The following is a 61,302-nucleotide window of genomic DNA, read 5'->3' as shown; positions in this document are numbered from 1 at the left end:
TCCAAACGAAAGTAATTTATTTAAAATAATGATTTATATACAGTAAATAGAAAAAAATATATATTGAACTTTAAGAATGTAGTCCAAAAGATAGAAGAGTATTTGGGAAAAACGAACAAGCAGCATCAATACAAAAAATGTTTACATTAGGGCTCCAAAATATCACAAATGTGGATATTGCAATGTTTGCAATAAATTTATACTTAAAAAAACATATGTATAATCAAGTCGATGCAGATAGAAGAGAATGGTGAGAAAAAAACGTATATATAAACCCATTTGCCGAACTGCAATTTAACAAGTTATTGCATATCGCAATTTTTTTCAATATGGCTCAGATTAATTTGCAATACATCATTCTAATTGCCCCTCTTCCTCTCTCTCTCTCTCCCTCTCTCTCTCTCTCTCTCTCTCTCTCTCTCTCTCTCTCAGGATCTGGTAAATGGCTACAGGTGTCTGTGCGGTCCGGGATTTTCAGGGGAACACTGCGAGAGAAACGTGGACGAATGTGCGAGTCGACCCTGCCTCAATGGAGGGCGATGCCAAGACAACATAAACGGATTCCAGTGTTTGTGTCCAACTGGATTCTCAGGCGTCATGTGTCAGGTGAGCAAAACACGTTGTTGTATCCACACATTAAGGCTTCTTAATGGTACGAATGATCTCGTGAGCAGATAAAGAATACGTGTTTGTTTTGTCTTCAGCTGGATGTAGACTACTGTGAGAGCACCCCGTGTCAGAACGGAGCAGAGTGTTTCAGTTTGGCCTCAGACTATTACTGTAAGTGTCCGGAAGATTACGAGGGAAAGAACTGCTCGCAGTTAAAGGACCACTGCCTTACCACACCCTGTCAAGGTACGTCTGTCTTCTTAAACACCATGGTAGTTCATGTTCTCTGGGAGTCACCGTATCTCCAACTTTATGAAGTGCTGATCGCTCCCTCATATGCACGTGTAAGATTATCTGGTTGGGCACATTCTGAGGTTTTAATGGGCACTTGAAATAGAAGTAGAGGCTTTTTAGTCAGCTCGGCTATCAACTCGTCCCAAGGCCTCGAGCGTTTGATGCTGTGCCATTGTGTAAAGCGCTTTGTAACGATCGCTATTGGTCCCCCGGGTCGTGTTGCCATAGTAACAGATAAGATCTCGTTACACGACACATATGCAAACTCCACGAGCTTACCTAGAGGGGAAAACCCGGCCGCGAAGAGACTACATGACGGCTTCAGTAATTCTTAGCTTTAAACATAGCCGTCAATGATCAGGGTTTGTTTTTGATCCTGCAAATATCTGCAAGAACATAATAGAGCTAGAAAACATTGTATGAAAACAGGGTTCTCACGTCATGGACATTTTTACTGAAAATCCAAATGTTTCCCATTTTGATATAAAGATATTATGTCTGATATGTCTATAAGATGAATGACTACAAAAGTAATTGTATTATTGTCGTGTTTGTTCAAAAAGGCTTGATAAATCTTTCCGGTGTTTTACCCTGTACCTTCTCCATCATTCTCAGTGATTGACAGTTGCACGGTTGCCGTGGCGTCCAACAGTACACCGGGCGGCAGACGACTCATCTCCTCGAATGTTTGTGGTCCTCACGGCCGCTGCCAAAGTCACGCCGGTGGTCATTTCAGCTGTAAATGTCAGGAAGGATTTACCGGAACGTACTGCCATGAGAGTAAGAAAAATGTGGCACATTTAGACCCTTCTTTAACTTCTGTGCTCTATTGGACATTTTTGTTGCTATCGTTCGATTTTCTGACATTGAATTTCTCTCTTAGACATCAACGACTGTGAAAGTAATCCCTGTCGCAATGGTGGTACATGTATTGATAAAATCAATGTGTACCAGTGTATCTGCGCTGATGGCTGGGAGGGACCCAACTGTGAGACCAGTGAGTATATTTTAACCTCGAACCATCAGTTCAATTCAGAATTTTTAGAAATTATTGTGTGTAATAAGGTTCAAATAAAAGGATGAAAGGAGGCGGGAACCGGGGAACATTCAAACAAAATTTTATCAAAAATAAACAAACAATAAAACGGAAGAAAAAGTCCGGCAGTCGACCGTGAGGTGGTCACAAAACATAAATACAAACGTAAACATATGTCCGGGGCCTGGTCCTCTCTCATCAGCAGTCCCCTCGCTCATCCTCTTATGCTCCTGATTTCCTCCGTGAGATATGCGGGACCGGTGTGCGCACAGCTGATTCCAACTATCACTCACGCCACCGGCCCCGCCCCACGGCTCTTGTCCCGCCTTACTTACCACATTGTGTATGTGTATTTGAATACATTAAAATGATTTATAATAGTTTTAAATAATAATCATATATAATAGATATACATTTTGGGATTTAATTAAGCCAATTTTTTTGTTTTCAAAACAGACATTGATGACTGCAGCATGAACCCTTGTCGAGATCGTGGTGTGTGTCGCGATCTTGTGAACGATTTTTACTGCGAGTGTGAAAATGGCTGGAAGGGAAAGACATGCCACTCACGTAAGCCCCGCCCCCTCATCTACATAACAATGTCTTTTGGATGGATTAAAGAGATAAAATTGTAAAACTAGTTCAGCGGCATGAAAAAATCATTGGTAATATATTGCTAATATATTGTCTGTAAACAAATTGATTTCTTGTTGCTAGGTGAAAGCCAATGTGATGAAGCTACTTGCAACAACGGAGGGACATGCTCTGACGAGGGTGACTCATTTAAATGCATGTGTGCCCCTGGATGGGGGGGAACTACCTGTAATATAGGTAAGCGGCTATTCTAAATGACAATATTTGATGAGTTAAACTCTTAGTCAGTTATAAAAATATGTTTTTATGCCGTCACCTACAGCAAAGAACAGCACCTGCTTGCCGAACCCTTGTGAGAACGGAGCCACGTGCGTTGTTAGAGGCGACAGCTTCACCTGTGTCTGCAAAGAAGGATGGGAGGGGGCCACCTGCAGCCAGAGTACGGCAAAACTTCCTGTTCCACTTCCTTACTACTTCCTGTCTTGACTTCTGTCTACTTCCTGTTTCCAACTCTCATCTACTGCTTCATGCTCCTTAAGGTTCTCTTTCAAATAATATACATACTGTATATAGCGTCAATATAAAAAAAATCGTAGAAGCTACAAATGCTCTTCTATAGTTTTGTCTGCAGATGAACCGCAAAAGTCAAAGATCTGCGAAAATTGAATTCCAGTCAAGTTGCCTTTTCTCTTGAGAAAAAGACCCCAACATTTTACTTAAGTCTCCACTCCAACAAAACTAAAGGCAATAAGTAGTCAATGGTAAACGATTTTAATGTACACAATAAAATAATCAAATGGACTCCAAACCAGATCATTAAGCAGTTTGGGCGTGATGAGCATTGTAGACGATGCATGAAATATTTCATACCAACATCAAAAGTGTCTTCCTAGATCTTTTTTCAGTACATATTGTTTAAAAGCAAATCTCATTTGATAATGGATTGCATTTTGTTTTTCAGATTCCAACGACTGCAACCCCCAACCATGGTAAGCTGACCCTCCATTAAATAACATTGGTGTCAATTATTAGTGTTTTTGCTTGATGTTGACTTCTTATCTCACTATACGCCCCATCTTTGTGCAGCTATAACAGTGGCACGTGTGTGGACGGGGATAACTGGTACAGGTGTGAGTGTGCCAGTGGATTCGCAGGGCCCGACTGTCGCATCAGTGAGTTTATGAAGCTTTTTGCTCTGTAGACATTTGTCTTATATATACTATATATAATTATTCTTTATTCTGTTGGTCCCAAAGCTTGAAAATATAAATATGTATTCACTTGACTGGATTAATACTGTGTCATAACATGCATGTCTTTCCCCACAGATATTAATGAATGCCAATCGTCTCCTTGTGCATTCGGGTCCACGTGTATTGATGAAATTAATGGCTATCGTTGCCTGTGTCCACCTGGCAGAACTGGACCCAGGTGTCAAGAAGGTACATGACCCAGACTAATATATGTCAATATATGTACAGGGTCAAATAAATCAATCTTTTAAAGTTTTTTTATGTACATGTTGAAGTTAAATATGGCATGATTTTTTTTCTTAGTGTCTGGTCGTTCATGTGTGGTCGGAGGTCGCTTTGCTCTGGATGGCACAAAGTGGACTGAAGATTGCAACACCTGTTACTGTAATAAGGGCGTTGTCACCTGTACCAAGGTTTGAGGCCGTTCTTGTTGCTGTTTTGTAATTCTTAATGTTTATTTATTGCTCAGTCATTCATTTTACATAATTTCTCTCTGTCAGCTGTGGTGTGGCCCTAAACCCTGCCGCTTGCATGGCTCCGGGCAAGCTGAGTGCCCGTTGGGTCAGCTCTGTGTGCCGGTACGTGAGGATCAGTGTTTCGTGAAGCCCTGCTCCTCACAGGGTGAATGCTGGTCCGCACACCGCCCAGCCGTACGGGCGAGATGTCACCCGGAGAGCGACTGCGCAAATGTCACCTTTACTTTTAAGGATACTATGCCACAGGTGAGAACATAAAGATAAAATAACATAACAATAACAAGTCAAGACATACATATTCATTTTTGTCTATTTTTATTATAAAAATTACAATGATTAAATGTGTTTTTTGGGAATAATTGTGAAAAAGATACACCTTTATTTATTTTATTTACATATATTGAGAAATAATTTAATTTATTATTAATCAATTATTAATTTTATCGTATTTAATTTTAATTTTAATTTTACTTTTTTATTTAATTTAATTTTTAATTTTTAATTTATTTCATTTTATTTTATTTAATCATTTAATTGTATTCATTTTATTTCATTTAGAAAATCTACAACAATTGATTAAATAAAATTTATTTCAGATCGCATACATAGATATTATGATATATTTAGAGTAGAAGCCTTAAAAACTGTGATATTGCCTTTTCTACAAATATAATCACAACCCTGCAGTTCTGTGTGAATTCTTTGTATAGCACACCATCCCATCAAATTGACGTTTCGGCATTTTAAGTAAGGATCTGAAGGCTGTTTACTGATCTATATTTTCTTTTGTTCGCTCTCAGGGAGTGACTGTGGAGCAAGTGTGTCGAGAACTAAGGCATCTATATGTGACGAGGAATATTTCAGCAGAGTTTGCCATCTCCATGAGCTGCGAGGCGTCTTCCGTCGCCAATAACCAGATCCATGTGGCAATCGTAAGTGATCTCTTACACATTCACTCGCAGCATTGTATAAACATACATTGATGTCTGGTTCATTCACACACACACATTGAGATAATATAACTTTTTGCATTAACCACTTTACAGTAATTCATCAAACTAAGCTTTTTGCTGCGAAAGTAAAAACATGTATTTTGTTATATTGAATGTGAAAGGGATTGTTTAAGGGATTGCTTTGTTTCTCAGCATGTGACTGAGGATGGCGTGCACGGCCGGATGCCCATCAAACAGATCACTGACAACATCATCGATCTAGTGAGCAAACACAGCACCAACAGCAGCATCATCGGCTCGATCGCTGAGGTCCGCGTGCAACGCAGACAACAACAGAACCCTAGTGGTGAGAAATAACTTTACAGAAGTGTAGAAAGTTGTTGAGGAGATAATATTTGTGTGTTTTAGGCTTTGCTTCATATATTTATACGGCTAACTGTCTTTGCTTAAAGTGGATTCTGAATGAAGTGATCCAGAATTCAGTTTTGTTTGCATTCACATTTTCTCTGGTCTTGAAAGTGGATTTAGATTTTTTGGGCCTTTTGAAAGTTGATTGATTAATCTATTTTCAATGCCTTTGTCAATCTCTCTGGTTCAGTAGACTACTTGGTGCCACTGCTGGTCTCCATAGTGACGGCAGTCTGGGTTTTGGCATTGGCATCAGTGTTCCTGTGGTGCGTGCGACATCGGCGTAAACAGAGTTCCAGCCCCACGGCCATCAACCCAGCTGCCACCTTCTCCACGGGAACCACGGAGGACAACACGGTGAACAACGCTCGTGAGCAACTCAATCAGATCAAGAACCACATCGAGAAGAACGCGTCCAATGGCAGCCTGCCCGGTAAAGAACACTGCGATGACAAAAACAAGGTCAAAGCCAAAATCAAGACGCATTACTCTGAATCCCACAGACTGGCAGAGGACGTCCCGAATTCCAGCAAGCGGCTGCAGAAGGCTCGGTTTCCTCCGGCCTACATGCTGGTGGACCGGGACGACAGGCTGAGCTCCAATGGCACGGATGGAAAACATCAGCACTGGACTAATAAACGTGACAACAGGGACCTGGAATCACAGCACAGAGTTCCAGATTCACAGCACATAGACCTGGAGACGCAGCACAGCTTACGCAAAATGGAGTACATCGTATAGCAGCCGATCGGATGGTGAGGTTGGCACGGTAACAATCACAGCAGCGGCACGGTCGCTTGCTTAATGCCCCACGAGGTCAATGAATGGTAACGGAGGATCTGTTTGGAAGCTGTTTATCGTTGACTGTCATGACGATTCCAGATGATTCTGGATTATGTATTACGGGCAGATATTTCACAGGACCACAGGTTGGTTTGGGTGAATTTGTGCACGTCAGTGTCAGTAGTTTGCAGTTCTTCTAGGCTATCAAAACGCATCACCAGGATGACGTAATTTACCAAAATTAGCTCATTGGGTGAATCTCGCAATTGTTTTTTTGTGAGTGAATAATCTGTTTTGCTGAACTGCGTGTGTATTAGCACATGCACATTTAGTTATGCTATAGATTGTAATGCACGACAAATACAATTTTTTGTGAATCAGTTCCAAAAATTGGTGATTACAGGTGCATCACGTGCCTGAAGATTGTATTCAACCCTTTTTTATTCCATTTTCATGCTCTTGCCGACAATTCGTTTTTATTTATTTTGCTTTTTCACTTTTTTTCAAACATGTATTCAGGCAGGCAGGTCATGCTTAGAAATTACTGTCTATATGAAGAAATGAACTGTCAGTTTAGTCAGTGTTGTATAGATGATTTTGTACATATTTTCTAATTAATCGTTGTGTATATTTGATTTTATTAACTTAATCATCAAGAGCCTATCTTTTGTTTTATTTATTTTCACGGTTTTGAGTCAAAGATTTGTGTCCAGCCTTTGTATTTTTTCATGCAAAATATTCTGAGATGCCAAAAGATGATCTTGTTTTGAAGAACAGTGTGTGTTTGGATCTATTGTGCAATGTCTGTTGTAGAAAACGTGCTTGGTTTGTTTTTTAAATGTTTTGAGACGTAAGCTAGTTGGGCGATTTCCATCTGGTTTTGAAAAACACGTTGCCTGTACAAATTCACTTTTTTTGCATTAAAATCGTGTCCAGATCATTCCTAAAATATTCAATCTTCATTGTTGTTGAAACTTCAGTGTTAAATGAAACTGGCAGGCGAGATATCAAGCAACTGTCGTTTTCTGGTAAACCACATTATTCAAATGAATCATATCTAAACAGCCCAAAGGGAACAAACAGTATTAGAAGTGCAATTTTGCCTGTATAGTAATATGAAATATGAAGAAACAGACCTGAATGATGTAAGAGGGACAACTATGAAAGCAAAATTGCTTTATTAGGCCATTTAATGCACAATACAGTAGGACTGTATTTTTCAGTTGTTTTTCTTTAAGTTGAATCTTCAATATTTGTCCTACTGCTGCCATGTTTTGTTGTACATTTGTTGAATGTTTTAATTTTAGATTTATCAAAACTACATAAAGATGTAACTACCCTGGGTTTTGTCCACACAAACATTTGAATTCAATCTGATGTAGTTGTTTACATTAAGATCCCTTAAATCAAATAAAGTTCACTTGAATGTTTTACAGTTGAGAAATGCATTTTACTTGAACCATTTTAGCTGATGGGCCTTATTCGTGAAGCTTGAATGGAACAAATCTCAAGTCGTTTGAGAAAACACATTCAATACAATATGACTGTCTATGTTAGAACAGATTTATGATCGATTTATGAGAAATTCTGCCCATGCTCATAAAATGCATTTTTTTACAATACCCAAAAGTTTACTGTTAGTTCTGGGACTAATGTAGATTTTTCCTTATTATGTGCGATTAAATGTGATCCAGAGCCTGAAATGTGGCGTCCACAGCTGTAACAGGTCCCAACAGTGTCCACATTGTGCGAGTCTAGACGTTCAGCTGAGAGCGAACATGTGAGTGAGGTTAAGAAACTCCTTCAGATTGACTCTCTCCTGTCGTGGGAAAGCCACAGATACACTCTCAAACAGACGCCATGAGATGTTGGCAAAGGCAGCGCACAAAGAACGTCTTCTTCTGCATCTCCTTCCCAATCAGCGCTTCTTGGAAAGACCGCATGACTCTTTTGATTCACAAGAGCATTTAACACGTGCCCAACGTGTTTACGAAACGTTTTCACAATACATATGACAGTGTAGATTTCTTGAAATTACCAAATATATTTGGACAAACAGATGTCCTCAAAGCATTTTTTTGGATGAAGATTTGTGTGGTGCAGGATGAGTCATCACTTTGTAGTCGGTGATTTGCTTCAGTTCTCAGTTAAAATCTGAAATTTGACTTGGCTGCCACTTTCAACACTAATGGATCCATCACAGTTACAAATTTGTCACGGTAACCCGAGTCAACATTCACTTCTTTAGAAACAACGCTTTAAACCGCCAACGCTGAGGTGATGTAACGTGAGCTTTCAAAATAAATTTTACCGTCATTTTTTCGGGAACGTGTACAGAGCGTTTTGGATACTGATCTGCATGTGTTTATACTGTAATGAGAGTGGAAAATAATGTGCAAAAGTACAAAGCATGTAGCGCAGAGATGGTTGCCCTCAAATTAACCACAAAAACATTTGTTTTATTCATAATCTTATAGCCAACACACGCTTTATTTTAAGACAAGGTAAGAGAATCGTGTTAAAATGCCTTGTTAAGGCCAAATCCAAAGGCATTTTTCCATGGATAAGGTTTGCTTTTGGACAAGCTCTGTGAAAAAAATACATTCAAATATTGCAGAGGAAGCAGAAATAATGATGTGTGAATGAAAACAATTTCAACTACCCGACAATTACTATTTCAGGTCAAGATTTACTTATAACCAGCCTTTGTTGTGTGTTTATGCTTATTATAGTAATTATTATTATTAAGTATTAAATATGATGTTAAGCTTTGCAACCACAAACTCAGTTTTGATCAACTCTTGTGCTTTGTGTTGAGTGTTATAAATTCTAAAAGTAGTAAAAATGTATGGTTTATGTCAAAATCAATGTTTTCAAAGACATAATAAGAATACTTTTTTGTGATGAAAACAGTAAGTTATAAAATGAATTGCATTTCTTAAATCATCGATTGTTTGTTTTTATGCATGCACTACCATTCAGATTAGCATCCTAATTCTCCGTAAAAACTATTATATTCAACGGCCCTATATAAAATTCACACGAACTCCGAGGAGACCGTGTGATATTGGTGCCGAAACACCAGTTCAACCACACCCTGACCAGACTGCGTTTCAGAGCCAACACTTAGCTCTGTACCTTGACTCAGCCTATGTGTGCGTGTGAGACAGCAAAACTGAGCCACGAGAATGTGTGGGAACTTATACGTGTGCACTTAGATGACGATGTCAACTTTCCCTAAGGCTGAAAAATGTCAACGGATGCACCGATTTTTTCCCCTCAGAAATGTTTTCAAATTGTAAGTGCAACCTTCCATATAAACACACAGTTCCTGTGAATTTTTCACATCAGATTTGATCTAGGACTGCATTATTAAGAAACATGCAAATTTCGATAATAAGAAGAAATAAACCCCCAGATGTCTGTAATGTTTGATGCAAGAATCAACACACATTTTCCATTATTTACATTTACATGCATGGGTCGGTTTTGTCATGTTATGGTATTTTGTCTTTTGTCATCCCCACTTAATGATAACTATAATGTTCAAAAATTGTTAAACGTAAGTCTATGAATAAGTCTATTCAAATTTAAAGGGCTACTGCATTTAATAATGTAAAAGTTGTTCGGCTTATTGGTGTTGATGCTAATATAATCACAGTATATTATCAGTATAATCTTAATAGTACTTTTTCTTGGTGTGAATGGCCTTTATGGAGATTTCAATTTGAATACATTACACATTTTTATGGCTCTCAGTTTCTATTTTAAATAAACCCACACCTAAACAATAAAAATACTGAACCGGATTCTTGCTCTCCATGTCAGTCGATGGTCATTTTCTCATATGTTCTTGGCTCAAGCTGTAACACAGGCTGCACTTCTGTTGTTAGTCTTTACTCAAAAGTCTGCTTGCACACACACATACAACAACGTATGAATTGCTTTGCCAGACTCTAAAAGCACAAGAGACAGAAAACACAGCCGCACACGTTCCCCCTTGAACCGTTCACACACACCCGGCACAAACCCAACGACACAGTCGCCGTTTCCTCTGTAGGTCCTTTAATCATTTTGAAACATGAGAGCGTTTAAGAGAGGTCATAAAAACAACACACAGCCTCACAGGCGAGAGAGAATACTGCGTTTATCTATTAAGTTCCTGTGTCATGCTCTTTAAGGCTCTTTTATTTGCACCGAAAACAAAAGCTGGATCTTTGGTTTCGGCGGCAGGATGTGTGTGTGATCAAACGGGGACGACTGGCGTAAGACTAGTCTAGATTTAAGAGGTTTGTCATTAGTGATTAAGCTTATCAGGAGAGGCGTCACTGGTGTGTAATTCTTCACTGTGATAAGAGTCTGATTTCCTTCTCTGATTTTCTAGATTTTTCCCACAGTATCACATCCTCAACATAGAACTTCACAGGGCAACTTAAAGGCTTCACAAGTGGTGCTTTGGCAAAGAGCTTACAGTCTATTTTGGGGTAGGTTGTAAATGTTTTAGTGATCCAATTGAACTGTTGAAAAAGTCTGCTTATAACAGCACAGCAAAAGAAAATATACTTTACCATAACACGCATTTCTTAATCAGTAACATTTATTATGTTGGCAGGACGAAGCCAGCATTTTGTAATTGTCAAATTTGGGGCGACTTGGCACAATCCTGCAATCTGTTCTGATTTAGTGTGATGGGTTTCCTCAATGATTGGACTAAATTTCCTGTAGTTAAAAGTCAAATTGCCCCTAAAATGCTGCAAACCTTGGCAACCAGCCAGAACACCATAGTAACCGATGTACAACACAATATACAGATATGATAATAATGAAAAAGAGTAAACTGCCTTTTCTGAGATGTTTATTAGATGTTTTACACAACAGATGTTTTCCAGATCTTTAGAATATATCTTACAGACATATCTGCGCTATTTTGGAGCCCTGTGATGTAACCAGCCACAACCCCCCAGCAACTACGCAAGACAAGAGCAACCGCCTAGCAGGACCCTAGCAATCCTAGCATAGAAAATCTCCAGTGGGTGACTTTTATTTAGTCCAGCTCTGAACTTTCCTGGTGAACCATCACCAGGTTGTTTGTGTATACTTTGTCGCACCACACAGCGCGAACTGTTGACAAACCACATGCTTTTGCAGTGGAGGAAGAATCTGGGTCAGGCACACACAAAACCAACAATCTGACCTGTTTAGACCTCCTGAAGTTCAAAGACAATATGACCAAAGATTCACAGAGACAGATGTACTGGAAATATTTTGTGCGTGTGTGTGTTTTCTGTTCAGACAGTCAGAGACCCATTACCAAACCCCAACTCTAAGCATAACTTACCCCTTAAATCAGAGGGAAATGTTAAGTGAAAAACAATGGTCTAGAAGCATCTAATCCTGGTTGGAAAATAACACTTAAAATAAACTGTAAACTTATTTCTGAAATCTGATTGGTTGTTTTAAAACTGTTGTCCCAGGGTCAACATGATGTTGCCCTTAGGATATCAACCACTTGGCAAAAACAAGAGACTGTTTCTTTTGTGCAATTATTTTTTACGTTTTTTAGATAAACACAACCATAGATGTGACTTTTCACATTTATGTGCAAAGTATTTCTGCAAAATGAAGAACAACATGCATCAGATTGCATGCTGACATTTCAAATTCATAAAATTGATTATTTATAAAAAAAACCTTCTTTGAATAGCTTTTAAAATCATGTCAGAGAGTTATCGGTTCTACCTTTTGTTGATAAATTTAAATCACGACGTGTCTTGCCACTTCACTGAAAAATTACACATCATTGTCCCAACGTATACTGAACCAGTTTACTGAAGAGTGTTAACACAATGTAGACAAAACAGATTCAGTGTTTGAGGACACACTTTTTTGTTCACACTTTTATTCCATACTCAAACACAACAATACCATTGAATCATAAATCACGCTCTAGTCAACTAGTACTGTTCAGTTCCCAGAAAGGCATCAGAGTCATCTTTTGATTAACCGTGTTCTCTACCTCCACCTGTGATGACATCATCATGGCTCCCACTACATCACACAAGTTAACACAAGCCGCTAAGTTTCTCAACAAGTGTGTTCCAACCTGTACACATTTACACAACACACACATTTCAGTTTCGATGAGTTAGCTGAAGAACTTGCTTGCATGTGGGTGATAATATTATGCATTTTTCCTCTCAGTTTCCCCGAGTGTGTGAAATAGTGAGAAAAGTCTAAGTAGGTGGTTGAGAGAGGGGTTAGAGTCACTAATGGGTGTAAGTCATTTAGGATATTGCCCCAAAGCCAATTGAGGTGCAGTTCCAGGTGTTCGTCTGACCGCCCACGCACACACATTTCTTTGTAGGGTTGTTGTTTGGAGGTAGTCTTTGTAACGCAACAGCTGGATATGACTGGAGTGAGTAAAACCACAATATCACTTACCACATAAGTTTCCCCCGAAGAATGTTATCTAAGCCTAAAAATGTAACTAACATTGATAATTATGCTGTTTACAGGTGTTTCAGGAGGATAAACAACTGATCCGTATGTTTGGAGTCATTGATGTTTATACGCTGAGAGGAGGATGATGTAATAATTTTCAATGTGGGAAAATGCTTATGACTCATTCACATGGATCAGGTATTGCAAAGTAACATCAAGAACTTCACCTTTGCTTTCATCAAACTGTTTTTATTGGCACTTTGTTTGCTTAGATCTGCTTGAGGAGACTATGAAGAAAACAAAACGTGTCTAGTTCTTTGAGCAAAACAAACATGCAATTGAAGTTACTGTTGCAGTCAAGTTGAACTCCAAATGTTTTTTTATAAATATTAATGCTATCCGAGGTCAAACAGGTAAAAAGTCAGTCATTATTCACCCTCATGATGCTTAAAACCTGTATTGGACTCTTTCTTCTGTGGAACACACAAGAAGATATTTTGTGAAATGTCTCAGTGGTTAGTGTCCATCCAAAAGAAGTCAATGGGGTCCAATGTTGCTTGGTTACCAACATTCTTATCAATATATTTTTTGTGTTACATGGAAAAAGGTAGAAAATAACTGTTCCGCATTTATTTGACCAACCAGTAACTCTGTATGTCTGTCTGTCGAACAAAAAAAAGTTTTGTTCAGTCCCTCTTTTGCTTACTCCAGCATTAATCCTCTTAGTAGCATGGCCTTGTAAACTATACTGTTTAGCATTTTGACAAAATGTTTAAATGCTCTCCTACTTGTAAGTTGCTTTGGATAAAAGCATCTGCCAAATGAAAAAATGTAAGGAAAATGTACAGCTTTGGAATGACATGTGAATGAATAAATGATCAAGGTATTTAATTTTTTGGTGAACGACCCTTTCTTACCAAGACTTCAATACAATTGCTATAAAATGAAAACATTTCATCACAAAACTTTGCAGTGCAATTAACACATATTATAGTCGTTTAATTTTAAGAAAGAATGGACATTTTTATTACATTTACTGCACTTGCTGAACGTTAAAAGTGCAATCATTTCAGATTTCAACACAACACCCAAATCCTTTAATTTTCCAATTCACTTGTCAAGATTTTGGCACAACAGTAACATTTAATCCTATAAATCAAAAGCAACAGGTTTTTACTTGCTCACGTCAGATTTCAACCCAACACACAAAAAAAATTGTTTTCCAAATTCACTAATTATTTGCGGATACCTCTTGAACTTTAATATACTAAAAACCAAAAGCAACAGGTTTTTACTCACTCACGTTCCTTACATAACTTTATTATCATGTCTTTGTTATCGCTCCAAAAGGGACTCCTGTGAGGCATGTCATGTTCACTATATAAAGTGACATAAACCGCAAACAAAAGTTAGTTTACGTAAGGTTTGTGAGCAGCCAACAGAAAATAAAACATATTTTGATTTCCATAACAACTAAAAGGTTTAGAGTCCCTGAATTGTTCATATATTATATTTTATTACTCACTCATGTTCCTTTCATAACTTTTTAATCATACTGTCTTTGTAATTATACAAAATCATTTAGACAGTAAAGAATGATTAAGAAAACCAAACTTTACAACTTTATTCCTAACCTGATGTATGTCACAAAATCACATTGGCTATATGGTCACACAAGATACAACCTTGAGACATGTTAATAGCAGGTGTAAATGGCGAACTCTCGGGGAACCAAACTGTCGGGTGACTTAATCACCTGAGATGGAGTTTATTAGCATGTGTAAACAGGGCCTGTGTTTGCACATGCCCAGAGAGCAGCTGCTGGAGGAGAAAAAGTGAGTGTTTCATTGAAATACAAGCTAGTTTCCCACACTCACTGTTATAGCCCCGAGCCTTTAACAATTAGCCAACTTACATTGTTTCAATTACCCTCTGTCACTCCTTTAAAAAGCTTCCATATCTCTTTCTCGATTCCATTGGAAGACGTCAACCATGTTAACAGACATGGAAAATAAGAGATTGATCACTCTTTCTCAAACAAACAAACAAAAAAAAAGCTTACTGTCAATCGTTGGGAAACATCACTTCAATATAGGAAATAACACTGACGGATTTTTCTGTAAAGTGAATTTGTAATATATGAGCCAACCCAGAGGCCAATAATATATCTTGCTCATACTGCTCTCACACAGCTCAGGAGACTTAAAGGAGTTTTCACAAATGTTTAACTATAAAGTTTGTCTCTAATATTCTTGCAAAGTTGCTCAAAAAAAGCAATTATGAACATATGGATGAAGTACAAAGGTGCAAAATGTGTATAACAGCTCGCTTTTTCATTGTAGATCTTGACACATCTGAGACACTGTTGAAATTTCTACTGAGACTATAGAGGATAGGCTGAGACATTGATTCAAATATTTCTTATATTCATTTTTGTTTTCAGTTTTATTGACGTTTAAATATTGTTTTGAATGAGCTTTTGTTGTTAATATTTTAAGTTTTTATGTTCATTCTATTTAAATGTATAAGTAATTTTGTCATGTGATTTTGTCATTTTATTATTTATTTCTATTTATTCTATTTATTTTCTAATATTGTTGTATAAGATTTTTTTTTCAATAATTTTATCAGTTTCAGTTTATCCCTAAAACAACATTTCTTATTTTTCAATAATATTTAGGCCAATATTTTATTTGACTTAAATAAACAGAAATGTTTCAGTTTTAGTAAATTATCTTCACACACACAAACACACACACACACACACAACACACACAGGGGAGTCTTGCATGCTGTTGGTAAGATTAACTGTGGAGTCACAGCATACACAACGGCAAATTCTCATGGGAACTGCAGAATCACTCCTTGTTTTAACAAATACAGCGTGTTTACAACACAGACTAATTACAGAGAAAGTTTAGTGTAGCAATACAGAATTTCGAAGGATATTTCAGTCTTCACTTCAAACACAAAGCTCTCCCAGACTACAGATATATATGGGAACATTGAAGGAACAATTTAGCCACAGATTAATATTCTTACCCAAATGTTGTTCCAAACCCTTATTTTTTACACATATCGCGATTAAACACCGATTCATGCTGCCTTATTTGAATATACTTTCTAGCACTTTTTGTTCTGGTTTTTATATATTTACATGTATTATAACATGCAATTGCTTCAGAAGACATTTGTTAACCCCCAAAGTCATACTTTTACGATGGTTATATGCGATTTTTGGAGGCACTATTCAAGAGCATTACAAAGCTAGAAGGAGCAAGGATATTATAAACCTGACTGGGTTTGACTGAAGAAAAGAAGACATACACACCACGGCATGAAGATGAGTACTGAGTGATATGTTACTTTTATCTTCAGGTGAACTACTCCTTTAAATATTGCTTCATGTCATTGAACTAACATGAGCATGTCTAGATCTCGAGTTAGAAGCTAAACCGTACGATGTATGATGGATTTGGGGTCTTTTGTATTTTGCAGACTCAGATCTGCAGTCAGGTGCCAGATGCTTTTTTGGAGTGGGGTAGATGTAGGGGAGATGTCAGTTGACCTGATCTGTGTGGAATGATCACACTTCCAATTTTGGGGAATCAAATCCTCTAAATGTTCCACACCTTGTCATTAGTGTCTTTTCACAGATAAGACCCAGATGCTGCACATGCCAGCCATTATAAAGATAGACTCTAAAATAAACAACATAACCTTAAACGTAACACTTATTTTAGTAATTTACACTGTTATACAAAACTCTACAGTGCATGTTATGTAAACATTTGTATCAGTATGTGTGTTCCCTGGTAAACAAACCCATGATCATTTTGCTACATTGCAACCACAGGTCTCCAAATGTGAATATGTGGGTTCAGGGGCTTTAAATGGTCTGAAACCCGAAGTGAGCGGTGAGCTCCCTCTGGTGGCGCCACACAACGTCACTTTTTTCAAGCGTAAAATCGTATTTTTACATTTTTGACGTTTTATTTATTTATTTGATAGAACATAAACATAATAACATAAAAAAATGAATTATACAAAACCCCAAACCCGTTTTTTAACGATTCTCTGCCAAACCAATGAGCTCATCCTCCATAAAAATGTAACCAATGAAAATGTTCACCTGCAAATGCGCTTGCTTTTTAGACCGAAATAGTCGCCTGTTTCAAAATGTAAATGCATATTATTACATTAATATTTTAATTATTACATTTCATTTTAACATAGTTTTAATCCAGAAGCAGCTTTACAAAAAAATTTACTTTATGAATATCAGTGACCAAGTGAAAGTAACCAGCGACTGGTAAAAGAAAGAAGAATAATGCTTTAACAAAAGCGATCACTTTTACATTATCGCTGTTTTAGAAAGTGCAAAGATAATGTTTCTATTTTAATTCGCTTTGCTCATAGCATTTTCAGTCAGGATAACAATCAGCTACCCATGTCTTCATAATCAGGACCCAAAAATGGTAGCGCCGTGTTTGGCAACAGAAAGCTGAAGGTGAGTGTTATAACTTGTGAATTTCATTGTGAACGTGTTTTATGTGCTTAATTGTTAATCTGACAAATATGATGAAGTATTATACGTAACAGAATATTGTTTGACGTGTCACTTATTCTCTTTTAAACTAACTTGACGATACTTTTCTTCATATCCATTTCATATACTTTAGTGTCAGCAGACATGGGCAAGCTCAACAGCTTTTGGCATAATTATAAAGTGCTGATAGTTATGGGGACTGGCCTCGGGTTGGTGCACTGGGGCTGGTTCACGATTAAATCCAATCCGCTGTTTAAGAAGAGCAGGGAGGAATATATTCCCGAGCCGGGAATCGTATCGTACATCTCGCCTTCTCCTCAATCTCTGCCCCCGCTGCCCGAGCCGAAGAAAAAGAGAGAATCCAAATCCAAGGAATAAACTCCACCTGACGCTCAAGGTGGGCATGTGTTCCCACCCACATTTACCTGTTTAACTGACGCAGATAAGGGTGTGTAATGGCCCCTGTGCTTAATCGTTGTCAATTATCACAGTTTCTAACTTGTCTAATCTTATCTGCCTTTAACGATTACTGGAAAGATCGTAAAAATGTGAGAATTGGTTGACAGTATAAACTGATTTTACAGTTGAAAAAAGGCATGCAAGAAAAACTTGATGCAACAGAAACATATTATTTACATCCAAGAGTCCAAGTTCAGCTTGATGATAGTAGATACAGTATGCATTCTATAATCATTGCATTCAGAAATGCACAAACATGGTTGACAATTAACGAGAGTAGCCTAAATAATTTCCTTACCCCATTCTCTTTGTCTCCCTATATTTTTCAACATGCCTACAATTACATTTTATGTTTAATAATTTAGCAGACGCTTTATCCAAAGCAACTTACAAATGAGGTAAACGATAGAAGCAATTGGAACAACATAAGGACAACAAAATGCACAAGTGCAGTAAAAACTGCATTCTTTATTTTTTCACATACCTACATTTAAAATTTAGTCATTTAGCAGACGCTTTATCCAAAGTGACTTACAAATGAGATAACGTTAGAAGCAATTGGAACAACATACGTAAGAAAAACAAAATGCATAAATTCAGTAAAAACTGGTTTCATATATAGGAAAATTCAAATAGTTCACATTCTTGTTGCCAAATTTGACTGCCATGTTAACAAATACATGGGAATGGGTGAGCTGCAGGTTTTCTCGATCAAAGCACAGTAACATTTAGCCTTCATTTCCTAACCGGTTTTAAAGGTTTAGGTTTATTTTCAATCGAGGTGGATTACAAAGAAGTTCTTCAGTTACTTATAAAATTATGTATTAACATGAGGACTTTATTTTTTAACTTTTTACAAGAATATGAATATTTACTTACTACATAACATCACTTTTGTACCCACTGTTACAATCATTATAGGAACTAGATAGTTAAGTTTGAGAACAAACTTTATGTGGCCTTGACAAAGCCTGGCCTGAAGACTTAAAAATAGTCTGATAGGTTTGAGATTGAACATTGTCCAACATGATAGAAAAAAATAATGTGACCCAACTCTGTAAAAATCGGGTCTAAAGAAAACCAGGCTTACCGTTTTGTTAGCTTTAATTAGGATGTCGTAAGCATGATGCTAACACAATTAGCATGTTGCTAACAAGTGGCAGTATGCTGATAATAGATGCAGTATGCATGCATTCGATAATCTGTGAATCCAGAAAACCATAAAAATCAGCTAGGGTTTAGTTTGTTTTGACCTTAAAATGACATGACTCGGTTTAAGACATTTTTCGGCATTCCACTGATATGTCGGTGTTAACTTGCTTACATGTATGCATTTCGCATAATTTTCTCTGAAGTGACTTGAGCGACTTGAAGTGCTTTCAAGCTGGGCAGTTTATCAATACTGTGTATTACATTAGAATCGAACCCACAACCTTTACTCCGCTAATACAAAACTTTACAAATTGAGCTAAAGGAGCAACTTTTTGTTGCCTTTCTGTCCTAATCCCATGCCTTCCATTCTAGAGTTCCTTAACCCCCCAACCGAAGACATTACATTGAGGACAGAAAAGATGAGAAACTACAGCTGGCTTAGGAAGAACTGGATGTGGGTTGCTGGTGGTGCATTTCTTGGTATCCATTTGGGAACCTGGGCCCTGCAGAAGGTCACAAAAAATTCGGTGCGCTCCGAACAGCAGCTCAGAAACAAAGTTGTTTCAGAGGACTAACAGAGCATGAGAATTGGATGAAGAACTTTAAGGAAAATATACATATTTTTTGTGCTTTCTCACTGACAACCTAACAGCCTTATTGTCTGCCTGTTGAATATACTCAGAAAAAGTATGTGTTTTCTGGAAAGATCAAGTTTAAAGCAGATATCTAACCTTTTCCCTAAAAGGCCAAAGTCCATAAAGTATGTACTGAGACATAGAGGGACATATTGATCACAAAACGCCACACATGTTCAGAGTCCTCGAAACATAAGCATTTCTATACGTCCTTTTATGTGGGATGGGTTTATTATTTTATGACACCTGTGTGTGCAGATTGGAACATGTACTGTATATAATTGACCACAATCTGCTATGTACAGATGTAAACAAGGATTTTTATTGATGTACTTCAAAAAAAAAAGATATATGTGCTCTTGTGTAAGATTGCATTAGGACAGTAGTTAACATGTTTTAATGGGCTAAGGCTTTGTGCTATTGATTTCTTTAAAAGTCACCAGTAAAGGCATGGATTTCTGTTTGGCTGTTACAGCATAAAGGGAATCACAGCTTTTCTTGATTTGGGGTAGTCTTTAAATTTCTGCAAGTAATACCTGTGAAAAAGACAAGAGGTGTTAACTGAAAAGCATCACACAAATGCTTTGTATTATTTTTAAGTTGTCACCACTAGACAAAATCCTACGACCTTGACATATTTCTGTAATTTAACTGTGATACAGGCAACATTTATTCTCAAGCTCTGTTCAATAGAATTTTAATGCACAGTCAACATCTGGCACTAATAAATATTGATTAAAATAGTCTGCTGTAACTTGATTGCTTTTATTGATATTTTTGTTTAAATGATCATCTACATCTTGGTTGGATCCTTCCTTAGAATTTCAAGTTCGTGCTCTATTAAAATCCTATGCGGGTAATGGTAATTTGGATAGCAAGAGAATTCCTAGACGTAAATACATAAAAACATCTATGGAGTAAGATGACTACTAATTTCCACCATTTATCAGCTGGATTGCATAAGGGACAAATGAACTGCCAAAAATGTTGCCTGCCTGTGATTCCTGCAATGTTGTGGCATTTCACAAAGGTTTTGAAAGAAAATAGTTGGTTCCGCACCTGTGATGGTGGTACGCTCGTGGCCCAATAGAGCAGATGGTGAAGAAGGCGAAGGTGAAAGCAGGAAAGGACCAGGTGGCCACAGCGAATCCACACCATTCAACGATCTCTCCGAAAAAATTTGCCCCAGATATCAACTCGAACATTCCGCCTGAAAATAAACAGTGTACATACAATAAAATTTTGATTTTAAAAATATATGTTTATTTTTATTATGTGGTAAAAGGTTTTTTTTGCTCTAGAAACAAATTTGATAGATAGTCAGACAACTACACCCCTCAAAATTCTGTTGTAGGTATCGAGGAAATACTGACCTCTGGGGATTTTATAGCGAACCTCTCCTGGTTTCCTCAGATTTCGTAAGATGTAGTCACTGTGGATGTTGATTGCCATTCCTGAGATAAACATCAAGACACCTAGAGGGAACCATCTAAATGTTAGTTACATTTTCACAAAAGTGAATAAATTTCACTGTTTTTTGATTTGTAAGCAGTAAAATTAAATTGGTTCCATCAAACAAAAAAGGACTAACAGATTCAAATTAAGCGGAAATAAGTTTATGTACCGATGAGAAATCGTGTGTCTCGGTGCCAGTTCGTTTTGTATTGAGCACAGTGAAGCAAATAATGACCCTGCAAAAAGCCATTCAGTGAACAGAAGATAACAGCAGATACCACGATGGAGAGAGGAGACGGTCTGCCTTTAGTCAGCAACGAATACACGAAGGTCCTGTAAATGAAATAAGATTAATGAGAAATTGTAATTTATGTCTTTAAATCTTTTCAGAAGTTTCTTTAACAAAATGGTGTTGAGCTGTCCTCAGTTTGTTTGTCCAAGCAGACTCGCAACCTCCCTAGCTATAGTTGTAGTATACTTCACCTTTACCTACAATCCACAACCAACATGCATTTGATGTTTATTTTGTATGTTTTTGCTCATTTGTCCTCAGCTGTGTCCTCAGCATAACTGTTCACCATGATGTTTCAGCACAGCCATGCCAAACATCTTTGCAACAAATTTCAATGAAATCATTTTTTCCACCACAATACCACAAGATTGTGTTATAACTGAAAAAGCAACAACTTCCTGTATGCTGCTAAATAGGTTATCTGCAAAAACGTAGGCATAGTCTTGGTACCAACTCACTGTCATATTACATTTTGATTTCTATTTTCTTACTGTTTTTCACACATATTTTAAAATCAAATGTATTTATATTTTCATATTTTACTTCTTATCTTTAGATTTTTTTATCATTTTAAACCACTCCTTTGAAAATATATTTTACTTTTATTTGTATGTAATTTTATTTAATGTAAACTTCTATCAAAAGCACTCTCTAATCTCCACTCGAGCACTTTGAATTACCATATAAAAAAAGCTGACTTGCCTTGTCTTGACAAAACACCAAATAAAAACCAACCTGGCAAGTATTGCCATGCTTAGCAACATTGGGTTACTATTGTCAAAGATGCAATGGAGGATAATAAAATGTTACCTTTGAAAGTAGTGCAGGCAAAAGGTACAGAGAAGAAGAATTTGTCCCATACCAGACAAACTTTCTGTTGAACAAACCAAAAGCACAGGAACTAAGAATGATGGAAGTTCCTGTATAAACCAGCCTGCCTTGGCTGAAACCATCATCCCTGTATTCTTTGTGTCCACATAGCGCCCATATGGAGTGTGTGTTGTCATTTGCCGAAAGAGGTAAAGGAGTCCTCCGATTACAAAAGCCCAGCTTCCATAGTAAACAGTCTGTTCCTGGCAGATCATTGTAAAAAACAACGGGGCGACTTTCCACTGCGTAACATTCCAGAGAAGCACTGTGATGCCGCTCAGTTATGAAAGTGATTATATGCCATGCCATGAAGTTACTCCCTCCAGATTTCATTGGCTCTCAGAATGTATGATATGTTAAATACTGTACACACACTGTATCCATACAGGGTCTATGCAGACAAAGAGGTGGAGTCAATCAGTGACTAGTCTCTCTCTGTCTTTGTCACTCTCTCTCTCTTTCTTTCTCTCTCTCTCTCTCTCTCTCTCTATCTCTCTCTCTCTCTCTATCTCACTCTCTCATTCTCTTACACACACACACAAAACAAGTACAATTCTGTGAGACACTGACACAATGCATCTTGCCCTAAATATTGAAGGAATGTTTGAAAGAATCACTAAAATGCTTAACCCCTGACACAATAATACATATAGAAAAACATACAAGTATTAGGTATTACATTTATATAATGTAAACTCCTCTACCATAAATAGGATCATTCTAAGCAATTAGATCACACTGTAGCATCTGTCTGTGACACGCATTGCATTTTAAATCAAAAGATTTATTCAAAACACTGTAAACAAATACAGTCTAATTGTTTTAAAAAGCATTTATATTAGAACCTTAAAAAGCATGAATTAATTTTGTACAAATGAGGAAACAAGGTCAAATAAGTAAAAATAAAAAACGTTAGGAGAAAAATTCTAATGTTACACATTCTTGTTGCCATATTTAATTTGACTGCGATGTTAACAAATGCATGGGCGAAATGCAGGTTTTCTGGATCAAAGGACTGTAACATTTAGCCGACATTTCCTAACTGATTTTACCAATTTTTAATCGAGGTGAAATACAAAATGTTCTTCAGTTACTTATGAAATGATTTATTAACATGAATTGTACACATATTTTTTGAAGTCTATCTATCCACTTTATTGTGTATTGTTATTTTAATATTTACATAACACACAGAGGGTCACTTTTGTACCCACTGTTGCAATTAGTACACACTAAGAATTGCTGGGTTAGAAAATAACCCAACCTTAACCCAGCTGCTGGGTAACTATGGGACAGAACACGCGCTGTGTTATTTTGACCCAAGTGCTGGGTTGAACCATTTGACCCAAAATGCTGGGTTGTTTGTTTGACCCAACTAGTGGGTCGGGTTAACTGTGTTTCTGGGTTAACATAACCTAAACATTGGGTTATATGTTTTCCCATTGCCTTGCTACTTTTATATTTACCAATAAAAATAAATAATCTCAAGGGAATGTAAAATTATTATATTTTTTCTGTAATACAATTACACAAAACAAATGCAATTGTAAATATGCATTTTTATTAAATTTATTTCTTTACATTTATTGAATGGGTGCAATTGTCATACATTTCATCTAACACCTACAGACACATAAAAAAAGTTTTTGTAGATCAGTTTCTTTAAAAACACAAAACTGGGTGAATTATGCACTGTAGATTCCTATTCTATATGTCAACATTGCAGCATTAGAAAACTCAAAATAATATTATTGGCACATGAGAATCAGTCCAAACAGTGTGCCATTAAAACTAAGCCAAACAAAGACTCAAAACAACAGACAATACATGTGACAACTTAAAGCATGTTACAAGTGCCCAGAAAAAAACTTTTGTCCTCAAAAACTTCCCACATGAAGACTCATGTCCATCAATACGATAAACTGCATGCTGGAGAAATTTCTAAGTAGGAAGAGACTGCTTAGTTAACATCAAGCACAGAAAAGGACTTGAAACAGATCAACTGAGCAACAAGTCAGTTTTTCAATGGCATGTCCTGAAACAATGGTGAAAGTCTGGGATGTCGTTGCTGCCTCCTCCCAAAGGCACAAAATGTGCAGAATACATCACTGTTCTCTGCATTTTGCGAGTATTCCACCATTAAAGTCCCCACCTGTTAAATATATCACAGTTAGTCTTAAAACATAACTAACATTTAAGTTAAAATGCATTTAATGAACAAACACAGAGGCCTTATAAAAATGCTAATTTTAGAAGAAACCTTCAAACTTCACTTTTAGTATTTTACTTCATTCACTACATTCATACTGTATATCATTTACTTCTGAGGATATACATATATCACACAGTGATGGCCAAAACTATTAGAACAATAGTATTTTTACCAGCTGGAAAATGGTATAAAAGACAGTTATTTCTATCGTTTGCTGTCGTGTGTCAGAAGGAAATTTCTGTTTAATTTTCCAAACATTATTCTTGTCATTAATTGTAATAATCAGTGAGATTAAGAGGCTTAGCTTTTAGCTAATGCAGCTAACAGTAACGTTACCTGAGGGAAAAAAGCGGGAAAATGCTAAATTTTTAATTATTGCTAGTTGGTTGGATCCGGCACGTCACAGACACTTGAAAAAATATCCCCTTAGATTAAGTTTTGTATGAAATTATCTAATTCTGACTAAACATTACAAAGCCATACAGTAGACAAACAGTAACCGAGCTATACCATGTATTTCTGACCTAAGGCTAGTTCATACATTTCCATGAGGATTTAACGTGAAGGATAAAAACCTTTTAAAGTAAAAATATGCACACTTACACACATATATATAACATAACGATAAAGCGATTGTTAAGGCCTTTTTTTGTAAAAAAAATTGCATGCTAAGCTGCTAAATTACTTAACGTTAATCAATCACAGAATAAAACACTTCCTCCGCACAGCGACAGATCAAATACTGCATTAAACAGTAAAATCAGTGTGCACTTACCACAAGTTATTAAAAATAATCATATTATCATATTAATTTACCTTATAAAATCAGCTTGCTGTGATGTGTGTTGCCGTCTGACAAGGAGACGCGTGAAGGATCCAGAAGGTTCGATGAAGTGGTAAAATGAACAAACCGGTTGGGTCAAAATAACCTAACCCAGCTGTTCAGTGGTGAAATAACCCCTACAGTCCATTTGACCCAGCATGAGCAACCCAACTGTGTGTTTACAGTACCTCAAACAACCCAAAATTATGACCCAGCACAATTAACCCAAAAATGTGTTTACAGAAATAACCCAGCATTTTTTAGAGTAATAAAACAGAGAATAAGAAGAAGTAGCTACACTAAACAGGGGATAAATTAAAATAAAATAACAAATTAAAAGGAAAGGTTGCACAAATTTTTGTTCTTTTACATGCATCTTCAAAGGCTAAAAGCAATGTATATTAGTTTGTGTGTGTGTTTGGGTGTTAGGTTTATTATTTGCCTGGTTTTCTTTTTGTATTTTCATACATAATTAATCAAATTATAAATTTTCTCCGAACTCTTACTCTTATACATTAAAAATATATGTACATTACAGTGGCGGCTGCTGATCTTTTAAAGAGGGGAAGCTCATTTTCGGCCTAAATCATAAAAACTGAGTTGGAAACGGAGACACAGAGTGATACGCGTCATAATCTGACGACCACGCCCACGCCCACACAACCGTCTTTTTGCATTGCGAGAAGCTGCCGCCTACTTGTCAATTATGATTTATAACAAAAAAAAACAATGTCTAAAAGCTGATATGTGACAATGTGTATAGCAAACAAGCTAAAAAAACAAGAAATACGTTTTTATAAGCTGTCGACCCCAAAAAACGAGCGTTTTAGGAAATAAAAGTCCCTCCAATCATCACGCAGACGCTCGGAGTCCGGGCCAGCCCACTCCTCCATTCATCCCAGAGACGCTGAGCGTCCGTGGGCGGGACATAATCGCAGCATTATCCAATGACCGTCTTGTTTCTAAGCACTGAAAAAAAACTGTTTAAAGCGCCCCATTGAAGTCAATGGACGCTGGGCTTCAACAGAGTAATGCACTGTACGCTACGGGAATGAATGAGAAGGAAATCAAGTCAGCCGACCTAAGTAGCTGATTCTGAACGAAATTGTTTTCGTTCGAGATGAACGTGTTTAACGCATTTTTAGTCAATACAAAGTTAACATAATAGTACAAATATTTGACCATTCAATTTTTAACAATTATAGGGGAAGCTGAGCTTCCCTTGCAGTCTTAAAGAAATCGCGTCTGGTACATTAAAAAAGATTGGGAAAATGCATAAAGCCGATCATCAGGTGACGGGAATCACATGGCGAGGTGACGTCAGAACCAGCTGATCAACATCACTTCCTGAATGAATTTCCCGATGTTTTGACGGAGACTGTCTTCAAATCTGTATCGGATCATCCTTCATGTAAGTTCTCTCGCATTAACAGGTATTTCAGTCTTTCCCCTTGTACGCTTCATGTTAACTTGTTTGAGTTTGATCGGGCATAGAACCGGATAACTTTCCAGTCACATTCATTCGGAGGGGGAGCCGCGGATCACAGGCAATGATAAAATGTTCTGGGTTCATGAATCATTATAAGTGCGTGGCATTATTCATTTTCGAGAAGGATATATTAACTATTGCACTAAAATTTGCCTTTTTAGGAAATTCCTTGAATGTCCCAAAGATTGTTCTTACTTAGTAAACGGTGGGAGTGTTTTTGCCAATGATACATTTAAAGTTTATGGTATCCGGTGGTAACGTTAGGCTAACAAATTAGGAGTTTTGGAGCGTTTCAACAAATATGAAAATAAATCTTTTTTGCATGTTTTCACAATATGCTTTTAATTTGACAGTATTAAAGGAAAGCTGCTAGAATAAAACATTGTCATGTTGTCACCAATACAGTATTCGCTTTTCAATTTAATTGTGTTAAATCCGAATATAAACCTCATTTCCATTTTGGGGAGCTATTGACGCTTTTATTGTCTTGTTATTTTCATGATTATTTTTTATTATTACCCACAAATCTGCATTATATGAAAGTGCTCTACAGTCGAAATGTAATATTGTGGTGCTTTTGGTGCTGTAACGCACTTCAATGAATACTGTAGTTTGAGTGGTATTCCAAGGCCCTGTTGACACTTGGTTTAAAACTGCGATTTGATCTATCGGATCACAAGTGTACGACGTTAAAATCAAGTGTAAACGGGGTGTGAAACTTTTGAGGTTGTCTACTTTTCACCACTTCCAGAGGTAGAAACTACTGGTTCTCTCACAAAAGCGCATGCAATGTATCCCGTTTATTCTTCACCTTCAATCTTATCACATACAATTCTCACATTCTTATAAAAAAAACTATACTATATTTCGTCTGTCCCTCTTTAAGCTTTTATTTCTCTTAACAACTGTTAAGACTTTGTAAGTTGCTTTGAATGAAAGAATCGCGTTATGCTTAAAAGAGAGTGTGCATAACTGGAAACAAATCAATCCATCAGTTTGAGGAAACAAAATATAAAGCATGTCATCCAGTTTAAAAGCTAAAAAAAAAACACTAACAGCCAGGAAGTCACAAACCATAAACTTACTTCTTGTTACTGGGTTGTTATTATAGCATATATTGTTGGGTTTGAAATGACAAGTTGATCTTTTTAAAAACGTTTTTGTTAAATGCCAGAATGGCAATGATTTACATAAAGAAAAGAACAAGTTAGGCTCAACGTCTTTTCGCCTTTTTAAAAAAAGTGTTTAACTTAGCTTAGGGTGAATATATTAAGGAATTCTTAAACGAAAATAAAAAACATTTAAGGAATGTATAGCGCACATGTACGGAGTCCTATCACAAAACAATGAAACGCGGTGTCTTTAACATATGTGTGATTGTAACTCTGCAGAATCGATGCAATATAAATATAATAAACGAAAGAAAATGTCTTAACTTTACCATTAGTTTATATGGTTAGACCTGAGCCGTCATGGTTGCACTGCGTGCGCTTGGAAAATCACATCGGTTTAGGACCAGAATTGGGTAACTAGCAGCACAAAAACGTCTCTGTGATGGTGTGCTCGTTGCACAAATCCATGTGTATTTGCTTGTGACTTTGGAGATGCCAGAGTTTGGCTGCCAGTCAAAAGTACCCAAACTTGTGAATTCACATTTATATATTTTATACTCATATTCCTGGCCCCGTTTTGAATGTCAGTAAATGGAGTCGAAGTGTCGATTCCATCGACTCCAAAAGTGGGAGTCGAGAATCAGAGTCGACTCTACAAAACCCGGAATCGAACACCCCTAGTTAAAAAGCCACAAACACCGCCTACTCTCCACCTACAGACCCGATACAAAATCATTGCGAGACATAGAAAGAAGTGCGCCTTTCTTACGGGATTTAAACGTTGACAAGCCGAATCAACACAAAAAATAACAATGGATCCTCGTGGCTGGACATCCAGTGAACAGGTGCCTCATCTCTATGTGGGCAGAAGACGAAGTACAGAAAAAACTTGTCAACTCCTACCTACTAATGGCAGCGAAAAATAAAGTATTCAAAACTCAAGTGCAGGATTAAAGAGTTAAAGGATTAAAGGCACTTTTCACTCTTATGCATGGGATAGCAATTGTTTTAACGATGGACCAGCTAATCTATGAGCCACTATTACAATGCTAATTCCAGTGCCAGACATAAACCATTTATGACAATACAGATTTTTCTCTTATGTCAAATTTTGCGAACAAGTAAAGTTTGTCTGAGTTTATGTCTTGCGTTGCTCAGAAATATCGGAAAAAGGCCCATACATATACATGAACAGAACTAGGTAATCTGGTCAGAAGTGGTGGAAAGTAGACAAAAGAGAGAAATTAAAACAAGAGGTGTAAACGGGTATGCGTCTCCTTTGTCCACTTGTGATCTGATCGACCAAAGCGTATGATAATACCAGGTGTAAGCAGGGTCTAAGGTATGTGACTTGATGCCCATTGCAGTTCTGGGTGTTTCGACTGTGGACACGTTCTCTTCATGAATACTTCAGATAGTGAAGAGGACTCTTATAATGAGAGATCTGCTCTGGTCCAGTCTGAAAGCCCAACAATACCCCCATACAGTCGAGATCACGACATGTCTCTGCCCCAGGACACAGACACCAAACAGGTGAGTGGATATTATTGGCTCTCCTTCAAAGTGTTTTTAAGATTATTCACCTACATCTGTCACAACTGCGAGACAGAATTATGCCCTAGGGTTTTGTGGTTAGTACAGTTTAAAGGATATTGTAACTGTATGTAGGATGTTATACTGTGCCTTAAGGTCGTTCTTAGTCAAGGAAATCCTTATATAAAATCTACATCTTAGAAATCTTTTTTTTAATTTATTTGTTATGTTATTGGGTTTTGATGACATCAATATTCTAAAATACGAGGGAATTAAAAAAGTGTGTTTGGATGTAATATTAAAATCATGAAAATGTTTATAATAATTTCTTGATTCATGTAGCGACGGCCACTCAGCTCAGGTCCGGATGAAGCAGGGCAGGTGGAGAGAGAGAGAGCGGTCACTCCTGATGGGGAGGAAGAAGAGCTGACCCTCAAATATGGTGCCAAGCACGTCATTATGCTCTTCATCCCTGTTACGCTCTGCATGGTGGTCGTCGTGGCAACGATCAAATCTGTCAGTTTCTACACGGAGAAGAGCGGACAGCAGCTGTACGGTTTTATCTTTGCAGCGGTCACCTAATGTTGTTTTGTCAATGGGTAGCGCCATGCGTTCTTGTTATATCGGTCCCTACATTTTTGACCTTTTCTATTTTATGTTCTGCTTTTCTATTTGAATATATTCCTAAACATACCTACAGAAATTTGCTTTAAAGTATTAATAGGTCTAAACACCTTTCGTCAACAAACTGAATCGCAACGCTCTGTTTCGCAGCATCTACACTCCTTTCGAAGAGGATCCAAACAATGTGGGTCAGAGGCTGCTGTCGTCCTTTCTTAACACCATCGTCATGATCAGTGTCATCGTTGTCATGACAATCATACTTGTGCTGCTTTACAAGTATCGCTGCTATAAAGTGAGACTCTCCTTTTATTACTGTAGCTGTAACACTATACTATCGGCAGAGTTTCATTTTACAGCAAAACAGATTTCAACCGGTGTATTTTCTATCTGTGTGTCCCATCATTTTTAAAAATTGCATCCATTTTTTTCTGTTTTAAAATGAACAATGGGCAAAGTGTGCAGAGATCTAATCTAAAAATGATGATAAAAAGATTTGTTAGATTTAACATAATTCACGTTATTGTGTTTTGATGACTAATTTGAAAATATGGCCTTTCGGTTTCCAAATCGTTTTTTTTGTTTAGTTTATTCATGGCTGGCTGATTTTGTCTTCCCTGATGTTGCTTTTCTGGTTCAGCTTCATGTATCTGGGGTAAGTGAGCTTTTCTTTCTTATCATATTACATATCTTGAACAGCAGAGGCATGTAAATGTGGGCATACTTGTAAAACCATCAGAACCATCAAACCATCAGTGTTTTTTCTTAGTTTGGGAGGAAGTTTTGAGCTTTTCTGTTACAGCATCTTCTTATAGCACAATGAGTTCTTCCAATTCAAACAATCAAAGTGTTTGTTTATGAAATCAACCTATTAATTTGGATCATGTGCGTAAAGATTTGACTTTTATTGACACTTTACAGAGAGGTGTTTAAGACATACAACATCGCCATGGACTACCCAACGTTAGCAATGATCATTTGGAATTTCGGTGTGGTAGGAATGATCTGCATCCACTGGAAAGGTCCCTTAAAGCTGCAGCAGGCATATCTGATCATCATCAGCGCTCTCATGGCTCTCATATTCATCAAATACCTCCCGGAGTGGTCGGCGTGGGTCATACTGGGAGCCATTTCTATTTATGGTACTTTTACCTAAAGATCGATTTTGCGACTTTGCATTTGCTCTTTAACTTAATTGTTTGTTGGTCTCTATGAAAACTCCCATTCACATCTGAAGAGAGTTTGTTGTTTCCTGTTCGTTAAGGAATAGTTCTCTAAAAAGAAAAAGTATTTCATTGTTTACTCGTCCTCTTGTCATTCCAAACCTGTATGCCTTTTTTTCTGCAGAATACAAACGTAGAGATTTTGAAGAACATTCACTTCCATTAATATGTTTGTTCTTCAGATCTGGTAGCAGTGCTGAGCCCGAAAGGCCCATTGAGGATGCTGGTCGAGACCGCGCAAGAAAGAAACGAGCCAATTTTCCCCGCCCTCATATACTCATGTACGCATTCAAAAACGAAAGCAAGCGCTTATGCTACAGGGGTACAGCCCTCATTTTGCGTGTAGGCATGATGCATGAAATGCTGTACTAATTTAGGCACTTTTGACCTTTTTCAGCTGCTATGGTCTGGATGGTTGGTATGGCAGATTCTGGTCATCAGGATTCAGGTTAGTACTTAAAATACTTTAGTGTTTACTAAATTGCTAGCACTTGTAGAAGTACTTTACCTGTAGAAAGTGCAACATTAATTGCAGTCATTCAACTATTGCTGTCATCATAGCCAGTGAAAGACACCCCGGTGACGGCAGAGCTAGGCCACAGCGAGGGGTGGAGTCAGATGATGATGCACCCCAAGGACAGAGGCGAGGATATTCAGCAGAAGAGGACCTTGAAGAAGACCGTAAGTCGTTTCCATGGCCTCGTTATTATTAAGGTCATTTCTAGGTATACGTTGCACTAAATAATATGGGCCTTTATGGATTTTGTGTTAACATGATCTGCTTTGCTATAAAGAGCTTGCATTGTCAAAGGGGCTTATATGTACCGATGACAATGAGGGCGGGAAAATATGCCCATGGAGGAAAAGCAAAGCTAACAAACAGGTTTTACATTGACTCAAAAATGGCACATTACTTCCAACTGCTTGTTGGTGGATATTTTTCACAGGAGGGGTTAAACTGGGACTTGGAGACTTCATCTTCTACAGTGTTCTGGTGGGAAAAGCAGCTGCCATCGGAGGAGACTGGAACACCACGCTGGCCTGTTTCGTGGCCATTCTCATTGTGAGCATTTTTTAACTCATCAATACACCTGGATGGACCAGAAATGAAAACCATGTGAAGTTCAGAGCCATTGAGAGAGAGAGTTGTGTACAATGGACGTTTTTTTCAAAGCAATGGCGGTTCTAGGAGACTCTCAATAGTTCCTGTAAGTTACTAGTAACGCATGGAGCTGTGGCTAAACAGACCGATTGTGATGAACTTTTAACCCATTTTAAAGACATTAAATGTATAAAAAATGAAGGAAGTTAAGCATTTAAAAAGAAAACATTACTTCCTGGAACTATCTAAAGGCTCCATGAATTACATGTTATATGAAAATGTTAAGCTTCCGTTGTCGCGACTCTCTCTCAACAGCTTTAGTGATGCTAAAATAAAATAATGAGCTGCCACCCCTTGTGTGGATACTGGGCAGGATTTTGAATGGTCAGTCATGGCATTAAGATTCTGTCTAAAGTTTGTGACGAAATGTCTTTGCTTGTAGGGACTGTGTTTGACACTTCTCCTGCTGGCCATTTTCAAGAAGGCCCTGCCGGCACTACCCATATCCATCACGTTTGGTCTTGTCTTCTACTTCTCCACTGACAATCTGGTACAGCCCTTCATGGACAGCCTGGCGGCCCACCAGTACTACATCTGACAGAATCCCACTGGGTTACAGAAGACTTTTTAAAAGCCCTCCAGTTGATGTGTTTAAACAAGATGAAGACTTTTTTTTCACTTTCATGAATCTGAGCAGGTTTCAGTCTTATTTGAAGCTGTTGGTGCTTCAAGCAAAGCTATTACGGTTATGAAGTGGTCAAAACAGAGCAGCTTTTTCAAATGCAGAATAGTTTCACTATTTCACGTAACTTATGAAAAGGTAAACGGGGGTGCAATGTTACTAGCATTCAGACAGGTGTTTGAAAAATATCGTTTTCATAGTAAATTATATACATAAAATCATTTTTAAAATATAAAACGAAAAGATTGTTTACATATGTGGCCTGTTCCCAGCTGGTGTGTGAAAGTGCAGTAGGTCTGCCAGAAGATAAAGCTTTAACGTATAATAAACCGACGCAAACTTACATTTGCTTTGCAAATATTCTTTTTTTAGTTAAATAGCCCCATGGATGTGTACCTATTGTTTACCATAATATTTGTTTTAAATCATATTTGTTAGCTTTGGTTAGGTTACTGTTTTTAATGTGGATGAAAGGCACATTCAAATCAGTTCACAAGTTTAAATGTGGTCCTTTGTTTACAATAATCTGGAAATTCTTTGAGACAGTCAATATCAAATTTTGCTAACTGGGAATTAATTCAAGAACTTCTAGACTGACCAATAGTGGAGCTGGCGGCTCAAATATATTGTTGGTCCCTTTGTTGTTGTTTTTTGTGCCACAATGGAGTAGCAGTGATATAGTTGCATAAACCACAGACGCTAGAAACAAAAATGTCTCACACCAGTTTGGGGTCGTAAGCCGGTCATGTATTTTTGTTTTTTAATCATGCTATGTTTATAATTTTCCCATTATCTTAAGGTTTAACCCTAGTATAAAACATTTTGAATGAAGTAAAAGTTATTTATTATGATTAATGAATAATTTCTCTCAAAAAATGAAAGCTCTGAGATTGAATTAATGTACTGTTCTTTTTATTAGCATTAAAAAAAAATTCTGTCTAAGATACTGCTCTATGAAGATAGAGAAATGTAAGTTATGGTTGCTTTATATATATATTTAGATATTTTGCTTATACTGAGTGAGTTTCAACTTTATACTGAAGAAGTTATATTTACTAATTAAATTAATGATTCCAAATTCTTTCCTTTACTAGTTTTGTTTTTTATTGTGTACAATGCTTGGTGTTGTGTAATAAAATATCCATCGAGCAAATTTATCAGAATGGTTTCTAATATTTTAACTTTTTTGTGGTTTTACTCCTCAGCAACCTGTCAATTGAAATAACAGAAATCTCTGCTTGAACATGTTTATTTGAGTAGAAAAGAAACTACATTGAAATGGGCAAAGAAACAACTTGGAGAGTGTGACTCCATTAAATTTTAATTCACAACAATGAACACAAAACCCTATTAGTCTTTCACTGCATTTTGTCCGTACTGTGCCTTTAATTCCGTTCTTCAAACTGGGATTTGTTCTTCAGTAAAAATGCGGCTAAAAACTCTATGGGATTTGGAGGCCTAAATGAAGAAAGTGAGATGAATAATTCAGTTAGATACACAGATTTGACTGATTCCAGACAATCAGACGTGGAATTCACAAGGAACAAATAGCTTTTCAACTTCTGTTAAATATCCTTTGGTCAAAACAATCTTCACTGCAAGTGAGACAACTTTTTGTGTAATTATGAAAACATGGTTACGGAAAAAACAGTTAAACCAAACAGTCCTTGTTTTTGTACTGACTGCTGTGGATGCAGAATCGCACATAGTATCAAAAAAAGAAAAAGACTTTTAAAAGTTGCTCGCTTGAAGTACCAGTTGTTAGTGATAATAAATGGAATGTTATTCGGGTGGTCATGTAATCTGTCTGAATTCCTTTTGTAAAAATGTAGCCATGTAAGACAAGGTTGTGTTTGGTAAAATGTTAGCATTGCTATACAGACCTTTCCTTGGCGAGAACTGACAAGCCCTGCAGGAGAATCGGAACAACAGTCTGATCCAGATACGCACGTGTTGGAAGAGTCTGCAGGGTCTGGGGATCCACCTTCTGTTTGGTAACTTTTTCCGCCGTTTTTTCATTCTCCACTATTCTCTGGTAAGGCACATAAAAGCATGAATTCAAAACCACCCGAAAGCTGTTTTTTTCTCAATATGATCTTTAGAATTGTGTATTTCCACTGTTATTTACAAATAATGAAATCAGATCCACATCTTCCTCATGTTTTTATCAGCCATTTGATCTAAAACCTGTGACTAAACACTATAAATGACACAAGGCCTGTGAACTGTAAGGAGCAAACAAGAACTTCTGATGTTCCACCTGGATGTTTTCGGAAAGGCCGTATTCTGCATGCGGATTTTCTGGAACCTAAAATAAGAAACTCACAATAATGCCAACTGCTCAAAACATATAGACAACAAACTATTACTGAAACAGTGTTGTGGTACTTACAGGACCCTCCATGCTTTGCTCAGCATCAGTATGCTCTAGAACCAGAACCAAAATAATGGATTATTAATGTAGAAACACATTAGCATCGTTTAAAAGCACATAACAGATACTTCTAACCAGTACAGTAACAAAAAGTACCAAAGTGGTGTTTTGCTCAATGCATCTCGGTGTGCCATAGAAATACCACCATTTAGATTATAGCAATGCTATAACGTTAATGTATGAAATGCCTGAAGATACGGACTCGATCATTTAAAAACACTTTTTACACATTGGTGCTGCAACTACGATAATAAAAGCACATGTATGATTTCATTGATCTTAATGCAGTCAATGGCGGGATTCAATGAGCCATTGAAGAAAAGCTAAGCATTAGCAATACTTTAAACAATCTGACGTATGCAGAGATCTATAGACCTCCCCACCACATGCTAACACCAACAGGCGCTAAATTCATAGAAAATATCACCGCTACACAATTTAAGAGTACGAAAAAACCACAAAGGTGAGAAACACAGCTTACCGTCCGCCATGGTTTGTTGTTGGTTCCTACGCAATTGGCGTTGCGCATGCGCAGAACATCCGCAAGACCGTGCGGACTGATTTATTTGTATTATTACGGGCTTGAAAAAATGAATTAAAATCATATAAAATGTATAAAAAGATAAATTAGTAAAATAATAAGTAAGAGATAACCGCTCAAATGGAGTTTATTCAAAACACCTTTCCTAAAGAGGCGGGGTTTCATTGTCAGAAGGGCTGAGTACTTTTCTCAGCGCTGGTCAGAACAGACCAATCACAGTGATTTAAAATGACACAATTTATACAATAAATGTAATAGACATTGCACAAGTGGATTCACGTTTGCATATAATGTATGGATTATATTACAACTAACATATTAAAATAAAACACATTTAGATTGTTGTAACTCAAATAAGATAATTATTTGAGTAGGTGCACCCTGGGATAAGTGTATTTAGGGTTTCATATTTTTGAAATAAGGGAAAACATAAACCAGACACACACACAAAAGCAAAAAAAATGACAATATGCTCGAATAACATTTTGTCGCCGACGCGACGCAACGCAACTCTTACGTTACGTCATACGCCTGAGACCGTATTCACGACACTCGATGACTTCCGCAATTGCTGCGGTTGAAAACAAACCGTAGAGACGGCATCACCGAATAAATAAGACTCCCCACAACAAACACCCGGTCCGTCATGGAATGGAGAGCCCGAATCGGGTGAATGACTTCTGGGAAGGGAGCGAGACACAGGGGATCAGCGCGTGCGGGTGGACACACCTGCGCTCAGGTGACTGACGGAACTGGTCGCGGTCCATTGTACCGGCTGCGCTCTCTCATCCGAACCCTCTGCCGGATCCCGTGTTCCCTGCTGTGGGCTCTCCTCTTGCTCCTCTCTCGGCTGTACCGACCCTTCCGCCGGACCATGGCGGCCAGAGCCAAAGATGTCGGGTCCGAGAGCTGTGATGACACGGGAGAACAGATCCGAAACTATCACAAACAAGCGTTTGAGTTCATTTCTGTGGCCTTACAGATCGACGAGGATGATAAAGGTATAGTTACCCTTTAAATTTGAACAACGTACGGACATGATTAAATTTGTACCATGGTTAAAGGACTTTCAGGTTTATGGTTACTTTAGGGAACTATGATACATATGTTTGTTTTCCGATTTATATGTATCTAATTATAAGTGAATTGTTTTTGAACATTTTGTTTTATAATGTTTAATTGTAATGATGGGCTTGAAACTCCAGTGTTTTTAATGTCTTTCTATGCTTTGTACACATGTATCTGAACAAACAGGAAGTAGATTTTAATATACTACTACATTGTCCACTTTGTGGTTTTACTTTCACATCCAGAAGATCTACTCTACTCATTTATTTGTTTACCTCTGCTTGAAAAAGGTCATGTTTCCAATTGGTTCAGCTGTTGTTTTGCTACATGGTTTAACCAATTTATCCATGTCCGCATTAGCTCAGCAAGCATCCACAGTGATCTGTATCTGATGATCCATCTGATCAGCCACCTAAACCAGCTTTGGAGCTGCTTAACCAATGCTCTGGCATACCAAGTCTACAATGATGATCAGATTTTAGATCTTAGCCATCATACACTTGGTCCCAACGGTGCTGTTACAGTCAGAATTTTGACTGGGATTTCTAGAGTCGAGAGGCCTAATTCAGGCTGACACACATTGTCCTTGTCAGCAGTCCGATAGAAAATGTGGCCTCACGAGCCAGCACTCACTCTGCTGCGAAAAGTTTGTGTTCAGAAGTTTTACTTTATTTTTATCATCATATTTTTGTATTTGCTGAAAGCAGTTCTTTCCGTCTGGAAGGAGAGGGGAAAGATTTTCTGATACTACTGTGAGTAAGTTGGCTGGAAAAGGGGAAAACTTCATGAAAATGTGCAGATTTAGAACTTCTTTTTTAAAGTGCTGCTGTGCTCCTGTGAAAACGTACTTTTTAATGGACCAGAAATTAAATTTGATAAATATAATTGTGAGATTATGCTTGCTTCTCACTGTGTAGTCTCTTCGGGTCAGAAATGCCAGCGCTGTGATAAACAAAGAACTTGTTCAATGTTCATCAACTGTTTCTCAGTCCCATCATGCCTTGGGGGAGATTGTAAGAGAACGCATGACGTTCAGCCTGTTTTATCTAAAGAACTTTTGCAAAAGTAGCTTATTTTTGTACTCTTAGAATGAAGTGTTTACATCAAAACATTGTGTTTGGGCAAAAACATGCTAGTATCTAAAAATGTTATAAAAAGCCTCATATTGGTACTCAGTATGGTGTGTTTCATTGTCGCATTAATATAAAAATTATACAATGAAAATGAATTGTCTGTATTGTCTATCTTTCATGTGTTGTAGGTAATAAGGATCAAGCAGTGCAGGGGTACAGAAAAGGCATCGCTGAGCTGGAGAAGGGCATCTGTATTCAGGTCACTGGAACTGGTGAGATGATTCAGTCTTATTGATTTCCATTACTGTATAGAGTAAACAAATCCGTGTGATGTGTTTTAATTACATTGCATTTTGTGCATCATTAAAATGAGTTTGCAGCGAAAAACAGCTTCGTTTTGGTGCAAAACACCCATTTTTCATCATCCAAACTTTAGATGTCTTATTCTTGTTGAACTTTACACAGATATACAGAATATCAGTTGAAAAGTTGCGAACTTTAACACACAGTTTTGGGTTGGTCTTTTTTAGGTGAGAAGGCAGACAGGTCGAGACGTCTTCAGGACAAGATGACCAACAACCTGAAAATGGCCGAAGACCGTTTGAAGCTTCTGGGTAAGCAGACACAGTGAGTCCTGGAGAGCATCCAGAGAGATCAGTGCTGATTCATTTACTCTTATAATCAGTGACACTTGTCTCTCAAATCTTTTCTGATTTAACATTGTGATCAGTTTTATGCATGCATCATTTAAAGGAGCAGTGTATAAGTAAGTTTTGGGGTTATAAATGGCTCTCCTGCCATTATTTAGAAAACAGGATGCCACCACAAACTTGCTCTATTGGTTGAGACAGAAGTTGATTTCAGATCATTTAACAGTGTTTACATTGTTTAGGGAAATCAAGCTGTCCATGGATGAGTGAATACTAACCTGGGAAAGGACAAAAGTACTCTGAATGAGTAAAATGACACGTTTCAAATCAGCCATCTTTTTTCACAATATGCAGTGGCGTTCTTTTTCCTTTCATTCCGCTTTTAAAATATATAACACGCTGCATATATTTTTCATTATAAAACATCTTTCTATTCTTGGTCTTCGGTATTTTGGGTAAATCTTTAGATTATGTCGAGGTCACATTTATTCACAAAATAAAAAAGGAAATTATATTTTGTTTAAGCAAATGCATATGCATAAATGTAATATACACATTTAAATATTTAATGCTAAATTAAAAGTATTCTGATTGGTGATAAAGTGTGACCTGGACGTAAATCTAAACGCTTGTCTTGGTCTTCTGCATTTTGATGTTTTTCTAGTGTGTTCTTGGTTTTTCCATAAACGTCTTATCTCTCTCCCTTTCTCTCTCAATTTCTCAAACTTAAAGCCAAACTGCAGTCTCCGGCAGAGGGCTACTCCGATCCCACTTTTCTTCCGCTCTCCAACGGGAATCTGCGGCCAGGTGAGTGTTTCAACTGTGCCGCAGGAGGGTAGTCTGGGTGATCATTGGTGATCTTGTGCTGTGCTGGTTGAATTGTTAATTTGCTTTGTTTAAAATTCTTTGCTCATGTTAGAGTTCTTTGTTAGTGAAGTATAACAGAATACGTGCATAGATTTGTTTTGGTCTTTATAATCACAGGCAGTGGGGCTGTTTCTAAAAAGAAAGACACCATCCCCAGTCAATCCCATCCGCGGCCTAAAAACCCACCCAAATCCTCCAACATTGCTCCTGCTGCTGCCATGCACCGTAAACCTTCAACATGTCAGACCGGCCCACATAACAACCAGAAGGTCAGTGTCAAACGGTGTCTTAATATGCTTCCTACATAGGGAGATTTCTATTGTTTTGTAGTCATGTTGGACCTGCGTTGTTTTTATAGGGTCTCTCTACAAGAGGAGGTAACAGACCTAACAACAAACCCAGCAACGCCGCTGCAGCGTCACCTCAGAAGAAACGAGACATGAAGAACTTAAAAAATGTGGACAGCAAGCTGGCTAACTTAATTCTTAATGAGATAATGCAAAGGTAACATAAGAACGTATCATTCACTGTATTCTTTGGTAATATATTGAATATTTGTGATGTTTATAATGATATAAAATATATGCAATATAAAACAGCAACATCAATAACATAAGTGTGACTATTTTTATGCACACAACACTTCCTTAAGATCAAGAATGCAATAAAACCTACTAGGTATGAACATTTAAAGACATGTTTAGCACTCTGGTATTTGATCTTTTCTGTGTTTTTAGCGGCTCTTCAGTGGGTTTCGATGATATAGCAGGACAGCAATTGGCCAAACAGGCCCTGCAGGAGATCGTGATACTGCCTGCTATACGTCCAGAGGTACGTCTGTGATATCTCTGGTGGTGTGACCTGTATGACTTTCTCTTGCAGAACACAAATGTAGATATTTAAAAAAATATATATATATAATTCTATACCACTGCAGAAACTAATATCTTATTGTATTATATTGAAATTGGAATCTATAAACTACAAGCATGTTGTTTAAGAATGAATAAACAGATTTTTTAAGTGGTAATTCGCCAGAAATGCGTGTTTTTCTGTGTCTTTGGCGTGTTATAAGCTGTCCATGCATGCATTTGACATGTAAAATTGCAAAAATGTAAGTGTCGAGCAAGAGTTATTTTATCTAGAAGCGAATGCTCACCCAGACCTGCCTGAAACGCCTCGTGTAACCACACCCCAGCGAATCTACATCAGTTCGTCACACGATTTGACTGAGACTTCCCAAATCTCTTTTCAGAGAGATTCAGAGATTAGCTTTGTAAAATATCAGCACGTTTCAGGGAGGCGGAGCACAGTATGAGGAAAATACAGCGTTTTTGAACCTTAACTCATGTATACACATTGTATTACATCTAAAGCAAACAATAATATCCGTTTTAGCCGCGTCAAATGACTTCTTTAATGTTCAAACATTTCATGTTTATAATGTATGAATCTATTTTCAGCTGTTCACAGGTCTAAGGGCTCCTGCAAGAGGCCTCCTTCTCTTCGGGCCCCCTGGCAATGGGAAGACCATGCTGGTAACACAAGAGTTTCAAATCACATATTTGTATATCATGTGAACAGAACTGTATTTAATCTCTTCTGTTTACTCACAGGCTAAAGCAGTTGCAATGGAATCCAATGCCACTTTTTTCAACATCAGCGCTGCAAGTCTGACCTCCAAATATGTGAGTGATAAATAATCCTGTGGTACATTTGTCTGATGGTCACTTGGTTTCTGCATAATGCATGATAGCTCCATCCACATTTGATTCTGATTGGCCATTGTGTCACTGCTAATTTATGATAAAATCACTGTAACTGCACGGCCTTGTGACTTATGGCTGTAATACACAGAAGTGTTTATTTTATGTTTTTAAAACTTGTTTTTGTGTGCCCAGGTGGGAGAGGGTGAGAAACTGGTTCGGGCTCTATTTGCTGTTGCTAGGGAACTACAGCCTTCAATCATCTTCATAGGTGAGAACCAGACTCTGTCACGCGTCATGACTCGATTCTTTTTGTAAACGTCCTGCTCCTGTCAGAATGTCATTTCATGGTGATTTGGATGCAGATGAGATCGACAGTTTGCTGTGCGAGAGGAGAGAGGGAGAGCACGACGCCAGCAGAAGACTCAAAACCGAGTTTCTCCTCGAGTTTGATGGAGTGAGTAGGCGTACAGCTGATGTGCAGAAATAACATCTGGCCTAAGTGTCCGTCAAACGGTTTCATGTCAGAGTGGGCGGGTCTAATATTGTGATTTGTGTACATTGCGTGTGTGTTGTAGGTGCAGTCAGCCGGTGATGATCGTGTGTTAGTTATGGGAGCCACTAACAGACCTCAGGAACTTGATGAGGCTGTGCTCAGGTGCTTGTGACCTTTGACCTGTCTGCCGCATTCTGTCAATGATTTTACAATCCCCTAAATGAACTGTGGTCTTTTGTTTTTTCTCACAGGCGATTCGCTAAGCGCATTTATGTGGCTTTACCTATAGAGGAGGTACTGTGTATGGTTTTTATTAGGGTTGCCAGATATTAATTAACAATCAGAGACATTAATATGCTCTTTATTTGAGCGTTTCAGACTCGCTTGAAGCTGCTCAAGAACCTCCTGAGTAAACATGGAAACCCATTAAATCAGAAAGAGCTCAGCCAGTTAGCCAAGTACGAGACGGCTTTATATTTATGCATAATATGCAAATTCGATAAATGATAATTTTGGATGTTTTATTGTGTGTGTGGTGTTTTTTAGGTTGACTGAAGGTTACTCCGGCAGTGATCTGACCTCACTGGCCAAAGATGCGGCTCTGGGCCCCATACGAGGTATGTTAGAGATTTCTTTAGGTGTGTGTTGATATTTGTCATATAACCGTGTACTGATTTTCTTCTAAATGCAGAACTGAGGCCTGAACAAGTCAGGAACATGTCGGCGAATGAGGTAGAAAGTTTTTTCACATTTTAAGATTATTCCATGTTTTTTTTGGAATAGGAATTGTTCACCTACGAATAATTCTCCCTCTTGCTATTATTCTTCTGTTCAGATGAGGAACATCCGATACTCGGATTTTATCGATTCTCTGAAGAGGATAAAGCACAGTGTCAGTCCTCAGACACTGGATCTATATGTCCGCTGGAACAGAGAGTATGGAGACACAACTGTCGTATGACATCATAAACTTTGACCCCACAGTCCCCAGCACTAAAGACAGAATAAACAAATTGCGGTCGGAGTTTCTATTATTTTAGCTTTTCTACCATGACTACAGGAAACTCAGGGTGTGATCATACATGGACTGTTTTGATTGCTTTACACCCTCATCTTGAGACAATTTGTACAGCAAAGCAACCATTTGAGATGCTTGCCTGCATTTGTCACATTAAAGTATTTTTCTAAGTCAGAGGTCTTTCAGAAAAATTTTACATGCTAGTTCATAAATCTGACCTATGAAGCACTTGTGAACTAACCTCTTTAGTGTTTGTGTGTTAGATGCGTTTGTTTGTTATAGGCCGATTCGTGTGTTTTACGCAATGTAACTTAAGAATCTGGGACAAGAAATGATGTCACACAAGGCTTGTATTCCTCATACATACAGTTGTCATCTTGCCGATTTACTCCACCAACACTTTTCTTATGAGTTTGAGTTGTATTGTTTGATCTTTAAATATGGTTATTATGTACTATAATATAATTAAATGTTTGTAGATGCAGTGGGATTGTTGCAAAAAGATAATTACTGATGGATAAACCCATTGACACCTTTAAAAGGCATGACTATTTTTGCCTGAATAATAAAATATATTTTCTTAAAGATAAAATTAAAAAACTTGCATTGATGAAATTGTGATATCACAATAATTTACATAAATGTATTAATTTCCTCCATTGAGTAAATTGGGAAATGAATTAGCATATGAGACATTATTTAAATGTTTAAAGAATGCATAATGTCCAGATTCAGAGTGCGTTCCGTTTACAGCCACTAGAGGGCATCAAATGCTGAGACGTAAGAGTCTTCCTAGCCTGATAAGAACTGGAACAATCTCATACAACAAACCCTTTATATTTTTATTTGTACAAATGTTTTTCCAAATCAACCGTGAAATGTAAAGTCATTTTGAAACGTTTGCGGTGATCCATTCATTTAATAAAAATGTTGTACAGTGCATAACAGATTCTTATGCTTACATGTTGTAGATTTGTCTTTAAAAGAACTTGTGAATGGCTGATCATTTCATATCTGCTTGCAATAAGTGCTTGCTTAAGTGCAATTTTAGTTATTGACAGAAAGTCACACAGTGGACACAACTATAAAGCTCTAGAAACATCCATAAAAGTGACCCATATGACTTTATTCCTGGTATAGATATATGCTCTCCTGTGGCCAAGTGGTAAGAGCATGACAATGCCAAGTCATGGGTCCGATCCCAGGGGATTGCACAAATGTCAAATACAATGCAATGTAAGTCGCTTTGGATAAAAGCGTCTGCCAAATGCATAAATTTATATAATCTATACCACTTAGTGTGAGGCACAGACTGAAATGTAGACATGTGGGTTTGAAACAACAGTGATTTCAGTTAAATATTTTTGCATTATTTTCTCATGTATTTGTATCGATGATCTACCATGTATCAATTACAGCTGATCTGTGAACAGTCTTTAAAGGAACATTTGCTGTGACGTGCCACTTAACTGTAATATCACCGAGTGAGAGACACAGCAGTAAAAACCAACTATACAAAAAATACCTTATTAAATGGTACTTATCCTAATCATATGGACAGTATAGATGACATCACTCATATACACACACAGCCTGCAACAGTCCAGACGACATGTTGAACATGAAGTCTGTGCAATGGTTGCATTTTGGTTGTTATGGCCTCAGTGGTCCAGGATGCGCAGGTTTCCTGAAACAATCTTGTTCTCCAGCATTGCTCCAGCTGGGATGTCGATTCTGTCTCCATGATTAGCAATAATGATAACAGTCCCCTGTCAACAACACAAAGGTGAGATCATTTCGTATCTTACATCTCTTTCATTCATATTGTTCAAATTCCTAGACTTCTATACTTTACAGACCTTTTCGCATGACGTAAACAACAGTGGTTCAACGCTGGTACAGAAGAACTTCCTGTTTTCGTTTTTAACACTATTTTTTAACACTAATAATACACAATAATATACGTAAGATAAAAAAAATACTCATAACAAGAGACATTAAAACTAAAACCAGAAGTAGTTCTGGACCAGTGTTTACATCTTGCAAAGTGGTCTATACCTTGAGTGTTACTTCTTTTCCAAAAGTAACATCTCCCGACACAGTGAGGTGGTCCAGTTCTAGCATGTCGGGAATGCTCTCGACCCGTTTCAGGAAGTCTTGAACCTAAAACACACAAGGTTGCAAAGTTTAGCTGGTTTCTGTCATGTTAAAGCTGCAATCTGCAACTTTTGCCTCTCAGTTTGAAACATTAAACTAACTGACATTTCCTATAAAACCTGACAAATCAACTACCAGTTTTGCTCAATAGCAAAAAAATAGAAACGAAGCAAAGATATCCGTGAAATAATCGGTACATGGTCAGAATAAACAGCGCAATAGACGAGATATCCTGCAAATCATCAAAAGATCTTTGAAACCTGCTCAGTGCTGCTTACTTTGGTGAAGGAGCTGCCCAGTTTGACATGAGGTGTCGTGGTAAACTCTCTCTTGGGACTCATGGTCAGAGACCCCACCTCCATGCTGTATAGATTAGACATGACCAATAGGAGGTCAGAGGTGGTTTTGACGGGCAGGAAACGGCTACGAGGAACGTTGATGCCCAGCGCGTTGTCGAAACTCTTCATGGCAGCGCCGACTGCTGTCTCTAGCTGAATCACGTTCAGCCCGCCATCTAAAGTCTTGAGACACAAAAATGATGACATCACAAAAGAATACAGTCATTCACTGAGTTCTCCTCAATAGTGGAGATGTGTTCACCTTGGGGTTAACAATGATCTCCATGTCCATTGCGTTCTGCTCGTGAAGTCTTTTGATGGCTGGCAGGCTGATCCACAAGTTGTTGGTGTTGAAGATCTTGAACTTGGTGACGGATTTGAACTCGTCCACGTGAGCTTTGGGCACCTGGGCGATCTCCAGCAGCCTGAGTTTACCGTCAAACTGCGTCAGGGTACCACCCTAAAATTGTATGGCAATGATCTTTAAAGATCCCCTCAGTTCCATAGAAGAATACGAGTCACGGAGATTTAAAATGACAAGGCTATGATAACATAACCTCACCTTTACGTCAGCTCTGGTCTTGTCTGTGACTTCCATGACGAACTCGCACCGTTTTCCACTGGGTTGGCTCATGAGGTGGTTTAGGATGTGCAGGTCCACCGTGGCACCCAAGTTATCGATGTTGGACACAAAGATGTACTCCTTCCCTTCAGCGATGAGCTTGTCCAGCAGTCCTGAGTTGTAAAAGCTGGCGTAGATGTCTCCGTGGCCGGGCGGGTACCAGGCTTCTGCGTTCTCGCCCGTCAGGCCTATGTTAGTGGCCACTGGCAACAAAGACTCCTTATTGATTCTGGGATATCTGTGGAGACGTGGAGAACGGCAAGTCAGCGGATTGTTAATATTTGACAAACGTTGGGTTGTGTGGTAGCATTCAGTGTGTTGAGGTTTATAGAGAGTAAGTAAAAAGGCCACAATAGGAACAGAGAACAAAGATCTAAGGAAAGATGAACAGAGGTCAAAACACAAAAGAGAAGCATATTGGAAATGGAGGAAAGTCACAACTCACAGATAGAAAATATTTTGTTCATATTGTCATATAAAGGGATGAGGGTGATGAAGTGTGTGTGCACCTGCTCTGGTTGAAGGTGTGTATCTTCACACAATGATGTGTGTATTTCTGCAAGATCTTGTTGGTGTCTTCATCTGTGTTGAAGGAATTCATGAGCACCAGTGGCACGTCTGCATTATACGTCTTGTTTAAATGCTAAGAGAGAGAGAGAGAGAGAGAGAGAAAGAGAGAGAGAGAAAGAGAGAGCAATGGCAAGTAAAACATATTCAATTATTATGACGTTGAAAAATATTCTAAACCCTACACCAAGAATTGTTGTGTTAATAATATTAGTAGGAGCACAGAAAAACACATCTCGGAGAAAAAAATATTTTGTCAAAAAATACAATATTATCGTCATATTCAAGAAATAGAAAAAAAACACTATACTTTTTAACTTATTTAATACTTTGTTGTCAAAGTTGATTATTTTTAATACTTTTACTTGGTATTTTATTGCTTAAATACTTTTTTATTTCCAAAACCCAGTGATAAAACATAAAGGGTGATTAATTAAATATTTTATGGCAAAAATGAAATACATTTAGATACAAGGTTTCAGAAGGACAGCAGCGTTAAGCAACTTCGGGGTAAACTGTCATGGACACAGAGGAAGAATCGATAGCAGAGTCTAAACCTGCAAACAGAGGCTTACATCATCTTCTAACAGACCACATATAATCCAGAGAAATGTTTAAACTGGTGTACTTGACCTAGATGTGAGTAAATACAGCTCGGCACATCACCTGCTTTTCAAAGTTCCACACAACCTTATAATGTATTGCTATTCATCAGTTTTTGCTTAAATACTGAACCAGAAATGTTTATAATTACATCCATATCTATATCTGTCTTTTTTTCTTCACTGGAGTTTTGTGTTCGTCGTCACCATTTGTGTACTGTTTTGCACTGTTTGCCTGGCCGGGGGGCTGCTTTAGAATTCAAATTTGAAAATGTTACTTATAATTCATATTGCATATATTGCTTGCGTGTCTGTGTGCGTTAGTACGTGTGCATATTGTGTGTGTGGAGTGTTTTGTGTGTGGGGTGTTTGAATAACTGTGTGTTTTCAACTTTGTTGTTTCTACTATTATGACTTTAAATGTTTTGCTTATAGTCAATATGTTTCATGGTAAGCAGCTTTGTAACAATAAAAATTGTAAAAAGCGCTATATAAATAAAATTGACTTGACTATATGTCCTAACACAACTCATGAGTATTCATCAATAAAAAGTATTTTGCAATTCATTGAAATTCACATGAAATAAGATAAGATCAGCGACCTTGTCGCTTTGCTGTAAAGCTCCGTTTTGTCAACAAAACCTACAACCTACATAGCGTCACCTACATCCTAGAAGATGGCCTGAGGTGATTTAATGAACAGTACATTTTATAAATGTGTGTATTTTATAACTAATGAACTCCCCTTTGACTGTTTGAGTCCAGTACCTCAATCTGCTGGACGGTCAGGTCCAGGAAAGTGTTTTCGCTGCGGACGCTGATGAGACTCTTGGGTCCTTTGCAGCCCATGCTGGTTCCCAGACCTCCGTTCAGTTTCAGCACGGCCAGTTTATTAAGACTGGACGCCACGTCGGCAGGAAGGCCCTTCAACTTAATCTTCTCATAGGGCTGGATCTGTCAAAGTAAGAGAGAAATATATATATGTAGTAGGACTGTCAAACGATTAATCGCGATTAAACGCTTTCAGAATAAACATTCATGTTTACATAATTTATGTCTGTGATCTGTGCATATTCATTTTGTATCTTAAATCATACACGTTCACATAAATGTATACACATTTAGGTAATATTTACATGTGATTATTTATATTTACTAATAATTAAATTTATATATAAAATGTATCATTTTTATATTTTACACATTTTCTTAAATATATGCAAGATAGTTTTTATAAATACAAAATTAATATGCACAGTACACAGACATATACAGTATATCACGTTAACACAAACTTTCATTCTGGATGCGATTAATCGCTTGAAAGCCCTCATTTTTAATATTAATACTATTATTAAAAACGTTTCTCTTTCAGGTTCACAACTGTTGTGACTGGATAAAAATAAAAGTTTCATGTTACTATGAAAAAATGGCAGAGATGGTGAAACACTTCCTGTATGATGCATTTACAAGATAAATAGGTTTTTCTGAGAACAATGTACAATCCCAGTATGCTGAAGACTCACAACATGTTGCAGAATTAATAAAAAGTCATAGCGTATAATTATAGCCTGAAACATTCAGAGCAAACTATGGAACAATGTGATTGGCTGAATGATTTGAGGGATTTAGTATGTGCTGATCCGAGACATTAAATGACTGAAGCTGGTCATTCAAGTTGAAGGTGACTGAGAGCAAAGCCACACGCCGAATATAAAGTTTCAAAATTGACTTCTACCTCAATGTAATGTGACACGACAAAACACACAACATGTAGACTGGGTAAACTACCATAAGACCAATGAGCACATGTGAATCGTGACTACATGCGGTGATGGAAATAGAACCGACACATGGAGCGTTATGCTTGAGTGCTGATCTCAGAACAGATGTTGTGTTTATATTGTTGCAGGTCGGATGACTTAATATATATTGTAGCTGATTTCAGATCACTGGTTCTTGATGACTATGCGCTGTAACCTGAGTTTTCACAACGGCTGTGTGCTTGTAAAGAAATGTCACCCAAGGTTGTGGGATGCTGGAAGTGTTGAGCTATTCATAGTCTAACCTTCAGTGTGGGAGTATTTCTGGAGTGGTTGTTGGTCATTTAGGGAGGGGTCTAGAAGCAAAATGTCATGAGCTTGATAAACTGCCTACGCACAAAACCAGACACCCCTCTCTCTCTTCGGATATTTTGAATGTGCAGAAGTTGTCTCGCCCTTTTGTTTGATGTTTGATGAGCAACAACAACAACACCGAATTCCAAAACAAATCCCAAAATACACTGTTTTGGCTATATCGCACAGCCCCAGTTGTCGGTCACGCTAGGGTGCACTCGTGAATCTTACCGAGTCCTCAGGTGGTCTCTGGATCTTGGCCCAGTCCACGGATGGTCCCTTCGCCTGAAGGAAATTGTGAAATAGCTTCTTGAAGCCCTCAAAGTCCTTCCTGGAGATCTGCAAGAGCCACAATTTACATGGATTAGGATATTTTTTTACAATCTCAGTCATGTCTTTGCCTCGGAAATATATTAAGCTTCACATTAAACTGTCCATTGTTCTTTTGCAATAATATATTGGGAATTAAATACATATAACCTATGTTAAACTCTAGACAATAATGTTTACTATGTTTACATTTTTAAATAATCTGATTGGCTGGATCATGTAGCTATTTGTCATATATCCCAAGTTACCCTGTTAAGTGCTGTGCAGTAATTGCACATTACTAATATTCTCCTTCCACCTTTAGACTAATAAGATGACAGGCTGTAATTAAGACACGCCTCCTCTGTTAGGTCATCGCTTCATGAGCATCTATGTGAAAAATAATAAGAGTTTATTGGGTTTTCTCTGTGACTTCATTTCAAATTTGATGGTCTTGTCACATGACAACAAAATGGCTTCCTGCATGTTGCTTTCACCATTCTGATATTAACAAAACCGCTTCTCTGATTATTTTGTTAAGAAATAAGCTGTCTAGGCATTTTTAATATCACGTCCCACTTAAGAAAATCACTATTAATTTATAAAAGTGTTATCACATACACAAAATCAATTGTATACATAAATATATGAACTTCTATTTAACTCATCAGATCTAGCTAAAAAATGTACACATCATTTTTGTCATTGACCCTTATACTACGTACATTTATGTCATCATGCGTTCATTTGGACCACTAGATAAACATGTCTCTGCATGTGTGGCGATATGTTTGGGTACATATGTGAGTCAAGGACATAAGCTCTTGCGGAACATGTTTGTCACCTCAGCAGAGCCCATAGTTTGAGACTCACCTCCACTTCTGGCGTCTTGGCAGTGGTCAGGAGTTTCTCCAGCTCTTTGTGCATGAAGGTCTCATGCTGCAGTCTCTGCTTCTCCTGAAACTCCGTCATACCTGCTTTAGGACCACCTCTGTATAAATCTACGCAAATGCAAAAACATGACAAGGAGTTATAAATGCATACGAATAATATAGAAATGCATTATCTGTCTTTGAGTTCCAACGTAAAAGTTGAATAATGAAGAAAGACTAAATGTGTTCCAGTTGCATGTAACATACCATGGTGATCATTTAGGCATACTTATGATATCAACACTGATCTAATACCTTCACTGTACCATGGTAACATAGCAGCACTTATTATAAGGCTTTAAAAAAGTGAACTTACCAGCAACCAAAGACATGATTAAACCCTTCTGACAGCTCTCAAATTGAACTTATTGAATGAGTTAATCCTTTGTTGGTTACAGAAGCGCAGAACGGTCCGATTCAATACTGAACATATATTTTCCTAAAGCTATAACTGTACATTAAACAACAGCTACAGCAATAATCCTTTACAATCTATTAAAAACCAAAAGACACAACGTGTTCAGAAGTAAAACGAGCTTCCAGCATCCGCATATGCCGGTTTGAAGTCAGATTAGATTTCAGAGGGTCTGTGGGGCTGACACTTGATCAGAGCTTTGTAACGCGACGCACTGTACTGAACGCAGCGCGCGCGCGAGAGAAGAGAGAGAGCGCAAGGCCACTTTAATAAACAACACTAGCCTACGTAACGTCACGGCGTACAACACATGTACGTGTGGAGTTAATTCTTCATTGTTTGCACGAACCGCACGATCCAGGGTCGTTCACACAAAAACAATGATATGAACCATTTTAATATGAATGGTTCCATAAGCAATCCTTAACATCCCTTGAACCGATACGTCACAGGTCAAATGTGCTTGTGGAACAATATTCTTTAGACCATAGAAAAGTAAAAGAGGAAATGCATGAACATTTCAAGCCCTTAACACAAAAAGCATATTTTTTTAGCATCTTTCTAAACGCGTTGACGCCTCCAGTCGCTTCGTGGTAGTCTGGCGTCCTTGACTTTAGCAGTGGACTGTTCATACTTGGTAAATATGTCAAAACTTGAACCCGTTGTCACGTAACGTTGAGTTTTATCTTTTCACAAACACAATTGAACGCAGTAAATAAAATGGCATTTATCGTATAAACGAACTTGGACACAGCACTCACGAAATACAACCACGGTTTTTATGGCAGAAACTAAAAAAATCATGGTTACTTCAATTCTAGCTTTAATAAAATCATCGTTTATTTAATTCCATACTGGGAAAAATTATTGTTGACATTTTGCGAATTGAATGAACCCACAAAACGTGTTGGTGATTGGTTGTCCCGGTTGATGTCTAGCAGCATATGGCCCTTAACACAAGTTGCTACTGTCAAGTGAACTATGACATATGACAACTGCTCCGATGGTGATTCACCTTTATACTGTCTGTAACACAAACATTAATGGCTGCTTCCGCCGGTCAAACGTGCACACACAAAGTTTGAGAGTAAAATCTCTTCCCAGCTTATAAGATGATCAGACATGACTTTACTGTACCATACAAAAATGGGCAGCGACCCTGGCAAGCAAGCACAACACACTGCGCAGACATAGCGGGCTGTTCGGGGTTTGGGAACTATAAAGCACCTCTAGAGAGCAGACCGGCTCGCTTGCGCATTTTGACAGACCATGCGAGGATACTCACGTCTACTGCACTGCGTTTCAAGGGCGGAAGTGTCACGCGAAATCGGGGCGTACAAATTAGGTTGGCTCACGGACCAATCAGAACAGCAGGCGAGTCGGCTAAACCAATCACATTTGGGGAATTAGGCACGTTAGCGGAATCAGTCAAGTGGTAAAACGGGGACATCTCCTGGCTGAAGTGGATTGTGACTTTAAATGGTTTATAAAAGATGCACTCACAAATAGGTTTTCCCATCTTAAATATTTTACAGACGAGCTTAATTAACCTGAACCATAAAAATGAATTCGACTCTTACAGTCATCAGGATGAACATGACTTTTAATCTTGCACAGGAATAAAAATATAACCCAAACAACAGATATTTCTTCATTTTTATTGGTGGATAAACAGTTGTTATTTTGGTCAGGAAATCTATGTGCGTATTATTTGAACTGGAAATGTTCTCTGGCGAGTGATTCCCCAGACAAGGAAGTTACATCACAGATGTTTTGTTACATTTGACACACACTCACACACAAGCATCCATTAAGAGACATGCATACGGACACACACGCATGGACAGCCGTGGAATCTACAGGACTTTATAGTCGGGAGTTTGGGGACTTGGAAGAGTCTACTGGCTGCCTTGTCGTTGGTACATCAAGTCACGCTCCAAGGAAGGTGACTGCAGTGTCTCTCTCATCCACCAGCTCGGCTGCGGTGGCGTCCATCTTGCCGCGGGAGAAATCGTTGATGGAGAGTCCGTCAACCACCTTCCAGGTCTTATTCTGTTGAGATTGACACACAAACACAAATACTGAGTACTTAACAGTACATGTATATACTCATTTTACACCAGAATCACCAGAGTTGGCTGTAGGCTTTACCTTAAACCGAAAGTGGGTAAAATTTACCCATGCACATCTAAATTGTTATGTTTAAAAAAAACTTATGTCACTGTGTGAAGACATGAAAGGATAATTTTTTGCCATCAACTATATGTTTTTCTGCTATTATTTTGTGTTCAAAGCTAAATTAAGAATCTTTATTCTGAGTGGTATAATAATTGATGCAAGGACAAACCCAAGCGCACAGTTTCACCCAAATAATTATTTACCTGTTTAGTTCAATCATTTACAAGTCGGACAAAAGAACATAAAAATATTAACAACTGGGGATTGTAAATAACATAATTTAAATCAAAGTCAATGACTAGGACACTTGTACATTTGAAAAACATCCACGCGTAAATTTTACACCGTGGCGGTTCGAGTTTTAAAAATGTGTTATGCAAGTTTTGGCTGTGAAAGTATTTTTATTTATTTAACCTTTCCAGGTGAAGCCATTGTAAATAAATCCTTAATTTGTAATAGCAAAATAACAATAATTGTGATATTGCCACTATGAAATCTACAGGTCATTAAACAAGTATGTTATAATGAAGACAAACCTTGATCATAACAGGGAATGAGTACATGAGGTCATCAGGAACGCCATAGGAATTACCAGAGGAATAGATGCCCATAGACACCCACTCACCCTGCTCGTAGACAAATACAAAAATTTATGAAGCATCAGTAAGGAGAAAATCATCACTTGATTGCATTAAAAATAAATGTTTGCTTATCTCTCTATATTGAAAAATCTGTTGAGCTTTTAAACAAAACGTGAGATTCCAGACACGTGGATATATAAAGTGTTCAAACGGAGGTGTAAACTCACATCTGGAGTGCCGAACCAGATGTCTCTCATGTGGTCACAGATGGCTTTGGCAGCAGACATGGCACTGGAGAGCTTCCTGGCTTTTATGACAGCTGCGCCTCTCTGCTGCACCATCTGAAGAACAACATGCAAAGTCAGAAAAAGCCTTTCTGAACAGTAAATTAAACCAATAATCCACAGTAAAGTAATACAAAAGCAATACCATGAATAGTATTCAACAGTTCAGTTTATTAATAGTTGGAGTAAGAAACTCTTCTGACAAAGCAATTCAGGTTGTGATAACATTTTGAATAGACGTACAGTGATAAAGTCACCCTTCAGCCAGCTTTCGTCATGCACTGCTGCAAAAGCCGTCATCTCCTTCCCATGATTCGTCAATGTAGCATGATGCACATCTGGGTACTGAGTGGAGGAGTGATTTCCCCAGATAATCACATTCTTTACGCAGTCAGAGGGCACTCCGACACGCAGCGCCACCTACAGGCAAATAATACGAACTGAAAACACATGCCTTCGAAACAACAAATAACATACGGGCACAATTTGGGTGCAACTTAACAAAAAAAAAAAAAAAGTTCAGACCTGGGATCGGGCCCTGTTATGGTCCAGACGGGTCAGGCAGGAGAAGTTCTCCTTAGGAATGGAGGGAGCAGATTTGGATGCGATCAGACAGTTGGTGTTGGCTGGGTTTCCAACAACTAGCACCTACGGTGAGAAAAAAAACATTGAACATAAATGCTCAGTGATCGATTGATTTATTAAAGATAAGATGCAGGAAAAAACTAAACCTACTAAAGGGCAAATTATGGCTAAGCTTGTGAAGAATGTCAATACCACAAAGCATGAAACTCTTAGTATCCTTATGCAGAAATTGCAAATTTTTAAGAGAGTTTTGTAATTTATTTATTCATGCTTTGTTTTTCTCTTGACATCAACCACATTACCTTGACAGTCTTCTTGGCATACTTCTCCAGGGCTTCGCCTTGGGTTTTAAAAATGGCCACGTTAGCCTTCAGCAGGTCCTTCCTCTCCATGCCCTCCTTTCTTGGCATAGAGCCCACCAAGATGGCAGCATCAAGATCCTTAAAGCCCACCTCCACCTTATCAGTGGGAATCACGTCTGTGAAGGTGAAATGGAAAGGAGGAGGGAAAATATATGTTTGAATGTTTTAAAACAACTGTTTTAGGGCCGAAGTAAACACTGCTTTGAGAACAGTATTAGTTGAGCAAGCAGGAACAACAGCGTGTGATTTGACGACTGAAGCGATAAACTCTCTTATCATGGTCCAATCATCTAAACTGCACATCAGCACTGATCTTAGGGTATTTACTCATGGCAGTTATCTTTTGACACATTCATATCTTACTATTATAAATCATTCATCAACGTGCTTAATTCATTGACAATGCAACAGTGAAAGTCTATTTATCAGAGTGAACTTCACCCAAAGCTCAACTTCTGTGACAAGCCGTTCTTTGAACACCTCCCCTCTGCCCCCAATGTTGTGTCACCATCATGTTTCTGATTGGTTCCCGACTCTGAAGTGCATCCTACAGCATGAGCCAATAAGACGACTGGATGCTGTGAACACCTCTCAACTCCTCAAACGCAGCACATCAGACACTGTGGTCTGCAGAGCTGTTCTGCAGAGTCACGCTAGCTCTTGCACATTTTTAATATATTCAGGATGTCGCAGGCTTTACTGTAAACAAACCAATTACAGGAGGAACCAGTCGTTCTCAAACTGGGGGCCCGAAGATGGATCTTAAGAAGGAAGATTTTGTGGCATTTAATGAAATATGGAAATTCATCATAGATTGTATGCAATCAAACTAAAAATAATTAGACCACAAACCAAAAGAATTGATGTTCCAGCATTGTATAACTGAATATGTTTTTGGTTCAATTCAAATAAAGATTATAAGTCTTTATTTGGGGGGGCCGCAAAGCAATGCATTCTAGACAAAGGGGGCCTCACAACAAAAAAAGTTTGAGAATCACTGGCTTAAGAGTCTGATTCAGGCATATCTGCTCCCATATGAACTCCTATCAAAACCGATTCAGTGTGATAAGGTTGTAAATGATTCAATCAGAGTCGGTCACCTGACAGGAGCGGAAGAGCGCAATCCTGCAGTTCCATGACGACACCGTCCAGCACGGGGAGCATGGGAGTGATATCCAGCAGCACCAAGATGATTGGCTGTCGTAGGAAATGAAAAGAAACATGATGCACTGCTTCATCAAAGGCCATAAACATACCTCACATTCTCAATGGAATACTAACTTAGTCTGTACTCAAAACATGTAGTATACATACTTTGTATAGCAAGTGAAACAGTGGGCACGATGCAAAATTGTAAAAAGAAGTTGTCACATGACTTCTATGTTACGTGAGTGGCATTCAGTTACCTTCATTTCGCTACTTTTTATACTTTTATTTCCAATCAATATTGTGTAAATGTGTCAAAGTTAGGCAGTTAGTTAGGCATGGGTACATCCTACTACAATACTATAGAAATCATTTTTACATGTTATAAGTACTTCAAATGGAAGTGTGTTGTCCAGTTTTCATCAGTTCATTCTTATTCGTGAACAAAAGTCTCACGTTTAGCAGTTGTAATGAAGCCACAGGTTGAATTGCGAGCGTGGTGCATTGTGGGATGCAGTATTTTATTGGCAGTTGTTGCATTTAACTTTTTGTCTCAACAAAACCAACCCAAATCTTAACTGAACTACTTTTTTCTGCCAGGCCTTACTCATGCCAGGATGTAGCCAAACTAATGCGTGACTTTCTGTGTCTTCTGGCGGACCAGACTCGCACCAAAAACAAGCCTAATACTGTTTGACCTTAAAAACCAATCCCAAAATTAAGTTAGAAAGAAGTTGTTTCCATCTGTATACTCCAACTGTGTGTTTTGGTGCATACTACACACTTTGATAAGTGTAGAATAATGGTCATCATGCAGGGTACTTTATGCACATACATTAAAAAATTCACATTATGTAGAACAAATAAAAGAAGTGCATTAGTTTGCTCTGCTAAAAACGCCACACAGAGGCATCAAAGTGAAACCCAAGCAGTCATGTTTCCCAAATTCTTATGCAACACATGAGGACGATCATAGGTTTTCCAAGTATTACCTGGTCTTTGCCGAACACATCTCCATTAGCGATGCTGTACAGCAGAGCATAAGCGATCTGTCCGGCTGCGCCAGTCACCAGGACACGGATGGGCATGGCCTAAAAATAAGGATACAAAGCAAACTCAATGGCGCCAAACAACTTGACCTATTTAACAGACATTTTAACGACACATGTCTAAGACAATACCACTAACACTTAGTTGTCTGGTTTCGATTTATTGTGCGATTTAACTCCTCAACGAATCAATGAATGAAAAAGTATTGCAATCGATGCAACGCGAAACGTTGTAACGATGGTAACTGCAACGTTACTGCTTCGCAATATAAATAACTTTATAATCTCGTAAAATACATGTAAAACACACAGAAATAATGTAAACGTGCACAAATGACACTTAATAGCTGCACCCACAACAGCGTTAGCGTGTATCTGCAAAGGTTCACAAAACCGCTTTAATGCGCTTCGATCACAAACTTCGCATCATCATTATCATCAGACATCCAAAGCACGTTAACTGTACAAAATCAACCCGCCATCTTAAGCACGAAACGCTGCAAACTTGACGAATGCCGAAATGTAAAATGAAAATGGAGGAATGTGAATCTCACCATTTTTAGGTCAGATTGTGCAGGTTGAGATTTACGCCAGAGATGTGGTGCTCGCGAGCTCAGACAGACTGGTGGAGGGGTCACCTCTATTCTGGCATGTAGGTGTCACGCGGTTGCGCGAAAGCATTGGAAGCAGTTCGCTGGGATATGTAGTTGATGTTTCAGGAACTGCTGGTCTCCTCCACCAACCAGCTCACAGAAACGAACACATTCCCCCATGAATATCAGCTATGACGCAAGTCATCGTACACGCCCATTTCCATATATAGAGGAGAACGCCCCAAAATGCTCTATTAAGGTCGACTTTTGTTACTCTGCGTTATGGCAGGAGGTTAAGAGTCTTGGTTGGTTTATGGGTCTGAACGACGACCAAAACATTGATGCATTCTGGTGGTGAAACATGTGCACAATACCTAAATGAAACATTTTCAGGTGTTCGAAAATTCACACGTAAGTAAGCATCTGTGTTACTGCTACCAATGCAATATAAAATAACAAATTGCAGACTCATGTCTTAACATAACTTAACATTCTGCTGACTAGCACAGAAAATGATGTTCCTGGAATGCACAAAGTCACTTCTTTGTCCTCTGTATGGGACATCTGATTTGTGTTAAAGGGACACTTGACCCTAAAATGAAAATTCTGTTGTCATTTACTCACTCTTTGATTGTTTGGAAGATATCTGGAAGATTGTCAAATCTCAACCCCCATTGACTCTCATAGTACTTATTTTCCCTACAGCGGTAAATGGTGGGTGAGATCTGACATTCTTTTAAAACTCTTCCTGTGTGTTCAGGAAAACAAAGACATGTATACATGATAGATGGTGGTCTAGTGGGTAAAACCACTGAACTGGTAAATCAAAGGTTGCTGGTTTGATCCCAGCAGCCACCACCAGTGTGTCCTTGAGCAAGACACTTTACTCCATGTTGCATTGGGGACTGTCCCTGTAATAAGTGCACTGTAAGTCGCTTTGGATAAAAGCGTCTGCCAAATGACTAAATGTAAAATGTAAAAAATGTAATGTATACAGGTATAGGAACAATCTAAGGGTGAGTAAATTATGACAGAATTTACATTTTTGGGTGAAGCATCCCTTCAAACTAAGTATCTGGGACCACACAACAAGGCGTGTAGTCCGTAAAATGGCAATGTAGTGCAGATTTTGCAGGAGACTAGTTGAAATTCTTGCATCAAATATTGCAATTTAACATTTCTCTCTATGGAAATGATGGCAAATGATGAAGTTCCTTTTTTTTTATTTGGTTCAATAATCTGAAACCACACTGAATATAAACAAAAAGTTGTAAAAACCTATTTTCTGCACTTGTCTGGGTCACTAAATATGCTACATTTAAGTAAGTTTGTACAACATTTGTTCAAAGTTGAGCCAAGTAGATAAATATGTTTGTAAAAAAATTCATATAGGCAAAGGCTAAATATATGAGTGCATATTCAAAACGTGCGAGTAATCTAAAATAATTTATATATCCACTATATCATCTGTTTTAAGCAATTGGCTTTCCAGGTCTCTAGATATCGTTAACATTGGACAGTAAGACATCTATTGATTAACCCGTCCCGTAACCCCTATTAAGATAAAACACTTTCACACTGTAATTTTGAAAACAGTTTAGTAATGATTTTCACCCCGGGCTATTAGGAGCATAACCTCAAATTGTGCTTCTTTGATGTTAAAGTCAAGCTGTCGTTGAGATGGGTTGAGATGAGTGATTTAAAAGCCCCAAACAAACATCAGACTGGGACAGAGCCAATTCAGCAGTATGCTAAATTAACATGCCGACGAAAAGGTGGAGCAGCCATATGGGGGCCCGGTCTGCGTCCCGGAAGGGAACGGGCGCTATCCATGGTGCTGGACTCTCCTCTCAGCGCCAAAGCATCGTGCATTAATCATCAAAGAGGTCACTGCCTCCCCCCGCACTAAGTTTTCATGTCGTGCATTATGATTGAGACTATTCAATAGCATCAACCATTCACTAGAACTACCAGCGGTCATATCGAGCAACCCCCAAATAAAGAATTAAACTTTCTTGTGAGCGCACGCGAGGGATAAATACGTATACACATTTTATGCAAACCGGTGGTTTTCACAGCAAACCGTACGCCTCATTCATGGTGCATCGTTCCGTTGTCAAGGAGAGGCGTCTTACCTGCGCCGAAACCGTGCGCACCAACAAGTACATAGCCGACAAGAGGGTCAACATTTTCAAGCAGTTTGTCCCTCGAAGTGTCCGATCGAGTCTGTGTCTTTCCCACTGAGCGCAGATGCTTTGGGACGCGATCGGACGTTTCTGGTAACCTGATATCAATGCACGAGAACCGCGTCACTGCCTGCCTCGTATGCGCGCGCCTACTGTTTTTACTGGCACCCCTACGCGGTGCATGCGATAACACTAATGAGCTTTGGGGGACAAAAATAGCTAGACATCAAGTAATCTTTCCGCCATTTCTGATCACAAGGCTAAATGAACGGGGTAAGTTAGTGATGGTGGGAGTTGCGAAATTTGGCGGTGACGTCAGTATGGACCGGTGCTGCAAAGCTGGGCTGTGTGAATGAAAGATGCCCACGGTTGAGCAAGTGGACAGTGCGGATGTCTGAATGATGAAACATGTTAAGGTCTGGTTATCTAAGTTCCAACCATGACTCGAAAAATTGACATTTATGAATGTGGTAGACGTTTTTATCAGTGTTTCCCTGAATACATTAGGGCGTTAAAGTGCGCTGCAGTGACAAGTTAAATATGCACATTTTGCGCTTTTTTCAGACAGTGATTTGTACTTTATTTTGACATCAACGTCATGCTAAAGTGAAATGTGTATTTAGCATCTTGAATGAGGCTGTTGCCTGTCAACTGCAATTCACTCGCCACGTTGCAGTGTTTATTTAAGCAGCAAAACAACATGTTTAAAATTGTCTCTTCATCCACACGATGGAGACAAAGTACCATCCATATCCCCAATATTATATTCCTGCAGTGCACAACCGTGTGGAACTTTCCTTCAGTACTACCTTTGTCCAGAAGAGGGCCACAAATGTGTCCTTGTGACAAGTCGCTCCTCTTAATCATTTTACACAAGTAGACCAATACAAATTATGTCAAGAAATTGACGTTTTTGGTTTATTATTGGTTATCATTTTCTAGTTTTCAACAGTGCATTTCGTATCTCCTCCAGTACACGCATTTAAACGCATCATTTTTTTATAGAATTACTGTTCAAATCATGACACAAAAAGAAAAGCAGCATTCCTTACTCAGCACATCACTGACAAACAACTGATTATACAGCCTAGAGCCAATTAACACAAGCCATAACCTGAACAGCCCCCCCCCCAACACACACAATCTCAGTTATTTACTCATTCACAAACCACACTGTCAAGACAGTGAAAGGCTTTAATTTCTTTCATGAAGTCATTTAAACAGACATTTTAATTTTTTCTTGACAGTGAAAACATGAGGTTTGTCTGCAATGATTGAAAAGTATGAAAAGTGGAGAGAAACAACGGCCAGGACCCTCCTTTTGGTGCGAATAAACACTGTCCAGCATTGCTCTCTGACTGGCGCTTTCT

At 38.1% G+C, this 61,302-nt stretch overlaps 7 protein-coding genes and 1 long non-coding RNA gene across 12 annotated transcripts in view; 3 read left to right on the top strand and 5 right to left on the bottom strand.

Moving 5' to 3' along the window:
- Positions 1–7,837, top strand: part of jag1a (jagged canonical Notch ligand 1a) — a 17,773-nt gene extending 9,936 nt beyond the window's left edge. Inside the window, exons 12-27 of one of the 3 annotated variants that reach the window (XM_056735001.1) lie at positions 433–606; positions 705–855; positions 1,519–1,683; positions 1,787–1,900; positions 2,396–2,509; positions 2,657–2,770; positions 2,856–2,972; positions 3,495–3,522; positions 3,620–3,705; positions 3,862–3,975; positions 4,090–4,199; positions 4,287–4,508; positions 5,063–5,194; positions 5,408–5,561; positions 5,814–6,056; positions 6,127–6,366. In XM_056735001.1, the coding sequence (XP_056590979.1) occupies positions 433–606; positions 705–855; positions 1,519–1,683; positions 1,787–1,900; positions 2,396–2,509; positions 2,657–2,770; positions 2,856–2,972; positions 3,495–3,522; positions 3,620–3,705; positions 3,862–3,975; positions 4,090–4,199; positions 4,287–4,508; positions 5,063–5,194; positions 5,408–5,561; positions 5,814–6,056; positions 6,127–6,218 (2,130 nt within the window). In that variant the 3' untranslated portion in view covers positions 6,219–6,366. Of the gene's footprint in view, positions 1–432; positions 607–704; positions 856–1,518; positions 1,684–1,786; positions 1,901–2,395; positions 2,510–2,656; positions 2,771–2,855; positions 2,973–3,494; positions 3,523–3,619; positions 3,706–3,861; positions 3,976–4,089; positions 4,200–4,286; positions 4,509–5,062; positions 5,195–5,407; positions 5,562–5,813 lie in introns of all 3 variants that reach the window. The other 2 variants (XM_056734992.1, XM_056734985.1) reach the window with 2 other exon arrangements.
- Positions 7,838–19,938: 12,101 nt separating this feature from the next.
- srd5a2a (steroid-5-alpha-reductase, alpha polypeptide 2a) lies at positions 19,939–22,647 on the bottom strand. The gene is made up of 5 exons (XM_056740212.1): positions 22,200–22,647; positions 21,267–21,430; positions 21,016–21,117; positions 20,702–20,852; positions 19,939–20,178 (listed from the first exon to the last, which is right to left on the bottom strand). The coding sequence occupies exons 1-5, from the start codon at positions 22,472–22,474 to the stop codon at positions 20,112–20,114; spliced, it is 759 nt and encodes a 252-aa protein (XP_056596190.1). The 5' UTR covers positions 22,475–22,647; the 3' UTR covers positions 19,939–20,111.
- Positions 22,648–24,085: 1,438 nt separating this feature from the next.
- LOC130434855 (uncharacterized) lies at positions 24,086–26,535 on the bottom strand. The gene is made up of 2 exons (XR_008908728.1): positions 25,288–26,535; positions 24,086–24,411 (listed from the first exon to the last, which is right to left on the bottom strand). It is a non-coding gene; the product is annotated as an uncharacterized LOC130434855 (long non-coding RNA).
- Positions 26,536–26,553: 18 nt separating this feature from the next.
- On the top strand, positions 26,554–34,134 carry psen2 (presenilin 2). 2 transcript variants are annotated; one of them, XM_056765197.1, is made up of 11 exons: positions 26,554–26,705; positions 29,263–29,428; positions 29,771–29,979; positions 30,203–30,344; positions 30,637–30,704; positions 30,971–31,191; positions 31,455–31,553; positions 31,670–31,720; positions 31,834–31,953; positions 32,220–32,335; positions 32,817–34,134. In XM_056765197.1, the coding sequence occupies exons 2-11, from the start codon at positions 29,297–29,299 to the stop codon at positions 32,970–32,972; spliced, it is 1,314 nt and encodes a 437-aa protein (XP_056621175.1). In that variant the 5' UTR covers positions 26,554–26,705; positions 29,263–29,296; the 3' UTR covers positions 32,973–34,134. The 2 variants fall into 2 exon arrangements, with proteins under 2 accessions (XP_056621175.1, XP_056621184.1); XM_056765206.1 differs by having other exon boundaries at positions 26,585–26,727.
- Positions 34,135–34,289: 155 nt separating this feature from the next.
- On the bottom strand, positions 34,290–36,065 carry dpy30 (dpy-30 histone methyltransferase complex regulatory subunit). Its single transcript, XM_056765217.1, has 5 exons — positions 35,972–36,065; positions 35,449–35,483; positions 35,317–35,364; positions 34,940–35,088; positions 34,290–34,514 (listed from the first exon to the last, which is right to left on the bottom strand). The coding sequence occupies exons 1-5, from the start codon at positions 35,979–35,981 to the stop codon at positions 34,442–34,444; spliced, it is 315 nt and encodes a 104-aa protein (XP_056621195.1). The 5' UTR covers positions 35,982–36,065; the 3' UTR covers positions 34,290–34,441.
- Positions 36,066–36,546: 481 nt separating this feature from the next.
- spast (spastin) lies at positions 36,547–43,393 on the top strand. Of its 2 annotated transcripts, XM_056765166.1 has the most exons (17): positions 36,549–37,032; positions 38,361–38,444; positions 38,703–38,786; positions 39,555–39,629; positions 39,807–39,958; positions 40,048–40,193; positions 40,427–40,520; positions 41,153–41,227; positions 41,306–41,377; positions 41,591–41,666; positions 41,761–41,852; positions 41,974–42,053; positions 42,143–42,185; positions 42,270–42,349; positions 42,438–42,508; positions 42,583–42,623; positions 42,727–43,393. In XM_056765166.1, exons 1-17 carry the CDS (start codon positions 36,705–36,707, stop codon positions 42,850–42,852), a joined length of 1,719 nt encoding a protein of 572 aa, XP_056621144.1. In that variant the 5' UTR covers positions 36,549–36,704; the 3' UTR covers positions 42,853–43,393. The 2 variants fall into 2 exon arrangements, with proteins under 2 accessions (XP_056621150.1, XP_056621144.1); XM_056765172.1 differs by lacking the exon at positions 39,555–39,629 and having other exon boundaries at positions 36,547–37,032.
- A 337-nt stretch (positions 43,394–43,730) lies between these two features.
- Positions 43,731–51,213, bottom strand: ugp2a (UDP-glucose pyrophosphorylase 2a). Its single transcript, XM_056765185.1, has 10 exons — positions 50,870–51,213; positions 50,495–50,622; positions 49,544–49,651; positions 47,964–48,149; positions 46,536–46,669; positions 45,967–46,264; positions 45,667–45,864; positions 45,345–45,587; positions 44,968–45,072; positions 43,731–44,678 (listed from the first exon to the last, which is right to left on the bottom strand). Exons 1-10 carry the CDS (start codon positions 50,883–50,885, stop codon positions 44,571–44,573), a joined length of 1,524 nt encoding a protein of 507 aa, XP_056621163.1. The 5' UTR covers positions 50,886–51,213; the 3' UTR covers positions 43,731–44,570.
- Positions 51,214–52,612: 1,399 nt separating this feature from the next.
- mdh1aa (malate dehydrogenase 1Aa, NAD (soluble)) lies at positions 52,613–60,169 on the bottom strand. Its single transcript, XM_056739254.1, has 9 exons — positions 59,882–60,169; positions 57,097–57,195; positions 56,059–56,155; positions 54,899–55,074; positions 54,537–54,659; positions 54,255–54,431; positions 53,955–54,068; positions 53,683–53,772; positions 52,613–53,020 (listed from the first exon to the last, which is right to left on the bottom strand). The coding sequence occupies exons 1-9, from the start codon at positions 59,933–59,935 to the stop codon at positions 52,898–52,900; spliced, it is 1,053 nt and encodes a 350-aa protein (XP_056595232.1). The 5' UTR covers positions 59,936–60,169; the 3' UTR covers positions 52,613–52,897.
- Positions 60,170–61,302: the final 1,133 nt, after the last annotated feature.

This window comes from Triplophysa dalaica, chromosome 2 (assembly GCF_015846415.1).
Source record: "Triplophysa dalaica isolate WHDGS20190420 chromosome 2, ASM1584641v1, whole genome shotgun sequence".
Taxonomy (NCBI): domain Eukaryota; kingdom Metazoa; phylum Chordata; class Actinopteri; order Cypriniformes; family Nemacheilidae; genus Triplophysa; species Triplophysa dalaica.
This window is presented reverse-complemented; position numbering and strand designations above follow the sequence as displayed.

Excerpts from the sequence above, each read along its gene's own strand:
- spast (XM_056765166.1), top strand. The coding sequence starts at position 36,705 with ATGACTTCTGGGAAGGGAGCGAGACACAGGGGATCAGCGCGTGCGGGT. Across the intron at positions 41,667-41,760 it reads GCCTTCAATCATCTTCATAG|ATGAGATCGACAGTTTGCTG; the intron begins GTGAGAACCAGA and ends ATTTGGATGCAG. Across the intron at positions 41,853-41,973 it reads TTCTCCTCGAGTTTGATGGA|GTGCAGTCAGCCGGTGATGA; the intron begins GTGAGTAGGCGT and ends TGTGTGTTGTAG.
- psen2 (XM_056765197.1), top strand. The coding sequence starts at position 29,297 with ATGAATACTTCAGATAGTGAAGAGGACTCTTATAATGAGAGATCTGCT. Across the intron at positions 30,345-30,636 it reads ACAAGTATCGCTGCTATAAA|TTTATTCATGGCTGGCTGAT; the intron begins GTGAGACTCTCC and ends TTTTTTGTTTAG. Across the intron at positions 31,721-31,833 it reads TTCTGGTCATCAGGATTCAG|CCAGTGAAAGACACCCCGGT; the intron begins GTTAGTACTTAA and ends CTGTCATCATAG.
- dpy30 (XM_056765217.1), bottom strand. Across the intron at positions 35,365-35,448 it reads AGCAAAGCATGGAGGGTCCT|GTTCCAGAAAATCCGCATGC; the intron begins GTAAGTACCACA and ends TTCTTATTTTAG. Across the intron at positions 34,515-34,939 it reads TCAGTTCTCGCCAAGGAAAG|GCCTCCAAATCCCATAGAGT; the intron begins GTCTGTATAGCA and ends TTCTTCATTTAG.
- mdh1aa (XM_056739254.1), bottom strand. The coding sequence starts at position 59,935 with ATGTTGACCCTCTTGTCGGCTATGTACTTGTTGGTGCGCACGGTTTCG. Across the intron at positions 57,196-59,881 it reads TGCGCACGGTTTCGGCGCAG|GCCATGCCCATCCGTGTCCT; the intron begins GTAAGACGCCTC and ends CCTTATTTTTAG. Across the intron at positions 55,075-56,058 it reads CGCTCTTCCGCTCCTGTCAG|ACGTGATTCCCACTGATAAG; the intron begins GTGACCGACTCT and ends TCACCTTCACAG.
- ugp2a (XM_056765185.1), bottom strand. Across the intron at positions 45,865-45,966 it reads AGACCAGAGCTGACGTAAAG|GGTGGTACCCTGACGCAGTT; the intron begins GTGAGGTTATGT and ends ATACAATTTTAG. Across the intron at positions 45,588-45,666 it reads AGATCATTGTTAACCCCAAG|ACTTTAGATGGCGGGCTGAA; the intron begins GTGAACACATCT and ends TTGTGTCTCAAG.
- srd5a2a (XM_056740212.1), bottom strand. The coding sequence starts at position 22,474 with ATGATCTGCCAGGAACAGACTGTTTACTATGGAAGCTGGGCTTTTGTA. Across the intron at positions 21,431-22,199 it reads TGCCTGCACTACTTTCAAAG|GACCTTCGTGTATTCGTTGC; the intron begins GTAACATTTTAT and ends TTTCATTTACAG. Across the intron at positions 20,179-20,701 it reads CGAGCGTACCACCATCACAG|GTATTACTTGCAGAAATTTA; the intron begins GTGCGGAACCAA and ends TCTTTTTCACAG.